Source organism: Pinus tabuliformis, chromosome 1_2 (genome assembly GCF_031772625.1).
Source record: "Pinus tabuliformis cultivar Carrire ecotype Pingquan chromosome 1_2, CPIR1, whole genome shotgun sequence".
Classification (NCBI taxonomy): Eukaryota; Viridiplantae; Streptophyta; class Pinopsida; order Pinales; family Pinaceae; genus Pinus; species Pinus tabuliformis.
In genome coordinates, this window is record NC_142298.1 from 1,284,612,609 (window position 1) to 1,284,684,697 (window position 72,089).

Below are 72,089 nucleotides of genomic sequence, written 5' to 3' on the forward strand. Positions count from 1 at the left end.
TTCCTTAGTAGCGAACTATCTAAATTGATCCAAGTATTCTTCAACCTCTTGCCTAACCTGATTCCTGCATTGGATTCAGTGAGTGAGCCAACTGATGGGATCTTGTGTGATTTCACCATGAAATCCATGTTGTTGTACAATCATGCATATGAGGCCTGAATATTGGCAATGAATGAGGCGAGTTGTTTGTTTCTCTAAATGATCATCTGCACTTGTGCTTTCTCCAACTCTGCATGTTGCCTTGTTTTCTTCGCCAACTTGGACAGTGCCCCTTTGTATTGCATTGACTGTTCATGTACGGAAGTGATCGTTGTATGGACATCCTTAGGAGATTTAGCATAATCCTTACATCTTTGTTGCATGTCGTGCAAGTGGACAACTGCTTTATGCACGATCACAAGTTCTTCATACAAGCTCCACATAGTTTCTCCCAATGTTGATACTTCACCAAGTATGGTTGCCTTAAGTTCTTCCAGATAAACTTGCGCGGGAGCTGCGTTCTGAACCTCTGCTCGGAGTTGTTCAACTTCTTGCCTTGTAGCCCGCAAGTTCTTTATCAATTGTTTATTTTCAGCCATCAAATACTCTGTGTTTGACTTTGTGGCTCTGGCGAAGGCCAAGTTAGTTGTGGCAATGGCACTTGGATTTCTTCTGGTGTCTGTCACAATCACCCTTTCTCTGATGAATGCAGGAGATGCGAGGTTATTTGGAAAATGTTTCTTCCTCTCTTGTACAATATTTTTCTGAAGCTCGTCATAAGTCAGATTGTACATGTCCATGACCGGACCATCATCAAGAGGAACAATTTCATCTTCCTCGCTTGGAGCTTGCTCCACTGTTGGAGGATGGGGAGACTTAATGATGACCTACTGTATACTTGGTGTCAGATCAACATCTTGGTTCTGCAGCTCTGGTTCCACCTCCATGTCTTGGATCTCAATCTCTTGAGTGAGCTCCTTGTCCTGCATTTGTTTTCTCTCCTCCTTTGGTTGTCGGTTATGCTCTTGTTCTTTGGGTTATCTTCATGCAACTTATTCTTCTTCTACTTCTTCTACTCTTCTTGCTTTTGCCTTTCTTCCTCCAATCTCTTTTGCTCTTGTTTTGTTTCCTACATCCTATATTTCCTCTTCTTCTCTGCTGCTATGGTCGATTTAAGTATGACTATATATGCTTTCATATTGTGGCTTCGCTCTCCTCCTGGGTTGTGTGCAACCTTTCTCTTACCCTTTTCGCGCACTGGCTTGTGCCTCTTTGTTGATATGGCCTTTAGAGTGGCTTATTTCTGCGGAGTAACCTACAATGTTCCACCAAAGTTGACTGGTTCATAGGACTTGGAGGCATTATAACAATTCTTCCATGCTTCCTCCTCAAGTCTGTGAAAGGTCCTACTTAGCCACTGAAAATGAATCCTTGCACAGTGGTATTTGAAAACATTCCTTGGATCGTATGGATTGAAGTCCAAACAACCGAATGTGGATTTCTCTATTGCCTTGCCTTCAATGTCTGCAAATTTCATATTCTTGATTTCATACAATCTTATCTGCATAGGAAGGGAAGGCTAAGGTGCTTTCTTCTTCCTATGCAAAGCTAATGACAACCATGTGGGGAGATGGTACACAACTTCTTGCATGACTAATTTTTCAGTTGCATACCTCGGCAGAAGATGCAAAGACTTCTGTCCACTAAACACTCTAAGGAAAGTGCCATCCGGTGAGGCAAACCAATCTGTGATCTCTAACACTGCTTCCATTGCCCCATGTGATATGCAAGGTGACTCTACCTCAAAGATAAACTTATACAACATACTGAGGAAGTGAACAGTCACCTTTTCCATTACTCCTCTATGGTTGCACTCCAAAAATAGCTTGAAATAAATGTGCACGACAATGTCTTGTTGTGTCCAAATCCAATTCATGCCAGAGAATGCATTGTGGGCACAAATTGCATCTAGTAGATAAGCAAACATATAAAATATAGATTGTTTTCCCTGGAGAGGATTTAGGACATTAGCTACATAGATCCTTAACTATTGAGGCAACAAGCCTGACCAGTTGAATGGTCTTTCTTTATTCACAACCTGGTTCAATAAAAATGCACACCCTTAAGGGAAGGTCTCAGTGCTCTTCTGAACTTTACCAATCGTTAAATATTCAAAATAATAATATAAAAAAGGGCTAATACGAGACGAGTGTTTTCCTTTACATTGCTTTCTAGTCACCATGTGTAATTAATCCATACATTATGCTGCCAATTCTAATATTTCGTACAATCACCACTGGTTTAAATCAGTGATTTGATTAACATTCATATGAATTTGACACTAAAATGTTGCAACTATAGTTGCACTTTATGAAATTATTTATTATGCGGTCGCTGTTTATATATGTCAATCTCTCCACCGCTCCAGCAGTAGCACTATCAGCCATAATAAGCGTAGGGAAATATTTGTGCCTAGGGCTATCACCATTTATTTTTTGTTTTTGAGCTGCAGAGTCAACCAAAAATTAGAAGGTATCTGAGTCATTGCTACTAAATTATGAATGTAACCGCCAGGTCTATAAGCAAAAGCCCATGTTGCCTATGGATCACTGGACATGTTGAGACTTTGTCTTCAGCATTCTAACTCTTCGAGAATATAAATTAATGTATCACCCGATTTAATCAAGATGTTGTTGCCAACATGAAACGCTAATACTCCAAAAAAAAAAAAAATATCAAATCGGGTTAATACATATTTAAAGACGAGTTTAAATAAAATTTAAAAGTTAGTGGAATCAACGCTATTTGTTAAAGTAACCTTAGGGTTATAAAAACACTATAAAACCGCGCGATAAAAAAAAAACATAAAAGTATAACTCAAAGGGTTAGGGCTATAAAGTTAAAAAGACTTTCATTTAAAAAAAAAAAAATTCTGGAAATATATTAATTCTAATTCTATAATGTTGAAAAAAAAAAATTTGAAGTCTGAAATTATTTAATTACCCATTATTCAAAACCAAAAATGTGTTATAATTTGAAAATAAGGAAGATTCTGCAATAAGATATTGCAATTGCAGATTATTTACATTAAAAAAGGTATCCACCGAAAATAAATTAAAATCATTGTTAGCACCAGCAATAAAGAAAATGATATCAATATTAAATTGGCAAATCAATTATTAATTCTAAAATCAAACATAATTGATGACAAAGATGTCTCTTATTTCGAAACATAATACAAAATCAAGAACTTGCAAGTAATAATTGACGATTATGAATATGTATTTCAATTATGTGTAGCAACTATGTTTCACGAAGATATTGACATAATTTTCGGTTACCTTGGGATAAAGAACTAGGTACATTCATATTAAATATGGAGAAAATTTTCTTGATGTTTCCCTATAAGAAGATAATGACATTCCAAAGTAAGAATCGATAAACCTTCATTAGAAAACTTTAAAGATATTTCAAAATTGATGCTTCAAGAGAATAAAAAAACAATATCAAAGATGAAGAAAGAACTTGAAGAAGTCATCTCCAATAAAAACAAAGAAATTTCTCATTTATAAGATCATAGCCAGAAATTACTTGCACAAGTCAAAAAGTGTTAAGCTACGAAGCACAAATTAGAACAAGAAAATGAAGCTCTCAAGAAGAAACTCAATGAAAGTTTATCGGAAACCGAAGAAAAAAAGCAAACACTGATCCAGATAGTATCACAGTTCAGAAAGATCTCAATCAAATTTAAGTGAACACATACTCAGATGTTATAGTTCAAACAATGAAAATTTCAAGAGAAGATCTAGCAATTGTGAAAGAAATCAGATACCTCAAGTAAATCAAGCAATAACTAAAACACCGTAAAGGGAAATCAAATCACAAGAATTCCTTATCAACACTCAAATCATAAAAACATACATCTCAACTAGTTTGCATATCCATATCATTCAAACTACGACAACTAACTTATGTTCCAAAGAATATCAATGTTAGCATAATCCAGTGTTATAATAACAATTCATCCTGAGTATTCAATAATCACAAGGTTTCACAGAAGATTGATTTGGGATGGTTAGATCATTGTACAATGCAAAAAATTTGTACCATACTCAGAAATTCATATCGTCTTGTATCATCGAGGATGATAGTTCCAATAATTCAACAAGACAAGAATCTTTTCATCAATAAGCTTTGAGGACAAAGCTCTTCTAAAGAGGAAGGCAATGTTATGAACATAATAATATATAAATAATGGCTAATAGGTGTAGTTAGTTATGAAAGGGCATGTTTTAAAAGGACGACCATTATTGAAAGACCCCTGTCTAGATATATAAACAAGCCTTGATTTATAACCAATAATATCACTTGTATATTCAATATTTATATATTAATATTTATCCTATTATGGATATTTCCATATTCCAAATAAATTCTGAATATTCATAAGTATATGAACCTGGTTCATTACAACCATCCGCACATTCAACTAAAAGGAAAGAGTGCAACACACCTGTGTAATACACTAACACCTTTGCACAACCAAACCCAATTACAAACTCAAGGTGAATCAAAGACTTTATTATTATACAACGAAATATATATCATAGAACAATTTTCACTCTCAAACTCAGAGATCCACTACACCCTCCCTTATCTCAACTCTAGCTCCTAATCCATGTACAGGTCAAAAGTACTTACCATTTGCTAAATTATGGTATGTTCTATGCTTAAGAGAAATTTACTTCAAATTTTCTTATTAGCCCAATATCAATTTCCAAAATTGCAATCACATCAACATGATAGTAGAATGTAGATAGAACATAAATGTAACTAGTAGAAGACAAGCCAAGACAAGAGACACAAGATGTGGCACCAGCGAGGGACAAACCCCAATGCGGGGAAACCCTTGATCAATTCTTCTTATATTCTTCAATAATTCAGCAGAGAGAGAGAGAGAGATAGTACAATTACACAAATTTGTGATTTTATGGCAGCATTAATAAAACCCTAATCAACAAGGTCAAAGTTGGTCAAACAGATAAGAAATGACCTCAAGTCAACCTTAGTCAACTCAGCCTCCAACAACAATGATAGGCAGCCCAAAATAGTCCAAGAATGATGGTCAAATAACAGTCAACGCATGAGCAGCGCTGCGGTCAACCCTCAACAGTCAACGATGGTCAAATGGATGGTCAAAATAGGTCAACGCTTGTTGTCCAGAACTGTGGCTTGCTTGGAAGAGACTCCCCACACTAATCCACAGTCAAAGGTACCTCCTCACTGGTCAACACAATCAAGGTACAACCCTGCTGCTCCACGGTCAACTCAAGTCAATGCTTCCCTAGATTAGACCTGCGTCCTTCCTTTTCCCCATGTGTGAGTGACCTGCTCCTCTTACGCATACCCAATCAGACTAGGAGAGAGAAGAATGAGATGATGAGATGATGGAAATAATGCCACAAGGTCTCCTCCTTTTATATGCCACGTTGAGGATAAACAGGGGATGTGAAACAATGTTTTGCTTGCTGGCTGACCTTGACAAATTGTCAAGAAATACAAATAAATTCATATCTCCATGAATACATGTCGGAATCGGATGATCGTTAGATCAATCCTACACCTCTCGATGAGAAGAATCCAATAAAAATATCAGTTGCCATAAATAAGGTGACCCACATGGAGTTTGGCCCTAGTTTCCAATTTTAACACTCCCTCTCAACTAGGGAGAACTCCATCTGCTAATCCATTTGTTTGTCGATACTATCTCTGCCATCAATGCACTGCTCTGCTCTGCTGAACTATGAAGAAGAAGAAGTGATCGAGAATGTATCATACCATCCTCTACTGACCTGAAGTCAGTCCCAAATAAAAGAGAGTGTTTAATAGCACTCTTACTGACCCGAAGTCAGTCCAAATGAAGAGAGTGTGTCATACCACTCTTACTGATCCGAAATCAGTTCCAAAAGAGAGTGAGTTATATCACTCTTACTGACCCGAATTTAGTTCCAAATAAAGAGAGTGTCTCATACCACTCTTACTGACCCGAAGTCAGTTCCAATTGATCCCAGATCAATGTCATCCTAGCATAGGGAGTACGGTAGATACATGATGCGTCCATCGATACTACTATGGTCCCTATCCTCATTTCCCTACTCATTGGCTAGATGAGAGGTACTTCCCATGAGTCCCAGATTGCATGGGTAGGATGTCTTAGCAGGAGAAGGACTGACCACTCATCCTGCCTACATGTCACCACGGGTATCATGGGGGAAGGCTGAACCACTCACCATGTACATAGAAAACCACTAGGGGAAGGCTGAAGCACTCACCCTATGGTTGCTCATCGCTCCAAGAAGTACCCCAAGCCCCCCGAAGCTCCCAGAGCTCAAATTATATATCATATAGGACCCTCATGAGAGGGTCTCTCTCGGAAAGTCAAGAATTTGACCTTTCCTAGGGGCTTCGTCAGAATGTCGACGACCTGCTCATCAGTCCCAATATGATGGAGCCTTATTTCTCCTCATTGTACCATATCCCAGATAAAGTGGTACCTGATATCGATGTGCTTGGAGCTATCATGGAATACGGGATTCTCTGATAAACGAATCCCACTCTGGTTGTCGCAAAGGATCACGGTAGTATCCAACATATGTCCAAACAACTCACTAAAGAGCTTCCGCAACCAGACATCTTCACAGGAGGCCATACTCGCAACAATGTATTTGGCCTCAACGATGCTCAAAGCCACTGACTTATGCTTCCTGCTCATCTAGGATATTGAAGCAGAACCCAAGGAGAAATAGCACCCAGAAGTTCTCTTTCGGTCCACCACATTGCCTGCCTAATCAGCATCGGAATAACCATGTAGCCTCACATCTCTGGCAGTGTATCTCAGTCCATGAGTGATTGTGCCACTAAGATATCTCAGAAGATTCTTGGCACCAATCCAATGTGAGCGATGAGGCTCAACCATATATTGGCTCAACGTGTTGACTGCAAAACATATATCCGGACGGGAGTTCACCAAGAACATCAATGCTCCTATGAGTTGATGATACTCAGAAGCATTTCCCAATACAAGTCCGGCAGCACTACCGCATAGCTTCCTGAAGTTAAGCTCCATTGGAGTAGTCACGGGTTTGCAGTGCACCATACCAAATCTCTCCAATATCTTCACCACGTATTTTCCTTGAGATAGGAAAATTTCTCCTGCCTTTTGCCAGACCTCCAGCCCTAGGAAATAGTGCATCAATCCTAGGTCCTTCATCTCAAATTCGGAAGCCAACTCCCTCTTACATTTGTGAATGAGAGGGTTTGCACCTGTCAGAAAGAGGTCGTCAACATACAACACCAGTATGAGAGGCTTATCATCTTCAACCTTAAAGTAAAAGTTCGTATCGACTTCACTTCTAGTGAATCCTAGCTTCATCAAATAGCTATCGATCCTCTCATACCAAGCTCGGGGTGCTTGCTTCAGCCCAATGTAGAGAGCTTTCTTCTACCTGCATACATGAGATTCCTGATTATGAATCTCAAGCCCCTCAGGTTGTTCCACATAGACTTCCTATTTAATCGAACTATGCAAGAACGCAGTCTTGACATCCATCTGATGTAGGTTCCATCCTTGTGAAGCAGCAAGGGCTATGATTGAGCGGATGGTGGTGTATTGGGCAACAGGTGGAAATATCTCATCACAATCCACACCTTCCTTTTGAGAGAAGCCTCGAGCAACAAAGCGAGGCTTGTACTTTTCAACACTCCCATCAGCGCCATGCTTGATTTTGTAAAGCCATTTCGAGGTGACAATTGTTTTGTCCTGGGGTCTGGGGACCACATCCCAGACATCATTCTTCATGATGGACTCGTATTCTTCATTCATAACATCCTTCCATACTTGATGCTTTATAGCTTCTTTGAACGATGTAGGCTCGTTTTGAATGATGGTGCTCATAATGGTCAAGTATCTCTTATACCTGGTCGCCTTCTTGCTTTCACGGAAAGTCCCTTTGGGGGCAATATGTCTTTCGACATCTTCAAGAGTCCCCCTAAGCCGGAGGGCTTGTTCCTTGAAGAGGAAGGCTCTTGCGGAGGGGGATCAATAGGATCCATAGGTTCTTCAACATCGGGCATCGTTTCATCTTCCTTCTCATCTGGCTTCCTGATGTCAACTTCTTTATCTTTCCTTAGAATAGGAAGATTATCAACCTTGCTAAGAGCCATATCTTCGTCAAAGGTGACATCATGACTTATCTCAACTTCCCTTTGACCAGCCACATAGATTTTATAGCCCTTAGAATTTTTGCTATAGCCCACAAAGATTCCCTTCTTTCCGGATGCACCCAATTTGCTTCTTTTCTCCTTCGACACATGAAAATATACGAGACTTCCAAAAATTCTAAAATGAGAGACATCATGTTTGTTACCAATGAACATTTCTTCGGGGGTCTTGGAATCCAATGCTTGATGAGGGCATCAGTTTTGAACATATACAACGGTATTCTTAGCTTCGACCCATAGAAACTTCGGAAGCCTTTGATCATGGAGCATGGCACAGACAGCTTCCATAATTGTACGATTATTCCTTTTAGCCACACCATTCTGCTCAGAAGTGTATGGTGTTGTGGTCTCCCTCTTAATGCCAGCTTCTTTGCAAAAGTCATGGAACTCATTGGATTCATACTTGGTCCCATTATCAGTCCTTAATATCTTGATTCTCTTCTCAGTTTGATTCTTGATCAAGGCTTTGAAGTGACAGAACCAGGTGAACACTTCATCCTTCCTTTTCAAGAAGTATATCCAAGTCTTGCGAGAATAATCATCTCTAAAAGTAAGATAATATAGATATCCTCCCAAAGAGTTTACCGACATCATACCAGATATGTCGGAGTGGACCAACTACAATATATCTGTAGTCTTTCTATTACTTGAGGGGAATGGTCCCCTTTTAAGCTTTCCTTCGACACATCTTGAACATACACCTTCATGCTCTACTTTGAACTCGGGCATCCCTGTCACCATCTGTCTCACATCGAGTAAAGCCATACAATGAAGGTGGGCAAACATCCGGTGCCATAGTTCAGACTTTAGAGATGTGTTGCAAGACATGACTCCCAACGGAATTCCTCCAACTTGATATAAAGAGTCAACTCGAAACCCAAGAGTTAAAGCACCTTTTGTTGGCTTATTGGGGCCTGACCCAGGTTCGGAGGTGATTTAGCCAAACAAATCCCAATACTACTGGCCCTTTCGGCAACAGTCCACGGAGCGCGGATTGAGGTCTCACCCGAAGTAGTATGGGAGGGTGCTAGAACCAGGTTTTCGCACCCTAGAGATGTCTGATGAGTTCAAGAGGTCCACGGTTTGACCCTGCGCGCACATTGCTATGCGCACTTTCCCGTACCTCGCAGCCTACGATGCTGCCTTCACGCAGCCCTACTCGGGGCCCGAACGTTGTTGTTACCCAAGTCCTTACTAGTAGTCCATTATTAGTTGATTAACTTAGCCTATTTGTATGCGTTAAGTTATAAAATAAATCATTCATATAGGTGCGCGTAGTAAATAAACAATGTATTTGCAATTTATAACAAGCATGCATTAACCCAAGAACAGATGTACAGAAATACGATAGAACTTCTCTTTATTATTTTCTTTTTCGGTTACAGACTCTACTCCGCCCTACGCACTTAGCTGCAGGGGTCTTCGTACTCAGCTGCGGACTACTAAGCCTCTGCGCACTCAGCTGCAGAGCCTTCTCCTACCCTACGACTCAAAGACACACTTAGTCACTTAGACTTTATTCTTCTCACTTCTTTGTTGCTTCGTTCTTTTTTACACTTAGAGCTTCGCTCTATTTATACAATCCCATGGTCCGCAAACCATGGGTAGGCCGCCCTTACATTACAAAACTAGGGCGGACAACCCTATGACTCTATCATACATTTCGCGCTCACAATTCGCGGAGTCTTTACAACAATGTTGGGTCAGAACTTGGGCTTTTAGCCCCAAAACATGCCTTGGGGGGATTCCATGCCCAACAGGCCCCCAACACAAACATCGTGACTCGCCCTCGAGTCACTCTGTCGGCGCGGAGTCCCTCCAACTGTTCTCGAACTGTGCTGAGGTCATCAGCGCACTGAGCTGCTGCTTGCTGAATCTACTGCATCCGTTGTTCCGAGACCTCTGATTTTGGGGTGCTTCTCTGCATTAATGTGTGCATCCCTTGTATATGCGCGAGCTTTCCTTCAATGTTTGCTGTGATAGTGAAGGCCTCATCGATCCATGGTTGGACGCGCGCTTTGAGAACTGCCTCCTTGTGGCGCGCTGCATCCACCTGTTCCTTCAGTGCCTTAGCTTGCTGCATCCTCGCAAGCCTCTGGGTGAGGACTACTGTTTGCGCAGTTCCTCGGACACTATCATATTGCTGCTGGAGTTCTCGCGCTTCTGTTTCTAAGTGTTGGATGTTGGGGTCCTCCTGCAGAGTCGTGAGAACCTCAAGTGCTTCCTCCAACATGTTGGTGCAGTCTCGTACTGCACCTCCAATTTCCTCCAATCCTGCTGTAATAGCACTAGCACGCTGCTCTCTGACTTCCGGGGGAGTGGATGGCTGCGCCTTTAACTGCAGCTCAGCGATCTGAAGATTCAGCTCCAGCTAAACCTTGGTCGTTTCTTCCCTGGCCTCGCGGACTCTTGTAGCTAACCTGTGGATCCGCACCTCTACTAGTAGGTTTGTTGGGATGGCCAGCTCCGGGACGCGTCGACAAGCGTCATCTACCACCTGCACCAACTGTTGATTTTGCGACACCAATTCATCACGCTGCAAGCTAAGTTGTTCCATGTTTATCTTTTGCTCGTTGAGGACTTGGATCACGCGGTTCTTCCTTGCGCATAGCTTTGCGGTTATCCCATCTTGTAGCAGATATAGTGTCTCGCGCAGAAGGGCAGCCAGATTAAGGCCAAGGCCTTTTATCATGCTCACCGAAAATTTATCGGCCTCATTCGCTACTACTAGGGCTCCTTTCGGCAACACTATTGTGTTTGCCATCCGTACGCACAGCATCTGTTCTGCTGCCGAGGATCCTGCTGCGAGGTGAGTTGAAAGGGTCCCCGCCTGAGGGGGGCGTACCTGTAACTCCTGCAACTGGGCCCTGAGGGCCCCCAACACAGTCTGGTGCTCCTGCATGAAATCTTGAAGGGCCTCGTTTGTGACATTGCGCACTGTTTCGCCGATGTCATGCAAATCACCCTCGATTAGGGTGATCGGGTCAATGGCCAATTTCGAGGCCTTGACCTTCTTCCTTGAACCTGCTCATTCTGTCATGTGTGGGTGCTTCAACTGTGTGGGTGCGGTCCCTAGGTCCGCGCTCCCTTCTACTATTTCTACTTCCTCTGCCTCCTGTCCCTACGAGGGCGTTGCTTAGCCCTTGTCCGCCTTCTCGGTTGCTTCCTCTGCCTCTTGTCCCTGCAAGGGCATTGCTTGTCCCTCGTCCGCCTTCTCAGTTGCTTCCTTTGCCTCCTGTGTTTTTGTTGCTTCTGCGGCCTTTTTCTGCTCGGCGGCTTTTTGTGCCGCTTCTCGTTCTTCAGCTGCTGTTGTTTCATTTCGTCTTTTCTCGGCCAACTGTGTGACGCGCAGCTTGGCATCGTCATTCTTCTTCTGCGCTGCCACCCTTTCGAGTTCTACAAGATCTGGGGCGCGCCATTCTGGGGGCCACGCCTCCAAGACAGTGAAAATGGCGTCGTTAGTGGCTACAAAAGGTAGCTTCATCCACTGCTTCGTCGGATCTTTGCACGCCCTGATAAAGATGTTGTGCATATTAGCCTTAAAGTCTGCAAAACTCTGCACACTGTTATACACCGTGGGTGACAAGCGCGGCTTCTGGTTGATCCACATCCGGATGTTCATCTCCATGAGCACCCAGAAGATCTTGTTGTCGCGTATACTTTTCGCGTCCTTTGTGGCCCAGAGTGAAGCGTACTTCGCAGCCTCTAGTAATTCTCTGTCAATGCTAGGGAATTCACTGTCCTCCGGTAGTTCCCCCGCTATGAGCACTATGGATATCAACAACCACGCACAGTGGAAGGTTTCACCCTGCTCTTGGGCTTTGCAGAGGAATTCGGACCAGTTAAACTGGACCCCCTCTGCGCACTGCTCGGCCAGTGCGATCACTGGTGCCGGTACCTCGTCGGCGCGGCACTTCCGCATAACTTTGCCTGCGAGGATCTGGGTGGCTACGCGGACTGCTTTGTCCTTGATGCTGGAGATGGCGTAGCCCCTCTTCTTCTTTTCCAGCTTATATTTTGTTTTCATGGCCTCTGCAAGGGCCAAATCACTACCCTTTCCTTTGGCTATGGTCGCGGGGTCCTTTCCTTTGTAGGGGAGCCGGGAAATGTGGTGAATTAGGTCTGCCGTGATGGGGATAGGCTCCTCCAGCCATAGATACCCATCATGCACCAGGCAGAGCAGCTGCCTGATGACGAAAATGGTGATTGGCGCGTGGTGGAAATGTGACACCCATAATAAGTTTAGCAGCCCAACCTTTTCCACACCGCGCAGCCACTTCCGCGGCTCTAATGTTGTCACCACCCCCGCAGTGTTCTGCTTCATGAGGTTCCCGGTCTCCAGGTGAGGGAACTTCTCGTGGTCAGCGAGGTCCCAATCTTCAAACTTCATGGTTGGCACGCGGCCCAGGTGCGTGCCTTCAAACACAATGCCGTCTGGGAGGAGCGGGGTTTGGAGTGAACTCTTGGTTTCGTCCAGGTCCTTTGGCACTTTGGTCTTCCCTTTTCGCGGAGGGACATATGCAGGCAACTTTGTCGCAGAGTGTGTAGGTTGAATATCCTCCTCCATGTCTTCGTCTTCTTCCTTTGTGATGATAAGGGCCTGCAAATCTTCTTCTTCCTCATCTGTTTCTATCGTGACAACTTTCCCCTTCTCTGCCATCGATAGTTTGCTACGCAGCGGGTTCCTCGGGGACATGCATATGAGGGACATTGCTTGTTTATCCTTCTTGGGCCTTGGCGTACGCGGTGATTTGGGGATTTCTGCCACAACCCCAACGCCTTCTGGAACGTCTTCCATAGTTAGGGCCTGCGCGGCTTCACCGGCGGTCGCCTCTTCTATTCCCAAACCATCCTTAGTAGCTGTCATTGTATCTGGGCTGTAATCTGGCACTCTTGAATTCAGGGGCTTAATCAATGCTTGGCTGACAATGCTCAGGGCTCTGCTCAATTGCTGAATTCTCAAATGACCAAGTGTTGTTTGTTGGCCCTTTGTGTTTTATAATGCCTTTTGAATTCAAATTCGACCGTTCCCCCCAATTCTGGTCCATTAACACTTTCTTGGCAACAGATATCCCAAATCTTGCCCATAAAAATCACGTCTTAAATGCCAGTCGCCCGCTTCATTTGGCCTCAAGTCACACATCCCATCTTGAACAATGACTTCAACGGTCACCTTTTGGCCAATTCGCGCAGTACCGCAGCCCTCCGTGCGCGGTTGCGGACCTTGTGACTCTCTACTTCTGCACACATCCCCAATATTGCGCAGCTCTCGGGGCAGGATAGTTTATAGTCCCGCGCCCTCTTCCAACTACCTGGAGTGCTAAGACTGTCTTCCCTGCGGCTATTCAGGTGGTCACACCACCCGTGTGGGGCTCCATCCTGTCCTCTACCACGTTTCGCAGGGAATCCCCACCTCCCATTGTTGTGTTCGGCATCACGCACTTCACCACGTGCAATGCGCTACCCTGGTTACGACGCTGGGCGATATGTGGTCCAAGCCAAGGCAGCAGACTAATCAATTCACGACGATAGTTCTCAAACTTGTCGGTAGAATCGTACGCACCTTGCCTGACCATCCTGGGTTTTTCGACAAGAAAAGCTTCCTTTATCTCGTCCTCCAGCTTCTTAACCTCCACATCAATCAAAGTGCTTTTCTTCCTTAATCATACCCTTTCTTTTTCAAGTTCACGGAGTCTAAAGTTTCCCCATAGAATTTCTTTCTCAAACCCAATGTGTTATGTTTCTTGCGGCTGTGTGATTCCTTCTTTCCGGGCTTCACGAACCGTCGTATCTACAGTGGTTGCTATGTGCGGACTAGGCTTTGCACGCTCCAAAGGGATTACAACCCTTGCTTCATGCTTCGGCTTCGGAAGTGCTCGCTCGGTCAGGGTTTTGCACATGGTCCTATAAGCCCATAGAACCGCTGGTATGCGTAGGTCCCAATTAGTGCGTCTCGCATGGTGGACCGTATTCAATACTTCGCACACTTTGTCAAAGGATTCTACGCGGATAATCTTTGGCGCGCTTGGTCTTATCATACTTCGTCGTTCGCACCCCTGTCTTGCTCACTCCTGCTTGTTGGTGTTGTTTCCTATCATGAGGACGGTGTGCGTTCGTGCAGGTTGCATACCATACGCCTGTACCCATCTGGAGAGGTGGGCACGCAGGCTGTTTTGTCCATCATATCCGGCTTTCATCCACATCTGAGGCTTTCCAAACCGTATGAGCATCATCCTTCTGCATTCCCGCCAGTCCTCAAAATTCTGCTGGTGCGTACCCCACTACCTTGCGGGTGTAGCGCCCAGTGCCCATTTCAAAGCGTCGAAACGCTGCTGTTCCAGTACTTCTCTTTCAAATTTGTTCAGGAAATCATCTACCGCGGTTAGTCTGTCATACATAGGCAGATCTCTTGCCTTTGTTGCTACACAGCGTAGTGACTTTATCATCATGTTGCAATTGAGTGTGGTTACCTCGTGTAACCGATTTTGCCATCGTTTTATTTCCTCGTCCGAATCTGATGTGCAGGAGCTTTCGCATTCCCACGAAATCCTGCCATCCACTATAGGATTCACCCAATCTTGGTCTTGAGCGGTTATCTTGTAGATACAGTGTAGATCGTCGTCGTTGTCACAATCGCGCACTGGCTCTATGTAGCGCGATCCTTTCGCAGGGTCTAAAGGTACTACTACGCGCAGTGACTTTTTCTCAAAAATCATTTTGCGCTTCTTCATATTTATTACTCCATTCATATCAATGGCCCAATCTATTCCTAGTAGCGTGGGATAGGGATTGTTGTCATCAACAATCTCTATCACTTCGAAATCTGCAAGCGCGCTCACACCTTCGATATCTCCGTTATTCCTTGCAATCTTCCCATCAGTAGGATCTTTTGTTGGTTCGCCATTCGCAATTGGATAGGAGACCATTGTAACGCGGGCCTGCCCATGTGCTCCCATGTCTGCTTTGGCAGAACGTTCGCATTCGATCCTAGATCCAAAATTACATGATCCATTTCATATTCCCCGATTTGCGCAGTCAATCTCATCTCCCTTCCTGTTTGCGTTGCGTGCTTGCCGAGCTTTCGAACTACGCGCGGTTCTCCGGGTCCCGTACATCTAGTGATGAGTTCTTGTAGCCCTTTCACTACTTTGCTGTCGCGCAGCAACTTCATGCATGTCTCCAAAAAGGTAGTGAGCATTGATGGGTCCATCTCTAGTGCTAGTTTGTCTTTACTACCTGAAGTGGAGGCATCCGTGAAGCTCTTCTTAGCTTCCATGAATGTCTCCTTCGCGCACTCCAAATCAAACTTTGGTTCCTTTGTTGGAGCCTTGCGAACCCAAGCACTCTCTTTGGGCTACTTGCCCTTGTCATCTCCTGTCGTGATACTGCTTCAGAGCATGATGTTTACATTCGGGTCCTCCTTGCGCGGCTCAGACCTCATCATTTGCAGGTTTTGAGTTGGGGGAGGCTGGAGTGTTCCTTTATCGCGCAACCTCGCTATCATTGTGGGGCAATCCTCCGTCTCATGATCAAACTGGGTACAATATAAACATGATGCTCTTGTCGGATTCATACAATCGTGGGCATAATGCCCTGGCCCTCCGCAATTGTAACAAATTAGTGGTTCGCGACCACTTCTTGGTCCCATTCCACTTCGACTTCATCCGAGCCCCTTAAACCCAGTGTGCGCCATCCCTGCATTTTGATTGAGGGCTTGCGTTTTGGTCTGAACTCTGTAGGTAGGAGTCTGATCCATCATTAGTCCATAACTTCTACAGGTACGCTCATCATGGCCTACTGACCTGCAGAAATTACAAAATAACTGCTAGGAACTCTGTGTATACTTCTATAATAGATGGCAGTTATCTGTAGCATGCTTTCCTCCTATTTGACAAATAGCGCACCATAATGCAGGTGCCACGCTCGGTCTTGCTTGTGCCTCTGGTCTCAATGGCATTAGCCCTCCTCTCGCCAGGTAGTTTGTGAAGATTGGACAATGGTCCTTGTCATGTCCTTGGTCTTTGCACTTTATGCACCATACCTCCTCGCGCGCTTCTGGGCGAGTTGTCCTATCTTGTTTCAAGCTCTTCATCTCAAGACACAAGTTTTTCAACTGCGCGTGGATCTGTTGGACTCCTAAATTAGGATCTTGTATCAGGGTCTCGTGCAGTCTCATTGCGATCTCCAAAGCCTCGGCCTGAGTTGACAGCTTCTGTTGTGACAGTGCGTTCCTTAGATGCGGTGTTAGCGACGCTACAAACCATGTGCAGTGTTGCCCATCCATCAAGGTCATGTTGGCTTCACGAATCATACACTTCAGTCTCTGATTCAGCTCCTAGGGGGTCTCACCTAAAAGCATCGCGATTTCCTTAAATCCGATAATCGACTGTGTCTCTGATTTTGACCTGCTAAATTCCCTATTTAGCGCAGCTTGGATATCTGCGATCCCTGCGTTTGGATTGTCATTGAATGCTTAATGTACCACGTCAGTGCGCGATCTTGCAAGGCATTAACTAGTGTCGTCTTCTTGATATTATCATCCGTGACTCCTTGCGCTTCCCATACAGCTTTTACTACGAACCAAAATTGGTCCGGGTCTTCGTTCCCTACTCCTTTGAATATCGGCAACTTTATTGCGCTCGCCATATTGAACTGTGGTGGTGGCGGAGGTGGTGTCGGCAAAGATGGGGGTGAAGATGATGAAATTGGTGGTGGTGTAGGTGGGGGTGGTATGCGCAGAATTCGTTGCATTATCAGACTGATTGCACTTCTCAGTGAAACTTTTGCGAGTTCTTCCTCGCTTTCTCGCGTAGGTGAAATCAAGGGACAAGTCTCTAATTCTTCACTACTTTCATTTCTATAGATCCTCGCACTTCTTGTAGCCCCAAACATCAATTTATTCGCATAACCCGCTTTTCACAAATTAGCATTTTAATCCAAGTGTTCAAAGATTTAATGTACTTACCTAGCGATCCTTTGAGGAAGCGTCGTTCTGCGTCACTGTAGCTCACTGACGTGTCTACCGCGAATTCGGTGATAAACCCTCCTATAATTTGATCAAGCCAATGGTCCACAACACGCGCAATCTTATCTCCTAATGCTTCTAGTCTGTGCACTAACTCTGGAGTCCACACAATAGGTTTATTGAGCCTACACCTTCCCTGACTGTCTGCTAGCTTCGCGATCCACTCGTACAACTCAGAGGGGAAGGATGCAAAGAAAATCTTGTGGATTTCCGTATATAAGTAGCGCTCGAACCATTGTTCCTTCAATACTCAGATTCCTATTTTCTTGTGTCGTGAACTCATGAATCTTTCTGTCCAACCACCCTTCAATTTCTTTCTTTGTCGGATTCCAGTGACATGACATCAGACATCTCTTATGCAGATCCCAGTCCTAGCGACGGAACCATTTGTTGGCTTATTGGGGCCTGGCCCAGGTTCGGAGGTGATTTAGCCAAACAAATCCCGGTACTACTGGCTCTTTCGACAACAGTCCGCAGAGCATGGACTGAGGTCTCACCCAAAGTAGTATGGGAGGGTGCTAGAACCAGGTTTTTGCACCCTAGAGATGTCTGATGAGTTCAAGAGGTCTGCGGTTCGACCCTGCGCGCACGTTGCTACGCACACTTTCCCGTACCTCGCAGCCTACAATGTTGCCTTTGCGCAACCCTACTCGGGGCCCGAACATTGTTATTACCCAAGTCCTTACTAGTATTCCACTGTTAGTTGATTAACTTAGCCTATTTGTATGTGTTAAGTTATAATATAAATCATTCATACAGGTGCGCGTAGTAAATAAACAATATATTTGCAATTTATAACAAGCATGCATTAACCCAAGAACAGATGTACAGGAATACGATAAAACTTTTCTTTATTATTTTCTTTTTTGGTTACAGAGTCGACTCCACCCTGCGCACTCAACTGTAGGGGTTCGCGCACTCAGCTACAGAGCCTTCTCCTACCCTACGACCCAAAGACACACTTAGTCACCCAAAGACACACTTAGTCACTTAGACTCTATTCTTCTCGCTTCCTTGCTGCTTCGTTCTCTTTTACACTTAGAGCCTCACTCTATTTATACAATCCCATGGTCTGTGGACCATGGGTAGGCCGACCTTACATTACAGAACTAGGGCGGACAACCCTATGACTCTATCATACATTTCGCGCCCGCAATTCATGGAGTCTTTACAACAATGTTGGGTCAAAACTTGGGCTTTGAGCCCCAAAACATGCCTTGGGGGGATTCCATGCCCAACATCTTTAAAATTCTTTTTCCAAACACGTACCTTGCCATCGATGAATGCCACCTTGTAGCCTTTGTCTTCCATTGCCGAAATGGACATCGGGTTCTTCATCAGATCAGGTACATATAAGACTTCTTGCAAATGAATTGTGTTACCCTGATTTAATTAAAGAGTAACATTCCCTACACCCTTTACGGGATAGGTGGAATTGTCTCCAAGAATAATCTCCAAGTTTGTCTCTTTCTCTATCAGATTAGAGAGAGCTTCCTTGAAACCAGTGAAGTGTCTTGAAGCACCACTATCAATAAGCCACTTGCCCAATGAGTCCAGAGGAGAGGTAGTGGAGAGGGTCGATATCAGATAATACTCATCTTTCTTATTATTAACAACATTTTATTCATACCTGGAGTTCCTTAATTTCTTGGAGGGTTGACCACTTCCTTGATTTCCCGCATTCCTCTTTCCTTTGCCATTGAACCTGCCATTCTTTGATTGCGGTTGGAGTTGCCCCTGGAGTGATTTTGATCATCATCATGTGATGTGTCCTTTCTATTTGGACACTCCCTCGCATAGTGGCCAAATTTATTGCAAATGAAGCATGTTCCCTTCCTTCCACCCTTTGATCCGGGCTTTCCTTTGAAATTACCTTTAGACCCAGAATTATTTCTCCTTTTGGCATGAGAGGAGAAAGTAATGGGGTTGTCTTTACTCGAAAGCATTTCTTGCTCCACCATCCTTGTTTCTTCTTGAACGCATCTCACATCAATTCTTCAAAACCCGGAATTCGATCATTGTTGAGAAGAGTGGTTCTAAATATGTACCATTCGGATGAGAGCCCTCCAAGGGTAGTGATAGTTAGTTCCCTATCAGGAATGACTTCTCCAATCGATAGAATATCATTCTTGTACTCAGTGATCCTTAAGAAGTAGGATTGAATATCCTCGTCCTTGCCCTTTTTAATATCCTTAAGTTTATTTTTGAGGAACAAAACTTGATTTGCATCACTAACTTTAAACAAGCTTACCAGTCAGTTGTAGATCTCCTTGGAGGTTCAGCTTGGAAATGTAGGCCACCAGATGTTTGTCAATTGAATCTCAAATAATCTTTTTCGCTTTGACTTCACCCTTAGTGTACTTGTTCTTTGTAGCAACCAGTGCATTTGATGGAGGCTCTGGAATTTCGCCCCTCACATAGTCCAACACTTCTTGCTCTTCCAATGTCAGATCAAGAGACATCTTCCATCCGTGATAGTTAGACTTCTCACGGAGCTTGTCTTTAGCCGGGAAGTGGGATGAGAAACCCATGAAGCCTTTTGACCTTTCTAATTGTCTTCGGTGATTTCTCTTTCACTCTTGCTTGGGCTTTGTCTTCACCTCAGCTCTGATACCATGTTAAATTATGGTATGTTCTATGCTTAAGAGCAATTTACTTCAAATTTTCTTATTAGCCCAATATCAATTTCTAGAATTGCAATCACATCAACATGATAGTAAAATGCAGATAGAAAATAAATGTAACCAGTGGAACACAAGCCAAGACAAGAGACACAAGATGTGGCACCAGCTAGGGACAAACTCCAATGCGAGGAAACCCTTGATCAATTCTTCTTATATTCTTCAATAATTCAGCAGATAGAGAGAGAGATAGTACAATTACAAAAATCTGTGGTTTTATGACAACAGTAATAAAACCCTAACCAGCCAGGTCAAAGCTGGTCAAACAGGTCAGAAATGACCTCAAGTCAACCTTAGTCAACTTGGCCTCCAACAGCAATGATAGGCAGCCCAAACAGTCCAAGAATGTTGGTAAAACAGCAGTCAATGCATGAGTGGCTCTGTGGTCAACCTTCAACAGTCAACACTGGTCAAATGGATGGTCAAAACAGGTCAACGCTTGCTGTCCAAAACTGCGGCTTGCTTGGAAGAGACTCCCCACACTAATCTGCAGTCAAAGATACCTCCTCGCTGGTCAACGCAGTCAAATTACAGCCCTGCTGCTCCATGGTCAACTCAAGTCAACGCTGCCCTAGATTAGACCTGCATCCTTCCTTCTTCCCACATGTGAGTGACCTGCTCCTCCTACGCATACCCAATCAGACTAGGAGAGAGATGATGAGATGATGGAAATAATGCCAAAAGTCTCCTCCTTTTATATGCGATGTTGAGGATAAACAGGGGGTGTGAAACAAAGTTTTGCTTGCTGGCCGACCTTGACAAATTGTCAAGAAATACAAATAAATTCATATTCCATGAATACATGTCAGAATCGGATGATTGTTAGATCAATCCTATACCTCTCAATGAGAAGAATCCAAGAAAAATATCTGCTGCCATAAATAAGGTGACCCACATGGAGTTTGGCCCTAGTTGCCAATTTTAAAACCATTGGACTAACATTCTCTTTTGATTCTGCTCATGCTAAACATAAAATCATAGTCTCTTCAGCTTCTAGAACTCCTGCAGTTCTTCATTCTAGAAACCATTCACTTTCCACTTTTGTATCACATTTCTTCTTTCCTCAAAACTGGGCAAACCTCTCTGACTTCCCCATGTTCAATTCAATCTATGCAAATGTTCTTGGATTTGTTTTGTGCACTTCCCTCTCTATGCACTTCCACATTGACTTGGCTCCATACTTTCTTCCTAACTTTTGTCTGTGATTTCATCACATTGTCTGGAACATTTTTCCATCCTTTCACTTAGATTTGGCTCTATCACTTGCTTCTGTGCACTTCTCACCAATGCTCCCACATCAGTGCTTAATACCAGAATAAGAGGCCAAAAGACAAGTAGGAAAGAGGAGGGGAAAGGAGAATTCAAGGATATCAAGAGAATCCTTGATAAGATGTTGCAGTTGCTCCGGTACCAGAATGCCATGGAGGCAATAATGGTGCACATGGTCCATGGAGAGACATGGGAAAGGAAGCTGACATGGCTTGTACAAGCCAGCATGTGGCTAGCACAGCATATAATTATCAAGCCTTTGACCCAACCTGACTGGACTAAGAGATCAGGTGTACTAGACTAGAGAGACATGTGCTCTCCCTAGCCAAGTTTGTCAACTTCCTAATCTCTATGCACTATGACAGCCCAAGGTTTCTCGGTAAGATGCCCAAGAATTTCCAAAATTGACTAATCAGCCCCTATTTTTTGGTTCTCTGCGTTTTAGCTCTTTGTAATTGTCTTTCTTAGCTGCAAAAGTCCATTAATCTCTTCAGGGATGCAGTACGTGTATTCTAATAATTTTCACCTTTGTAAACTGTGGCTTGCCTCCCCTCGTAATCGTGGTCTGCCTCCTTGCTTAATTATTCTCATTTTTAGAAGCCCTTTTGGTTTTCTGTAGGAGGTTGTTACCTTTTAGTTCTCTGTTTAGTTTGGACAACAACCGAAACTTCGAAGCTTTCGTCTCTTGCATTGATTTATTTGCTTTTGGTTAATCTTCTTTATAAATGTTGATTCTTTCTATATTACAATATAATATAATCCTTTTAACGATCAAAACACAGGCAACTAAGTATGATAAATATAATTGCAATATAAGGTTATATGATTTCAAGAAGATTTAGAAATAATTGTATAAATATGACCGCATATATGGTTTCAAGAAAGATGCAAATAATTATATAGAGATGCCATACTTATAATGCTGGACTTGAAGAAGACATTGTCCAGTCCATTCCATGCTAGCAGAAATAATCAGGAATGTCCAAGATCCTCACTTCCACGCATCCTCTGCAGTTTGCTCTTTGGTGAGCAAAACAAAAATAGAACGAAATCGTACTCAGCGCCTTGTTTATTTAACACATGAATTGGATAATATCCAACCTTAGCAAGGAGTTACAGAATGATGCTACGGTCCTCATTTATAATCTAATATATGTTCTAAACATTCATCTCACAAACGAATCTACACACATGTTGTCTTGAACGTTTGATGCTTACAGAATTCTCTGACCTTTCTGTTAAACTGTTTTGGTGGTAAGAAACAGTGTGTGGAGACACTTGGACAATCAGAGAGCATGGAAGGAAACTCTGGAAACCATCTAACGTAGAGGCCGCTCTTTCCTGCAGAGGAGGAGATGTGGGGTCTGTTACAGCAAAATCCTGCACTTCTCGAGGTAAGGTCCAAAGCTCAAGCGTGAGACCCACTGCACCTCAGCAGGGACTACTGTCACCTATCCAATCCTCTTATCACTTCTGGCCAGCTCTCCTCCAAGCTTTAAACAAATTAATTTCAAACAATGCCAACTGTAGATCAGCTCACCTGACCTATTTTAAGGTAGGCTCAATTACTCATTCCAGCACTCCAAAACACACACACACACATCTTCAAACCAATTCATACCACATTTATTATCCACACATTTTCAAACCAATTCATACCACATTTATTATCCACACATCTTCAAACCAATTCATACCACATTTATTATCCACACATCTTCAAACCGGAGCTCTCCTTAAGGTCTGAAATGCTACAGTTCGCTGTGTATTACTTCTGCCCACACTTCTATACCAGCGCTGATTCTCCTATCTTCTGCAGTTTGGCTCTGCACCAGTTCTGCGTCTACCCCAAAGAAAAATCCTGTCTTTACTACGGAGGCATGTAGGGCTGCAAGAGTCGAGTAGTCTTATAATGTGAGAAGCACTTTAACAGGTTCAAGGAAAACACCCTATACCCATCAATCTTGTCTAAAAAACTTTTCTGTCCACAGTTCTGGCTATGAACTTAAACGTTGCTTCAGGCTTCTGTCACTGAATGCACATGCTACAGCAAGCTGATCACTAACTCGAGGTACATCTCCTGGCAGATGTGTCGCAAATCCACCCTCCTTCACCATGATTTTAGTGCTCAAAATTTGATTTATGAGCAGCAGTGCCACAATTACATGTAACAGCCCTGGAATCCCCTATATTTACTACAAAGAGCTTTTTGAGTTATTTCTAAAATAGCAGTACTGCTGTGTAGACACCAGGTCCTAAGCCAGCTGCCTTTGCCAAAATATTATCAGCCCAGTTGTATGTATTCATGATGCCAGCTCCTGAGTCTGTCCAAAATTTAGGCGCATCTTTATTGTTTGGCAACGTACAGCATCCTTTTCCTGTATCAGATGGGATGAGGTGAAGCCTGCTGCCATCTTAATCCAACTGATGAATTTCATTTAGGCTTAGAGGAGGCCATAAACTCCCCAATGCTTGCACCTTTGTCATACTTCTAACAATTCTAGGAAAATAGCAAACCAGATGAAACTCCATGTTGATGAAATCAGTCAAGGAGCTGAATCTATTTTCTGGTACCATGCTGATGCAAACCAGGGGATGACATCTAACTCCTACTTGGGGACATATGCTCAGCTTGGGAGCATATGAGAACCTCAGAATATTGTCACGCAAGAAAGAAATGCCAAGTGAATTCGGTGATCCAATGTAACCACTTCTTCCACTCATCAGTACACTGTCCCTTTCCCCTGTCTCTAATCACCAATGACAATAAGGCAATGTCAAAGTTCAAATGCAAGTACGCTGAAGTTATCATAAATTCTGGGTCAACCCTTGCACCCTAATAATATTTGTCATCATAATGAACACTGCCAATCCATGAAGTGTTTAGCTTTTCACAGTGGAGTTGCCAAGGTGACCTGTCAAATGCCCTCACAATGGTGCTTGTCTCAAGCTCGCAGCTCACAAGCATCAAGTCTCCAAAATCTACAAGAACAAGGCCTTCGTTCTTACAATGGAGTTACCTGTGTTGATGTGAGTAATAGCATCAGAAGGTCTTCTACATAGGCTTTGTCTGTTAACATGTGGAAGACATTATTTGCCTCTTCTAGTGATTTATGTCTTCTTTTCTAAGTTTAACTTAGGAAAAGTACAATAATTAAAGTAAATTAATTATTGTGGATTATTGGGTTATTTACTAAGGATAAATAATTTAATTATTTAAAGTGACTTATAAATAATCTCAACCGTTGATCCCAAGATGTTTCATGTTTCTAGAAGGGAGATTCGGGTTAGGGATTTAGACTCAAGGAAGAATATAAAGGAAGCCTAGTGAGGAGCTGAAGATAAAATGAAGAGGACAAGTGTGTGAGCGAATCATTGTGAAGAGAGAGTGATTTTCTCCAAGTGCAAGTGGCTCAGTTGACCGGTGCACAGAGAAGGTGAAGTGTGAGTGGGTTTGTGCGAATCTAGGAGGGCTGAGTTGGAGGAGATTCCAGGGCCGAGGTGCCGGAGGGAGATCGAATTTATGGAGGAGGCCGAATTGCTGGAGGATTGACTTATCCCCAGTGCGCATTATTAGCAGGGTGCAGATCGAGTTGCTGGAGGCCGAGTTCTTCAGGCTGATTTCATCCAGAGGTCAATTTTCTTGAGGCTGATTTACTTGGGCCAAACTCATTCTGAGGGAGCTGAGTTACAGGTTCCAGATTTGTATTTTTCCTTGTATCTCTGTGGGTCAAAAAACCCAAATTTTCCAGATAATGAAATGGTGAAGAATTGTTGTTAGTGATTTACTTTTTGCAATGTGTGATTGACCTCTCTAGCTTTCCGTTGAATATATTAAGTTAAAAATACCAGTGATTTTAATTTTTTGGTGATCCAGTAATTAATTGGGTACATATTTAAATTGTTGAGGATAAATTAAAATTTAAATTGCCATGATAAAATAAATCTGGCTGGTATTAGAAACTTAACAACCTGGATGGAAAGATCTTCAAGATTGAACTTTATCCAATGCCATCTTCTAGGAAATGGACTTTCTCCCCAGCAATGGCTCCAAAAATGCTACAACAAAATCTCAGACTTCTCGAAATGGAGTCTAAAAGCTCAAGTGCAAGACCAACTTCATCTCAGAGGGGCCACTGTCACCTCTCCAACCCTCTTCTCACTTGTGGCCAGCTCTCCTCCAAGCATTAAACAAATAAAGCTCAAATAATGCCAACTGTAGGTCAGCTCTAAGTGTCATGTACACAACATGACCTATTTTAAGCTCAGCTCAATTATTCATTCCAGTGCTCCAACACACACACAGATACATATCTTCAAACCAAGTCATACGACATTTAGTATCAAGAATAGGAGCACTAATTAAGGTCTGAAATGCTACAGTTCACAGTGTTACCTCTGCCCAGGCTTCTATACCAGCACTGATTTTCCTATCTTCTGCAGTTTGGCTCACTGGCATTCTGCACCAGTTCTGCGCCCAACCCAAAAAATAAATATTTGCTGTTGAGGTATGTTGGGCTGCAAGTGTCACCGAGTAGTATTATGACGTGAGAGCATTCCTTTAACAGGTCAGAGGAAAACACACTACAACCATCAATCCTGTCTAAAAAGAAATTATGTCCACAGGTCTGGCTATGAACTTAAACGACGCTTCAGGTTCCTGTCACGGAATGCACATGCTACAGCAAGCTGATCACTGACTCTAGGTACACACCTCCTGGCAGAAGTGTCACAAATCTACCCTCCTTCCCCATGCTTTTAGTGCTCAATATTTGGCCTCTGAACAGCAGTGCCACATTTACATGTAACAGCCCTCGAATCCCCTATATTTGCTACAAACAGTTGAGTTTTTTTCTCTTTTTTTTAAAAACTAAAATAGCAATACTTCTGTGGAGACACCAAGCCCTAAACCAGAGGCCTTCACCAAAATATTGTCAGCCCAGTCGTATGTATTCTTGATGCCACCTCCTGAGTCTGTCCAAAATTTAGCCTCATCTTTATTGTTTAGTAACTTATATTGTCCTTTTTCCTGTATCAGAGGGGATAAGGTGAAGCCAGCTGCCATCTTAACCCTACTGATGAATTCTTTCTTTCATCTAGGCTTGGAGGAGGCCGTAAACTCCCCAATGCTTGCACCTTTGTCATACTTCTGATGATTCTAGGAAAATGACAAACCAAATCAAACTCCATGTTGATGAAATCAGTCAAGGAGGTGAATAAATTTTCTGGAACCATGCTGATGCAAACCAGCGGGTAACAGGGCCACTTCGCACAAATATTTGTATTTTTAGGTTTTGTGATTATTGCGATACAATCATGTTCTGGTTAAGATTTTGGAATTGTGTTACACTTGTAAAAGCGAAGAAACAAGGATGCCACTAAGTTGCATTTTGTAAGAGTTTCAGCCATTGATCCTCAGTTATCTACGCAGATCACAGCTAGGTTAGGTGTATTTAGGATAGACGTGTAGTCTATAGAAGTTGGGGTTAAGGCTAACCTTATGGCCAACTTTTTTTATATAGAAGGTGGTTACTTCATTAGCAGCTCTTCAGCTCTCTACTGGAACATTTGATGTAACTTTATTGAAAATTAAGCTATTATAAGATGCATTTTTTTCTAAAACTTAAAAAAGTTTCGTGTTTAGTTTGTCTCCATAAATACAATTCATTTTGGAAATAGCATGTCCTTCGGCATCCTACACTCTTGAGTATGAACATTGATGTGCGGATAATCATGAAGAATCATGATGAGTCATATAGGATATGCGATGACGGGTTCATCAGACTGAAAGTAACAGCCAGTTTTTAGTGTGATGGTCCAAACCCAAGCCATTTCTCCTAGATTTCCTCTCCCTTATCATGCAGCAGAAATTTTGAGTTAGACATATACCTTGCTCTATCGATCTGCTTAGTTTGAATGTATATTCTCCATTTGTGGGTAAGATTCATCTGCTATGATAAATGAATGCACTTTATTCCTAACCTCAATCCAGCTCTGTCCTGGCTCCTTTTTCACTCCCCTCTCTCTCATCATCCTTCTCACCTTAGCTACATCATCCCAACTACCAGCTGCAGCGTAAATATTTGATAGCAACACATATGCTGCATCATTTTGTGGCTCTAACTCAAGAAGACGTTCTGCGGCATGTTTTCCTAACTCTAAATTTCCATGGATTCTGCAAGCACTGAGTAGGGTCCTCCAAACCACAGGACGTGGTTCAAATGGCATGTTATTAATAAAGCTTTCTGCTTCAACAATGCAACCAGCACGCCCAAGCAGGTCAACTATGCAAGAATAATGCTCTGGTGTTGGCATGATGCCATAAACTTGATTCATAGAATCAAAATAGTACTTCCCTTCATTCACTAGGCCTGCATGGCGACATACTGACAGAACACCAACCAAGGTGACATCATTCGGCTTTGAGCCTGCCCTCTGCATTTGTTCGAAAAGTTGAAGAGCTTCCTCAGTATACCCATGCTGCACAAATCCTGTAATCATTGCGTTGCAAAGAACTACATCCCATGTCTGCATAATTTTGAATACTTTGCATGCATCCTCGATGATCCCACATTTTGCATACATGTCCACAAGGGCACTTCCCACAAAGACATCCATTTCAATTCCTCTTTTTATGACATGGGCGTGAACACATTTTCTTTGTTCCAAAGCAGCTAGGGTAGAGCATGCCTTCAGCAAACTGCCGAAGGTAAACTGATCAGGCTTTACTCCTGCTCGCTGCATTTGACAAAACACTGCTAAAGCTTCTTCACCATACCCATGCTGAGCATAAGCTGCGATCATCCCACTCCAGGAGATCACATCTCTTTCAAGCATGTCATCAAATAGTTTGTGTGCTTCCTTTATGCTCCCACACTTTCCATAAATGGCAATAAGAGCACTTCTAACATGGACGTCCGACTCATATGTGCACTTTATGATATGTGTATGGACTTGTTTGCCTAGTTCCAGAGCTGTTAGGCCGGCACATACCCTTAGAACACTAACAAAGGTAAACTGGTTTGGTTTCATACCTAAAACTTGCATCCGAAAGAATAGTTCCATGGTTTCCTCGCCATATCCACTTTGTGCATACCCTGCAATCAATTCATTCCATAAAATGATGTTTTCTTTAGTCATATTTTCGAAGACGCGGGATGCATCGTCCATGCTCCCACATTTAGCATACATATCAACAAGAGCACTATTGGCAGAAATATCCGACTGATAGTCAGACTTGATAACTAGAGCATGAATCTGGCGGCCTTCCCTCAGAGCTGTTTCACTGGAACATGCCCTGAGAATAACGGCAAAGGTCAGGTGGTTTGGCATAACATCTGACAATAGCATTTTGCAAAAGAGATTAATTGCCTCTTTACCCAGCTCATTTTGAGCACAGCCTGTAATCATTATGTTCCATGAGATCACATCCTGTCTTCGTATGTTTTCAAACACTTTACCTGCATCCGTTATGTTCCCACACTTTGAATACATGTCAGTAAGTGCATTGCCCACACTGACGTTCGGCTCTAACGCATATCGGAAAACATGGGCATGGATTTGCATGCCATGTTCCAGAGCTGCAAGGATAGAGCAGGCCTTAAGCACACTGGTAATGGTAACCTGGTCTGCCATTATAGCTCTGTGTTGCATTAGATAAAACAGTTCCAGAGCCTCCTGGCCATACCCATTTTGGGCATATCCGGCAATCATTACATTCCATGAAATGGCATCTCGTTCAGGCATTTGGTCAAACACCCGGCCAGCATATTCAAGGTTTTGGCATTTGGCATAAGTATCGACAAGAGCACTACCCACAATTACATCTAGTTCATATCCAGATTTAACAATATGGGCATGGACATGTTCAGCTTGTTGCAATGACTCTAGGCTAGCACACGCCCTTAGAACACTACCAAATGTAAACTCATTAGCACCCACACCAACCCGTTGCATTTCACAAAACAAACCAATGGCTTCATCCCCTCGCTCTTCTTGAGCATATCCTGCGATCATTGCAGTCCATGACACCAAATTTCGCTCCGGCATTTTGTCAAACACTTTGAGCGCAGACTCCAAACATTGGCATTTTGCATACATATTTATGAGATGATTTTGTACAAAAATGTTTACTTCAAAACCAAATTTGATTATGTGTGCATGAACCTGGACCCCCTCTTTGATGGCTTTCAATCTCACACAAGCCTGCAATAGACCAGAATATATAAATGAATCTAAACTGTCCAATCTATGCAAAATTTCGAGAGCTGCATCCAATCTCCTCTCCTTGCAGAGTGCCATAAAATTTTCACGAGTGCAACTATACGCATGGTGAATTCTGGATCCTCTGATTTGTATGGTTTCAAAAAAATTGGGCACGAAGGCAATACGAATCTGGTTAAGGTTATTTCTAACATAGAAACGTTTCTGATCGCATGGTTTTAAAGCTTTGAACGTATGGACGATGAAATGATGAAGTCTGGGCATACCTGGGCAGTATTGTCTTTGCCCATTCATGGCGGACTGCCATAAGGGGCTTTCATGCTTCTAGTTCAATGTAAGCTGATCAGAGAATCTTCGTGGTATCTCAGTTCTAATATTCGTGGTGAAGTGATGTTAATGTGGGGTATATGCAGTAACAGTTAAAATGGAATTTCTGGTTTGAGGTGGATATATTGTTTTGGGTTGGTATTTGTTTTAAGTAGGTACTTTAAAATTGGATAATAATAATATTTATGATGTATAGTTTAAATTTAAATTTTATAAAAAGATTTTTAATAAATAAAAAAGTTTCATATAATAATTTGGTGTTTGTTTTGGTTTTGATTTTAAAATTAGATAATAATAATATTTATGATGTATAGCTTAAATTTAAATTTTATGAAAAGATCAGGATTTGAGGGTTTTAGAACAATTGAAATGAGGATGGTAATAATGAAATGGTGATGCTTTTTGTTTAAATTTTATGAGAAGGGTGGAGGGTGAGAGTGAATTGTAGGTTGTTGCGGAGGGGTGGGTATTTCAAGAAGGTATTTAAATATAAATAGAATAAGGTATTGAAATTAGTTTTTAATTAAGTATAATGTAATTTAAAATAATAACAAGAGTAAGAGTAATATGTTGTTTAGTACTTGTATATTATGTAAAAAGTAATTGATAATAAAATAATTATTGTGAGAATAACTATAAGGTTGTTTTCAAACTTCAATTTTGGCATGTATAATTACTTATTCAAATATAGTTATGGGCATCTAAATTGTTTGTAAACTTGGGTAATGTTTATATTTATTTTTAAAATTTGGTTTGGTTTGGTTTGATTTAGTTTTATATCAATAAATTTCAATTTGTTTTTAAAGCTTTTCTATTTGTGAAATATTTTATCAATATTTACTTCTTTAGTTTGGTTTAGTTGTAATGATTTTATGTGATTAAATTAATAAGAAATCTATGATTGAGTTATATTATTCTATGTGGTTAAATTAATAAGAAAGTCATTCTTGGAAATAATTAAATTAATAAGAAAACCATAAATTGAAATGTAAAAAAATACATATTTAATTTAACAATGATGTCTCACTTTTCAATACTGAATATTCTATGGAAAACAAAAATTATACAAATGTGAAATAAAAAAACAACTTACTATTATTCTACTTTCATATAGATATATAGAATGCTTCACCATTTTATTTTATTGACGACATTAGCATAATTACATGAACAATTAATGGAATACTTCATGTTAACACCCAGGTTGTTCCCTATGACTCCCAAGGGAATACGGCCGGGGTAACCACTAACCAATCTTTGGATTACAGCTTCTAGCCAAACTGTAATCAGAGAGGGCTCTCTCTTTATAATTTGTCTCTGTTCTGATAGTATTTTAGGCTAGCTATGTTGTTCAAACTTTTGTTTTTTGTGTTTGGTTGGAGAATGTTTCAGTCAAGATATGTATGCTCTCACTAGAATGTTATATGTCATTGGGCAATGGAGTCAGTGGTCCTTTAGCTGTTTTGAGGTGCTGCGTGATGCTGTAGTGATGCTGCAGAGCAAGGTTAGTGTCTGAGGAACAAACGTTCATAAAGTGATTGGGTGGGTTGTATCCAGTTTATGCAAGGCAATCAAGAATCTTACAGTAAACTGCTAGAGAAAGACAGTGAGAATATTGACCTAGAAGCAATGAAGAATTTCTAGGTAACATTCATACATATAGAATTAACAGCTACATGAGCAATTAAGAATTCATGTCCATGGTTAATTCTGAAGACAAACATTTACAGCAGTAAAAATTGAGTACAAGGTGTAGTAAAACAAATCCTGCACTATTCTTTTTCTTTACTGCTAGTTTAGTGTAACATGAATATGATTTGATAAACATAAGAAAGACAAGAACAGAGATTGAGGAAAAACTTGTTATTTCATCAGACAGCACAGGAATTCTGCATCAACACATGAATCATCAGCAAGACACCATAGTTCCAGGAAATCACTGAGCTGATCTAGCTCTTTGTATTAAACAATTCTGAAAGTAAACAGTATACATGCCTCAGAGTGAAAATTACCAACCCCTTATGCGTTACTAAGGGGAGTATATATACAAAGTTTACATAAGAAAATATCTGAATGGAGAGTAAATGCTTCATTAATAGCATGCCAACCGCTGGAGTGTAGCAGCTGAGAAAGTTAATGCTGTAATAACTTTTGTTCCCTTAGCTGTCAAAAAATGGTCAGAGCCTGTTGACTTGGTGGCAGTTGGAGTCGGCTGAGGATACGCTGTCAAAATTTGTGCATTTCTTTATCTTTTGGGCTAGCCGTCGTTGTCTATGTGCTGAGTCACATTTCGGCTGCTTTTAATGCTGACTTTATCATGCTGTTTGTCTTGTAGTGACCTGGAGCTGGCAGTGACCGAACAGCTGAAGCTACCGTGGCAGAATTTGAAGCATTGCTTGCCACCAATCCTCTTTTGGCATTTGATGCCTCCTAATATTTATTAAGGTCTCATCGGCCTCTGTATATCTGTAGAAGTTAGGAGGAGTTTCAAACAGATGATTCACTTCATTCTCAATAAAGAACAAGCCTTCCAGTTTGTCATACAAGCTCTGTCCTGAGGGAGGCCCTGTTTGTTCAGATGTACTGCCAGATGCAGTAATCTGATTCTCAATGTATGTTGCCATTCTGTTGGCAAATTGATCCCGGGAGACTAGTTTTCCTGCACCAGTTAGGAGGCTGGGCAGGCCTTTCGCTTGCAGCACTGCCAACTTGACTTTAAATTCCTCCACATCTGCTGTGATCTCATAGCACTTCCTCTCCACAGTTTGTACATAGTTCCTGAGAGTTAGCACCTTCTTGGCAGTGAGGACAGCCTCTGTTCTGTTGGGAATGCCTATGGCTGCTAGTTCCTCTTTTTCCTGCCTGTTCAGGAAGTCTATCATTCTGTTGGCCTGCTCTGGTCTGTTTTGCAGCAGTGTTTTGGCCTTATTGATTTCTGTTTGTGCTTAGCCCAACAAGTCCATCTGTTCATGCATTGTTTTTATTGATCTCCATTGTTGAGTGATGGATTGGCCTATTTTGGCCCATAGAATCCTTTTGATGTCGGCCATGGCTGTTTCCAGATTCAGCTCTTTTTCTAAGGCCTTTATCTTGTCCTTGAGTGCCTTTATCTCTCTGCCCTGCTCTGCTACAGTTACCTTTGATTTGTCATATTTGGCATCCAGTTCTGCCAATTTTTCCTTGGCCTTCTTTATTTCATTGGCCTGTAGCTCCATTTCTTTGATGGCCTTGGTCAATTCCTCTACACTTTTGTTGGCTTCTCGTGCTGTTGTTGTTCTTGCTGCTTCTGCTGTGGGGGCCACTGCTGCCCCTGAAGTTGTTGCTGTTTTTGAAGTAGTTGGAGGAGCTTGGGAAGTGGATTCTCCCGGTTTATCTTGCAATGCTCCTTCCAGCTCTTTCTCCAAATCCCTGATCCTCTGGTCTTGCTGCATTAAGAGGTCTAATTGGTCATCAACCTGTTTTTGCTTTTGCAGCTCTGCGGTTTGAGGGTGCTCTATGGGCTGCAGCTTCAACCGTTTCTTTAATGCATTCAGGTCATCATCTTTCTTCTTCATAAGGGCCTTCACACCCTTTGGATCACTAGGATCATGTCCTAGATCAATGATGATTTCCTCAAGAGACTTTATTCTATTGTCTTTGGCCAGAGAGGACATTCTCTCAAAATCCAACTGAGTGTTGCTATTTTTGAGTGATTCATTCAGTTCATGTGCCATGGTGGCCTTCTCCACCAAGGTTGCATAGACCATCTCCCCAGTCAGTTTATGGAGTTCAATCTGGTCCATGGGATGTATATCTCTGGCTAGGACCTCCACCCTTGTCTTCACAAAATCTGCAGCTGACTTAGGCTGCGGCCCTTTGGGCTTAAAATGGCTGAGGAGCAATTTTTCCTCCTGAATGTCATACACCGACATTAGCCTTTCTTGCTAGGCTGGGGTTGCATCAAGAAAATGTTTATAAACCTCTACCCTCAGCAGGTCATTCTGAGCTTTTATTTGTTTGAAAGAAGCCTTAGTGCTCTTGGGCTTCTTGCTCTGCTGGGAAGAGGAGGACACCTCTAAGCCAAGTTGTAAACCTTGCTCCTAATGAAAGGAGCTTGTTCCTGTGTGCTGGCTGCCCTCCCTGTTTTTCCTTGAGCTGTCAAGGAATTCTTCAGTGATGTCTTCCACCTCTCGGGAGTCTAGCCTTTGCCTTTTGGCTTCTGGTTGCTGGGAGGATCCACTAAGAGGAGTGGACTCTTCTCTATCTCTTTTTGTACCCCTTTCCTCATGTGTTGGGGTCTGCAAAATTGGGGCAGTCAATGGCTCAGTTTGAGGTGGTGGTGTTTGCATTATTGGAGCTGCTGGCAGCTCAGTTTGTGGCAGGACAGTCTGCCCTTGTTGTTGTTCTGGCTGCTGCTCTGTTTGCTGCTCATTTACAGGGGCAGGCTTTTCTTTCACTGCTTCCTCCTCTGCACCCATTATCCCTTTGCCTTTGTCTGTAGCCGGTGCTGATGTGGAAGGTGCCTGTATGACTGGTGCAGTCCTTGTGGCCGAGGTCCCTTCTCCTGCTGAGTGAGGCCGTTTGAAGGGTACCTGCTGCACAGAGTCTAGGTCAATGGTCTTTTCAAGCTCCTTCATATTCTTTAGCATTATCTCTTCTTCAGTTAGCTTTTCAACTAGAGTACCCTGCTGCCATTCTTGCTGGTTGGCATATTTTTCAATGTGTGGGTATTGACAATGCCTATAACCTAGAAGCCTGTATTTGTTTCTTCTGGCAGTGATGAAGCCCTCAGGGTCATAAGGGACCCACCGAAAACTATATGATAGTTTATATTTGTCCTTGAGGATGAGGTCAGCATCTTCCCATCCTTCTTTTTTATTCATGATGAAGGGGCCCAACTGGTGTTTGAACTTGAGGTGGGCCTTCTTTCTGGAGCTGTGGAAATGGGTGAGGTCAGACTGAATCAACTGCCTATAATATTCCAAGGCAAAAATCCTCATGGGCACATACTTTGGGAGTCTGTAAGGACAGAGCTCACAGCCATAGACTCTGATGACTGTGTGATCCTCATATAGGTACCAATCACCTATTTTACACTTCTTGGAAAGCTGCAGAGCCTTCTGTATCTCAGTTGACATTCTGGGAGGAGGGGACCTCATTAATAGGCAAGAGACTGGATACACAAATTGGTCAACAAACTCACAATAGGAATAGGGTGAGTTTGTGACTTTGTGATAGACAGAGGTCCAGAAGATGACAGATCTCCTTTCCCCTCTATAATCCAGCTTTTTGATATAGCATGGAAAAACCTCAGACTGATAATACATAAAGAGGTGATAAATATAAGCCGAGTACCTGAAGACACCCTGCCTGTCCACTTTGCTCAACTGATCATGAATCTTGTTAGCAATGAATTTGGCAAAGTTGTATTTGCGGGCAGGGGGTTGGCCTGGGCTGTAAACAGCCAGCAATACTAGCATGGTTTGATCCACATGCTCACTGGTACTGTACCCTAGCACATAAGCAATCATGTCCAGGAGTAGTCTGCCTACTTCAGTGAAGTGGACATCTAAATAAGGAGGTGGCCCTGCAGGCTGGCACTCAGGTCTCATGAATGTCCTGGTGACCCTTTGAATCTCCTCACTGGTCATTTTGGCACCAGTGTCCAGCAGATAGTTCATAGAGAATGGGAACAACAGCTCTGTCTGATCAAAATGTAGCATTTTGTTGATGGTCTCAGGATTAATGTAGAAAAGGACCCTCCCAGATGGGGTGCTGATGGCTCTGTGCTGCACATCATAGTTTTCAGCACATAGGCGAATGATTTCAGGAAACACATTTATAGAGGGGAGACAATAGTATGGCAGGTTTGACTCCCAGATGCCATATGTATCATGACCAATCAGGTAGTCCTCTCTCAATTGTCTGAAGGTCTGCAGAAAGTCTCTGTTTCCCACATAGTCTTCAATAAGGTAGTCCTGGTCAGCAAGAGATAAAGACTGCAGGTCTTTATTGGGTGGATTTAATGGAGCAACACTGAGAGCTGTGGGTGCAAGGGCAGCCATTGTATGATTTGATTTTGAGTAAGATGAGTGAAATGGTTTGCAAACCTCTTAAGAGTTGAAATGATAAACCAACTGTAGACAATGTCTGAAATGTTTTTTTACAGTTTGAAAGGGCAAGCTTGTTTCTGCAGCCTTGGTAGGTTCACAGAGGTTGTGAATCGCTAGGGGAGAATTGCAGAGGGTAAGTGAGATTTACTTTGGTGAAAAAATGTTGTTGGTCTGCACCCGGCAAAAGGGAACAATGCCGGGCACCTCAAAGATAATTTCACAGTTTTGGCTCGCGAATTGACTGTTTCAATGCCGAATTTATGGTTCTGGGGGTAAGTAGGTTAGCTTGGCTCACCTTAGGTAGTAGGTGCAGAGTTTATATGGAACTCAACAGGTATTTTAATGGCAATTTACAGAGAAATGGTATGCATGGGCGAAAATGGGGAATTACGGTGAATACCTGGATAGAACGCTTAAACAGCCTGCGGGCCGAACTCTGAAGGTTGACTTGATGAATTGGAACGGTTGCAATTTGAATTTGGAGGCCTGAAGACGCTTTGGCAACTGCAACGGCTATCTCTTCCTTTACGCGAAAATGATATAAAAACTGCCCAAAACGTGACTTTAACGACAAAATTCGAAAAAATAGGTAATTGGCGCCTTTCCGCCGATGACGTCATGGCGGGCCCGGGTACGGAGGATGACGTGGCTGCTGAGGTGTAGGCCAGGGTGGCAGGACACGGTGGCGGGTGGATAAGGTGGCAGGGTTACGTGGAGGGCCACACGGCGCGGGGGCGGGGAAGGGCGCTACGTCATGCTGACGTATTGATGACGCAAGGGGGAGGCGGTAACGGGATGGTGGTAAGCGGGTTCCCCGCACCACCTTTAGGCAAAGGCGGTATCGGGGAGGGGGGCTCCGAACAACCCCACCGCCTGTGACGCGTCCCTTGTACGGGGCGGAAAACCACTTTCCCCGGACGCTAAAGGTCGGTAGGTCGGGGAGCGAAAATGACCGCCCACCGTTAGATCTGGGCGGCGGAGATCGGACGGCTGGCGGGTCCTCCGACGGATCGTGCAGGTTGGGGGGGTCCCGCTGGCCTATTAAAATATTCAATTAAATACTTTTAGGCGGAGAACCTTAGGGTTAAGGGTTTTTGTATGTATTTTCGGGATTTTTGGGTTTTTTAAGGGTTTTATAAGGAAAAGAGGTTAAGAGTGGGTTTAGCAGGGGGAAAGGGGTTTTCTATGGAATTTTTGAGCAGAGGGAAGGTGAGGGCTTAGGGGAAAGGTTCTTGCTCATAACGAGAGGTTAGAGCAACCCCAAGACAGGGTTGACCACAGCCCCTGGTGGGCCAAAGTCTCCCTAAACAACTTATTTAGCTATAGTGCTAAAAAGGGAAGATATTTATACAATGCTGGGGGATTTATACACCATAGTGTTATTATAGTAGGGAAAGGGGAACATAGGGGATTTAGATAGTAAAGTCAAGGGTTAATATGGATAAAAGAGGTGAATGAGGAGTGAAATCACTAAGTTTATTTGAAAACCACTTAGTCTTAGGGAGTAGATCAAAATGAAAAGAATTTTTACACAGGAAATGTGGCTTTTAAAAGAACAAAGACCACCATGAAACCACAAATTCTTCCATGAATCTCAACTGATGAGGGAATGTTAGTAATGAATGGGCAAGGGGAAAAAAGGGAAGTTAGACATGCTCCTTTGCTTTGCTGCAACCTGATGGAGAAGAGAAGCTTCTCAATCCATTGATCTTCCTTTGTGGACATTTCAGCACACATTTATTTGCAAGGAATGATATTTCTGCAACCTCAACTGCCTACCCATCTACTTGCCTAGCATTTTTTGTTTCTTCTTGGAGGGTGCACTTAGGCTTGCAGACCCTTATCTGCCTTTTCTTTTCTTTGGCTTTTTCCTTTTGATTCTCTATCTAATTCTACCCTTATTGCTTCCAAGGTCCCAGATTAAGCAGTTGGGAGCCTTACATTCTCTACCTAGGCTACTTGTCTGCCAAGTTTAAACAGTTTGGACAGACTTCTTTCTCTATTCTACAACTGAAAATTTAAAACATGGCATGATCCAGATTAGGCTGTTGGACCATCCATCAAAATTGAGTCCACATCAAGCTATATGCACAGATTGTTTTCTCTTGGAAATATGTGATCTTTGCATGATCAAAGCAGAGCATATTTGGAATTTTTAATTGCCAATCATGAAATATGAAACCTATTGGTATAGGTAGCTAACAGTGGCTCCACATGGGGATGGTTTTTCATTTGAAAGACCAAGAACAGCAGGTCAGAATGCCTTGTTCTTTGACTGCTTTTACCAAAACTTGAAGTATGCTGCTTTGAAATGCCAAAATTGTGCTCTTCCTTCTTGGTAGATCTCTGAACCTATTTACCTTTTGCTGATAGTTAAGAAGACTTGAGAAACTACATTTTTACATCTTAATAGAAAATGATATATACATTTGAATATGTACAAGGGAAACTCAGGCTGCACTTATGGGTAGTAGTCAAAATAGTGCTTCAGCATCCTGCCATTCACAGGACCTTCATCCAAGTTAGTTTCATTAAGACTTTTAAGGAAATAAGTGTTGTTTCCTTGCACTGTTTGGACCGCAAATGGTCCTCTCCACAGGGAATCAAATTTTCCATGTTTTCCCTTATCCTCTCTCCTTGAGTCCCATTTGAGGACTTTGTCTCCAACATTAAAGTCTTCTGCCTTCGTTCTTCTGTCAAACGCTTTCTTTAGCTTTTCTTGTAAAACTTGAACTCTGCTGAAAACTTGGTCTCTAGTTTGCTGCAAACATATTATTTGATTGATCCTTCTTTGCATATCATTTGGTTCAGCTCGGCTTTCTTGAAGAAGTTTCATAACAGGAACCCCTAGTGATGAAGGAAATTTGGCTTCTAATCCATAAACTAACTCATATGGGCTGGTCACAATTGATCTCTTGGTTGTTAGTCTATCTGCCCATAAGGCATTGACCAGCTTCTTATGCCAATTCTTCTTATTTTCTTCCAGCACCTTCTTTATGATGTTTACTAGGCTTTTATTTGATGATTCAGCCAGGCCATTTCCTTGGGGATAATATGCAGTAGAATGGCCCAAGGTAATATGAAATTTGTGGCAGAAATTCACCATTTTTTTAGATCTGAAAGCAGCAGCATTGTCTGTTATTATTTTGTCAGGGCAGCCAAATCTAGCCAATATGTTATTCTCCAAGAACTGAATGATTATTGAATCATTTGCTTGTCTGCATGGAGCAGCTTCAATCCACTTAGTGAAGTAGTCTGTAGCTGTTAGAATCCACCTGTGTTGTCCTGAGGATGAGGGATGAATTTCCCCAATGAAATCCAAGCCCCATTGTTGAAAAGGTCTCTCTGTTGCAATAGGCCTTAAGGGAAGTGGCAGCAACTTTCTCTTTCCCTCAAACACTTGGCATTTATGACATGATGTGGTAAATTTTTTGACATCAGAGAAAACAGTGGGCCAATAGTAACCAGCCCTCAGTATTTTGTCCACAGTGGACTTCCAATACAAGTGTCCACCACAGTCACCTGCATGAAATTCTTTTATGATATTGTTAGTTTCATTCTCAATTAAGCAGTTTAACAATATCCCTTCATGGTTTTTCCAAAGTAAATTTCCATCCATAACACAAAATTTAGAAGCTTTCATTTTTAGGAACCTACACTTAGTTCTGGACAATCCTGGGGGAGCACACAGGTTTTGTAACACATAACATATATCAGAATACCAGGGGGATTGTTCAAAGGCTATATTGATCTTTGGAGTCGCCAGCTCCGGTTCACTGTCCAGTTGGTTGATGTCTAAGGCTTGGAAGTTTGCTTCTGTCATTAATTTAGCCAAACCTTGCCCTTTTATCAGTTTTGTAGGTTTTATTTCAATATCAAATTCCAAGATGTTGGCAATCCATTTTCCTCTTCTGCCCTCTAGGTTTTCTTGAGTTAGTATATCTTTTACAATAGGGCTTGGCACATATGCTATAACATGGGAATAAAGGATGTAAATCCTAAAGTCTTTGATGGCTTTGACCAAAGCATAAGCTTGCTTTTCCATGATTTGATATTTTAGAGGTGCATCTCTAAGAGCTCTGCTAAAGAAAGCAATTGGCTTCTCATTTCCTTGGTCATCTTTCTGTAACAAAACAGCAGCAATAGTATGCTGGGAGGCAAAAGAGAAGATAATGAATTCTCTGTCAAATTGAGGATTGGTTAAGACAGGGGTTTGGGTAAGGGCCAATTTTATACCTTCAAAGGCTTGATTTGCTTCAACTGTCCACTTCACTTTTGAATCTTTCTTTAGCATGTTATTTAGTAATCTGATTAGTTCTGCTAAGTTTGGGATAAACCTTCTCAAAAAGTTGATCTTTCCCAAGAATGCCTGCAATTCTTTGATATTTCTTGGGTGGGGCATTTGCAAGATAGCTTGTATCCTATCAGGGTCAATTCTTATGCCATGTTTTGAAATGATATGTCCTAATAGCTTACCCTCTTCCAAACCAAATAGAGACTTCTTGGGATTCAAGGAAATTCCATATTTCCTACATGTTAAGAAAATCTGTCTTAAGTGTTTCAAATGTTCTTGGTCAGATTTTGAAAAAGGTGTGAGGTCATCTAAGTAAATGACTAAAAAGTCATGAATCTCCTTTGCAAAAGCAATATCCATTGCTCTTTGAAATGTTGCCCCTGCATTTTTCAATCCAAAAGGCATTTTTACATATTTGAAAGTTCCCCATGGGGTTGTAAATGCAGTTTTGTCTTGATCATCAGGGTGTACCAGGATTTGATTAAAGCCTGAGAATCCATCAAGTAATGAGATCCTTGAGGCCCCCACCACTCTTTGGAGAATGTGATCCATCTTGGGTAAGGGATAATTGTCTTTTAAGGAAACTTGATTCAAGTTCCTTAGGTCAACACATAGCCTTATTTCACCGGTTTTCTTTCTTGTAGGGACTAAGTTTGAAATCCACTCAGAGAATCTGATTGGTGCTATGATGCCTGCCTTGAACATTTTCTGTACCTCTTGTTCCATTGCTGGGAGAAGCATAGGATTGATTCTCCTCAATTTTTGTTTAAAGGGTTTTTGATCTGGCTTGAGAGGGATAGTGTGTTGAATTACAGAGGTGTCATAGGATTTTAAATCCTCATAACTCCATGCAAAGACATCCTGGAACTCTTTAAAGAGGTCAATGTATTTAGGCTTTTGGTCAGGAGGTAAGGAAGCAGACAATTTTATTATTTTGGGTTGTGCAGCAGTCCCAATGTTGCATTCTTCAATGGCAGAGTTAAGGGGCTGCATTTTTGGTTTTCTAGGGATGTCATTTGAGTCAAAGATATCCTCTAATGGAGTTAGGCCTGTTGGAAGAAAATTGTCCTTCAGCTCTATGATTTCAGCTTCAGCATTGGCCACTTCTTCACAACTGATTTGTTGAATTTGCTGAATGTTTTCCTTGTTGAAGATGGTTGGATGCAATATTTGTTTTGCTGTTCTAGGTGATATTGGGTGGTTAGTCTGTTCAAACTGTATTTGTGATTGACTTGCTCTGTCAAGTATTTGTGATTGACTTGCTCTGTCAGTGTCAATATTTAGTCCTGCAAATTCTTGTTGCGAGGTCAAGAAATTGTTTATTTGTGCATCATCTTCAAATACTTGCCAGTCTTTGACATTGTTTGGGACAGAAGGTTTGTGTTTTACCTCAGCTGTAAAGCAATGATGGGGCTCAAAAGGCAGCTTGCAGGTACTTGCAAATGTGGCCAAACTGTGAGCATGAAGATTATGGGTTCTGGGAATCTTGGTAATCTGAAATTCAGTGAAGGACTGTAGTAGTTCAGCAGCAGCAGATCTATAAGATCTCAGTCTTATGTCATTAGTAACGAAATTTCCCTTTACTTGTTGGATAATCAAGTCTGAGTCTCCCATAATGGAAATTTTTATGGCTTGCAAGGATTTTACTAGCTTGAGGCCTAGCAAGAGAGCTTCATATTCTGCCATGTTATTGGTACACTTGAAATTCAGTCTATAGGCTCGGCCTTCTGCATGACTGTCTTGTTTATTATGTATCCAAACTCCAGCTCCTGCCCCTAATTTGTTGACTGACCCATCAAATTCAAGGAACCATAAGATCTCTTGTCCTAAGGGGGATTTAATGACCTCTTTGTGAGCTGGTAATGCAAGTTGAAGTTCTGATTTTTCATTTAGTTTATCTTTTAAGACAGTTTTATCACTTGATTGAATCAATGTGACTTCTAGAGCAACAACTTGGCTTAATGATGGTTGGACCATTGTTTCTTGGGTAGCAGTTTGTTCATTAGTGTCTTCCTCTTGTATGAGTGTCTTGGTTTCAACATCATTATTTGAGAAAATTGTATTGTCATTGAAGAGAATATATGAGTCTATGTCTGAATGGACAGCATATATGGGAAAGTTTTGAGGCTTTTCTTCACTGCTGACCATGTATTTCATGAGTGTTTCTCTGTATAGTCTTTTTGGTTGCCCAAAAACAGAGATGGTGGCATATGACATGTCTAATTGCAGGGAACCTTGGAGTTTAGCCCCCCATGATCTTGATAACAGCATCCCATACTTGGGTGGGATGTCAGCAACTACAACATCCATTAGAATTGTTTTGTTTGGGTATTGAACCAGAGACACACATAAATCTTTTATGAGACCTAAACACTTGACTTGGCTGGAGTCAAAGGAAAACAGGTCCTTATATGGTCTTGTTATATCTAGATTCAATCTTTCCATGACTGCTTTTGGCATGAGGTTGTGAGAGGCACCTGAATCAAACATTGCATTATGTAATATCTTATCATGAATATGCAGGCTGACATAGAAAGGTAAAATGCCTGCAACTGCTGTTTTTCCATCAACTTCTGGACCGAACAGCAATTCTGGGGTATCATCCAGCACATTGACATCATCTTTGTTGCTAGTAAGTTGGAGAGATTTCCTGATTTTTTGTTTGTATATGCTGTGTTTGGCCAATTCCGAGAGAGGAATTGCTATCTTTAGTTTCCCAATTTCAGCCTCTAAGTCAAAAGGTTTTTCAGATTGAGTCTTTGTGTTGTGTATGACAGTCTTTTCCTTGTTCACTAGGTCTTCTTCTTGATTGGTCTCCTGATTTTGAGCTTGAGACCTGTCCTTGTTACTTATCTCTTGGGGAATAATACCAGGATTGGGCTGCAAGGTTGAAGTAGCCATGGGCTGCTGTTTTGAAGCAGCTGGTTCGGTGATTTCTTCAATGGTTACTTCTTTTGTCAGTGAATCTGTTGGGTCATTTGGCTCTGTAACTATGGCTCTTTTGGGGTGCGGACTATCTACTATCTTTTCAGGCTGTGTTACATTTACAGTTCTGCTCCTTAGTTTGTATTGCTTATGGACTTCATAAACAGCTGTGTCATAGCCTTGTTTGAAGTCAAATGACTCACCTGATTTGGTTGGGAACAGCTTGATTACATCATCCTCATGGTCTTCTTGTGTTAAAAAGACTTGACTTTCACCATCTAGACCCATTAAATTAATCTGAGAATCTTCATTGGGTTCACTTGATGTGGAAGTTTCTGCATAGTTTTCTTGGAAAGGGGGTCTTATGTCTTGGTCAGCACTGGCCTTGCCAACGTTTGGGTTTTGAGTTCTCCTAAAATTTGGATTCCTAGGAGGGTTGTTTTGTGGTGCCTCCCATGATGACTTTCTCTCCATAGATTCCACTCTGTCACCCAATCTCTTCATACCAGTGAGTATTGCATCCAATTTTTGATCAAAAGCTGAAGGTTCTTCTTTGAAGGTACTTCTCTTTTCCAATCTTGCCCTGTTTCTTTTGGCAATCAGGTTAGCCTCTACTGTGACAGCAACCTTTTGAGCCTCTTCAAGGGTTTCAGGGGCTCTTTCCTTCAATTGATATGCCATGTCAGGGTCAAAACCATCAGGGAATTTGTACAAGGCTAAATCAGGAGGGGGTCTTAAATTTTGTGGGATTGCGTTATATACATTGTTGAATCTAGCACAATACTCCAGAACGGTCTCTTGAGGGCCTCTTTTGATTGTATCATATTCACCAAGTATGTGCAAGGGATCTTTCTTCTTCTCCCATCTGTTAGTAAAGGCTTGATAGAGCTCATCAGGAGTTGTTATGGTATTTACAGTCAGGGATCTAAACCAAGTTCTTACATCCCCAGTCAAGCTTTGAACAAAGATTCTCATTCTCACACTGTCATCATCTATTTCATAGTTTTCAAAATGGTCCTGCATCCTCTTGGCATGCTGAATAGCTGTGAAAGGGCAAGTGGAGTCAAAATATGAGATCTTGGATTGATAGTCTTGTGGTAAAGCTGGAGCATTAGCAGGTAACTGCAAGGGTGCATACCTGTTGGCCATATTTGCAGGGTTTATGGGATTGATAGGGACAAATGGGATAACATGGACGATTGGTACAACAGGGGTAGTGGGAAAGGTGGACACTAGAGTGTTGGTCAAGGGAATATGTGCAGTGGATGAAGGTGTGAAAGGAGGGGTTTGAGATGTAGATGGTGAACTGGGGGAGACAGGGGTAGACCTAAATAGAACCTTGATTGGGGTTGGAACTGGTTTAGGGTGGGCTATCTCAGGAGTCAAATCAGTAGGATTTTGCTGCCTTTGCTGCTTCCTAATGACTTTAGGGATTATATTAGGATTTTCAAAAACAGCTGGTGGGTTTGGGTCAGGATTTGACCTAGTGTGTCTAGTTTCTCTTTTAGGAGCCAGCTTCTGAATTTGTTTTTGGTATTTTGTAGGATATTTTAGGATTGTTTAAGGGACTGTTTAAGCTTTTTAGAACCACTGTCTATGGACAGACAACAGTTTGAAAAATATGCTTTTCCCCAGTGGAGTCGCCAATTATGTTAACACCCAGGTTGTTCCCTATGACTCCCAAGGGAATACGGCCGGGGTAACCACTAACCAATCTTTGGATTACAACTTCTAGCCAAACTGTAATCAGAGAGGGCTCTCTCTTTATAATTTGTCTCTGTTCTGATAGTATTTTAGGCTAGCTATGTTGTTCAAACTTTTGTTTTTTGTGTTTGGTTGGAGAATGTTTCAGTCAAGATATGTATGCTCTCACTAGAATGTTATATGTCATTGGGCAATGGAGTCAGTGGTCCTTTAGCTGTTTTGAGGTGCTGCGTGACGCTGTAGTGATGCTGCAGAGCAAGGTTAGTGTCTGAGGAACAAACGTTCATAAAGTGATTGGGTGGGTTGTATCCAGTTTATGCAAGGCAATCAAGAATCTTACAGTAAACTGCTAGAGAAAGATAGTGAGAATATTGACCTAGAAGCAATGAAGAATTTCTAGGTAACATTCATACATATAGAATTAACAGCTACATGAGCAATTAAGAATTCATGTCCATGGTTAATTCTGAAGACAAACATTTACAGCAGTAAAAATTGAGTACAAGGTGTAGTAAAACAAATCCTGCACTATTCTTTTTCTTTACTGCTAGTTTAGTGTAACATGAATATGATTTGATAAACATAAGAAAGACAAGAACAGAGATTGAGGAAAAACTTGTTATTTCATCAGACAGCACAGGAATTCTGCATCAACACATGAATCATCAGCAAGACACCATAGTTCCAGGAAATCACTGAGCTGATCTAGTTCTTTGTATTAAACAATTATGAAAGTAAACAGTATACATGCCTCAGAGTGAAAATTACCAACCCCTTATGCGTTACTAAGGGGAGTATATATACAAAGTTTACATAAGAAAATATCTGAATGGAGAGTAAATGTTTCATTAATAGCATGCCAACCGCTGGAGTGTAGCAGCTGAGAAAGTTAATGCTGTAATAACTTTTGTTCCCTTAGCTGTCAAAAAATGGTCAGAGCCTGTTGACTTGGTGGCAGTTGGAGTCGGCTGAGGAGACGCTGTCAAAATTTGTGCATTTCTTTATCTTTTGGGCTAGCCGTCGTTGTCTATGTGCTGAGTCACATTTCGGCTGCTTTTAATGCTGACTTTATCATGCTGTTTGTCTTGTAGTGACCTGGAGCTGGCAGTGACCGAACAGCTGAAGCTACCGTGGCAGAATTTGAAGCATTGCTTGCCACCAATCCTCTTTTGGCATTTGATGCCTCCTAATCTTTATTAAGGTCTCATCGGCCTCTGTATATCTGTAGAAGTTAGGAGGAGTTTCAAACAGATGATTCACTTCATTCTCAATAAAGAACAGGCCTTCCAGTTTGTCATACAAGCTCTGTCCTGAGGGAGGCCCTGTTTGTTCAGATGTACTGCCAGATGCAGTAATCTGATTCTCAATGTATGTTGCCATTCTGTTGGCAAATTGATCCCGGGAGACTAGTTTTCCTGCACCAGTTAGGAGGCTGGGCAGGCCTTTCGCTTGCAGCACTGCCAACTTGACTTTAAATTCCTCCACATCTGTTGTGATCTCATAGCACTTCCTCTCCACAGTTTGTACATAGTTCCTGAGAGTTAGCACCTTCTTGGCAGTGAGGACAGCCTCTGTTCTGTTGGGAATGCCTATGGTTGCTAGTTCCTCTTTTTCCTGCCTGTTCAGGAAGTCTATCATTCTGTTGGCCTGCTCTGGTCTGTTTTGCAGCAGTGTTTTGGCCTTATTGATTTCTGTTTGTGCTTGGCCCAACAAGTCCATCTGTTCATGCATTGTTTTTATTGATCTCCATTGTTGAGTGATGGATTGGCCTATTTTGGCCCATAGAATCCTTTTGATGTCGGCCATGGCTGTTTCCAGATTCAGCTCTTTTTCTAAGGCCTTTATCTTGTCCTTGAGTGCCTTTATCTCTCTGCCCTGCTCTGCTACAGTTACCTTTGATTTGTCATATTTGGCATCCAGTTCTGCCAATTTTTCCTTGGCCTTCTTTATTTCATTGGCCTGTAGCTCCATTTCTTTGATGGCCTTGGTCAATTCCTCTACACTTTTGCTGGCTTCTGGTGCCGTTGTTGTTCCTGCTGCTTCTGCTGTGGGGGCCACTGCTGCCCCTGAAGTTGTTGCTGTTGTTGAAGTAGTTGGAGGAGCTTGGGAAGTGGATTCTCCCGGTTTATCTTGCAATGCTCCTTCCAGCTCTTTCTCCAAATCCCTGATCCTCTGGTCTTGCTGCATTAAGAGGTCTAATTGGTCATCAACCTATTTTTGCTTTTGCAGCTCTGCGGTTTGAGGGTGCTCTGTGGGCTGCAGCTTCAACCGTTTCTTTAATGCATTCAGGTCATCATCTTTCTTCTTCATAAGGGCCTTCACACCCTTTGGATCACTAGGATCATGTCCTAGATCAATGATGATTTCCTCAAGAGACTTTATTCTATTGTCTTTGGCCAGAGAGGACATTCTCTCAAAATCCAACTGAGTGTTGGTATTTTTGAGTGATTCATTCAGTTCATGTGCCATGGTGGCCTTCTCCACCAAGGTTGCATAGACCATCTCCCCAGTCTGTTTATGGAGTTCAATCTGGTCCATGGGATGTATATCTCTGGCTAGGACCTCCACCCTTGTCTTCACAAAATCTGCAGCTGACTTAGGCTGCGGCCCTTTGGGCTTAAAATGGCTGAGGAGCAATTTTTCCTCCTGAATGTCATATACCGACATTAGCCTTTCTTGTTGGGCTGGGGTTGCATCAAGAAAATGTTTATAAACCTCTACCCTCAGCAGATCATTCTGAGCTTTTATTTGTTTGAAAGAAGCCTTAGTGCTCTTGGGCTTCTTGCTCTACTGGGAAGAGGAGGACACCTCTGAGCCAAGTTGTAAACCTTGCTCCTGCTGAAAGGAGCTTGTTCCTGTGTGCTAGCTGCCCTCCCTGTTTTTCCTTGAGCTGTCAAGGAATTCTTCAGTGATGTCTTCCACCTCTGGGGAGTCTAGCCTTTGCCTTTTGGCTTCTGGTTGCTGGGAGGATCCACTAAGAGGAGTGGACTCTTCTCTATCTCTTTTTGTACCCCTTTCCTCATGTGCTGGGGTCTGCAAAATTGGGGCAGTCAATGGCTCAGTTTGAGGTGGTGGTGTTTGCATTATTGGAGCTGCTGGCAGCTCAGTTTGTGGCAGGACAGTCTGCCCTTGTTGCTGTTCTGGCTGCTGCTCTGTTTGCTGCTCATTTACAGGGGCAGGCTTTTCTTTCACTGCTTCCTCCTCTTCACCCATTATCCCTTTGCCTTTGTCTGTAGCCGGTGCTGATGTGGAAGGTGCTTGTATGACTGGTGCAGTCCTTGTGGCCGAGGTCCCTTCTCCTACTGAGTGAGGCTGTTTGAAGGGTACCTGCTGCACAGAGTCTAGGTCAATGGTCTTTTCAAGCTCCTTCATATTCTTTAGCATTATCTCTTCTTCAGTTAGCTTTTCAACTAGAGTACCCTGCTGCCATTCTTGCTGGTTGGCATATTTTTCAATGTGTGGGTATTGACAATGCCTATAACCTAGAAGCCTGTATTTGTTTCTTCTGGCAGTGATGAAGCCCTCAGGGTCATAAGGGACCCACCGAAAACTATATGATAGTTTATATTTGTCCTTGAGGATGAGGTCAGCATCTTCCCATCCTTCTTTTTTATTCATGATGAAGGGGCCCAACTGGTGTTTGAACTTGAGGTGGGCCTTCTTTCTGGAGCTGTGGAAATGGGTGAGGTCAGACTGAATCAACTGCCTATAATATTCCAAGGCAAAAATCCTCATGGGCACATACTTTGGGAGTCTGTAAGGACAGAGCTCACAGCCATAGACTCTGATGACTGTGTGATCCTCATATAGGTACCAATCACCTATTTTACACTTCTTGGAAAGCTGCAGAGCCTTCTGTATCTCAGTTGACATTCTGGGAGGAGGGGACCTCATTAATAGGCAAGAGACTGGATACACAAATTGGTCAACAAACTCACAATAGGAATAGGGTGAGTTTGTGACTTTGTGATAGACAGAGGTCCAGAAGATGATAGATCTCCTTTCCCCTCTATAATCCAGCTTTTTGATATAGCATGGAAAAACCTCAAACTAATAATACATAAAGAGGTGATAAATATAAGCCGAGTACCTGAAGACACCCTGCCTGTCCACTTTGCTCAACTGATCATGAATCTTGTTAGCAATGAATTTGGCAAAGTTGTATTTGCGGGCAGGGGGTTGGCCTGGGCTGTAAACAGCCAGCAATACTAGCATGGTTTGATCCACATGCTCACTGGTGCTGTACCCTAGCACATAAGCAATCATGTCCAGGAGTAGTCTGCCTACTTCAGTGAAGTGGACATCTAAATAAGGAGGTGGCCCTGCAGGCTGGCACTCAAGTCTCATGAATGTCCTGGTGACCCTTTGAATCTCCTCACTGGTCATTTTGGCACCAGTGTCCAGCAGATAGTTCATAGAGAATGGGAACAACAGCTCTGTCTGATCAAAATGTAGCATTTTGTTGATGGTCTCAGGATTAATGTAGAAAAGGACCCTCCCAGATGGGGTGCTGATGGCTCTGTGCTGCACATCATAGTTTTCAGCACATAGGCGAATGATTTCAGGAAACACATTTACAGAGGGGAGACAATAGTATGGCAGGTTTGACTCCCAGATGCCATATGTATCATGACCAATCAGGTAGTCCTCTCTCAACTGTCTGAAGGTCTGCAGAAAGTCTCTGTTTCCCACATAGTCTTCAATAAGGTAGTCCTGGTCAGCAAGAGATAAAGACTGCAGGTCTTTATTGGGTGGATTTAATGGAGCAACACTGAGAGCTGTGGGTGCAGGGGCAGCCATTGTATGATTTGATTTTGAGTAAGATGAGTGAAATGGTTTGTAAACCTCTTAAGAGTTGAAATGATAAGCCAACTGTAGACAATGTCTGAAATGTTTTTTTACAGTTTGAAAGGGCAGGCTTGTTTCTGCAGCCTTGGTAGGTTCACAGAGGTTGTGAATCGCTAGGGGTGAATTGCAGAGGGTAAGTGAGATTTACTTTGGTGAAAAAATGTTGTTGGTCTGCACCCGGCAAAAGGGAAGAATGCCGGGCACCTCAAAGATAATTTCACAGTTTTGGCTCGCGAATTGACTGTTTCAATGCCGAATTTATGGTTCTAGGGGTAAGTAGGTTAGCTTGGCTCACCTTAGGTAGTAGGTGCAGAGTTTATATGGAACTCAACAGGTATTTTAATGGCAATTTACAGAGAAATGGTATGCATGGGCGAAAATGGGGAATTACGGTGAATACCTGGATAGAACGCTTAAACAGCCTGCGGGCCGAACTCTGAAGGTTGACTTGATGAATTGGAACGGTTGCAATTTGAACTTGGAGGCCTGAAGACGCTTTGGCAGCTGCAACGGCTATCTCTTCCTTTACGCGAAAATGATATAAAAACTGCCCAAAACGTGACTTTAACGACAAAATTCGAAAAAATAGGTAATTGGCGCCTTTCCGCCGATGACGTCATGGCGGGCCCGGGTACGGAGGATGACGTGGCTGCTGAGGTGTAGGCCAGGGTGGCAGGACATGGTGGCGGGTGGATAAGGTGGCAGGGTTATGTGGAGGGCCACACGGCGCGGGGGCGGGGAAGGGCGCAACGTCATGCTGACGTATTGATGACGCAAGGGGGAGGCGGTAATGGGATGGTGGTAAGCGGGTTCCCCGCACCACCTTTAGGCAAAGGCGGTATCGGGGAGGGGGGCTCCGAACAACCCCACCGCCTGCGACGCGTCCCTTGTACGGGGCGGAAAACCACTTTCCCCGGACGCTAAAGGTCGGTAGGTCGGGGAGCGAAAATGACCGCCCACCGTTAGATCTGGGCGGCGGAGATCGGACGGTTGGCGGGTCCTCCGACGGATCGTGCAGGTTGGGGGGGTCCCGCTGGCCTATTAAAATATTCAATTAAATACTTTTAGGCGGAGAACCTTAGGGTTAAGGGTTTTTGTATGTATTTTCGGGATTTTTGGGTTTTTTAAGGGTTTTATAAGGGAAAGAGGTTAAGAGTGGGTTTAGCAGGGGGAAAGGGGTTTTCTATGGCATTTTTGAGCAGAGGGAAGGTGAGGGCTTAGGGGAAAGGTTCTTGCTCATAACGAGAGGTTAGAGCAACCCCAAGACAGGGTTGACCACAGCCCCTGGTGGGCCAAAGTCTCCCTAAACAACTTATTTAGCTATAGTGCTAAAAAGGGAAGATATTTATACAATGCTGGGGGATTTATACACCATAGTGTTATTATAGTAGGGAAAGGGGAACATAGGGGATTTAGATAGTAAAGTCAAGGGTTAATATGGATAAAAGAGGTGAATGAGGAGTGAAATCACTAAGTTTATTTGAAAACCACTTAGTCTTAGGGAGTAGATCAAAATGAAAAGAATTTTTACACAGGAAATGTGGCTTTTAAAAGAACAAGGACCACCATGAAACCACAAATTCTTCCATGAATCTCAACTGATGAGGGAATGTTAGTAATGAATGGGCAAGGGGAAAAAAGGGAAGTTAGACATGCTCCTTTGCTCTGCTGCAACCTGATGGAGAAGAGAAGCTTCTCAATCCATTGATCTTCCTTTGTGGACATTTCAGCACACATTTATTTGCAAGGAATGATATTTCTGCAACCTCAACTGCCTACCCATCTACTTGCCTAGCATTTTTTGTTTCTTCTTGGAGGGTGCACTTAGGCTTGCAGACCCTTATTTGCCTTTTCTTTTCTTTGGCTTTTTCCTTTTGATTCTCTATCTAATTCTACCCTTATTGCTTCCAAGGTCCCAGATTAAGCAGTTGGGAGCCTTACTTTCTCTACCTAGGCTACTTGTCTGCCAAGTTTAAACAGTTTGGACAGACTTCTTTCTCTATTCTACAACTGAAAATTTAAAACATGGCATGATCCAGATTAGGCTGTTGGACCATCCATCAAAATTGAGTCCACATCAAGCTATATGCACAGATTGTTTTCTCTTGGAAATATGTGATCTTTGCATGATCAAAGCAGAGCATATTTGGAATTTTTAATTGCCAATCATGAAATATGAAACCTATTGGTATAGGTAGCTAACACTTCAAATCGTGTGGTTGTGGAGATTATTTAATGATTAAAATTATAAAGTTGTGAAATGAATTTAAAAACAAATTTCAATTTAATTAGTGAGCCAAAGGCAGTAATGTATTGTTTTACCAATTCAAGAAATAACAGATAAAATAATAATAATATAATAATAAAACGGAGAAAACTCTAGCTTAAATGCTCTGGGTCACAACACTTACTTATACTCGGATTAGTTATGCAACATCATGCGAAGAGTAGACGAAACAATGTTTCATTAAGCACCAACCACTTAATCCTTCTGCAACAATACAACAAAAAAAATGAGAGAGATATTGCTAGAGATTTCGCAATAAATGGCTCGATCGGGTGAAAAAGATTTTTCGGCAGCAAAAAATTAAAACTGCAAACGTCCACCCACAACCCGTTGAACCGTGCCCAGAGTATTTCGTGATTTATGGTCGTGTATTGAATTAGTGTGGGTGGGGAGTGGTTGACTGTCACGATTTATGCACAACAGCTCCCAAGGGGCCGAGAACTTTGTTAGAATACCAGACCTTGGCCTTTCACGGGAAGCAGCATTAAACAGACGTACCCTGATGTATTATTAAATAAATCAAAGAATCTAATCCTTCAAGATTGGCATGTACAGTGATAATTAATTGTTATGACACTTGTGGTTAGGAGATTTTTTAGTTTTATTTTTGATAATTATATTGCAAATTCCATAAAATTAGTTATTTCATATACCATTTAAAAATAGAAATTTAAATTTTAAAATTAATTTTTAATTTACAAAAAAATTAATTTAATATCTAATGTTTTTAGAACTTTAATAAATTTTATAGATTCATTGAAATTTTTGAGAAGTCAAAGTTTTTTTATCATAAACTAATTACAATATGTCATGCTTTTAGATAGGTATAATAATATATATAATTGAAAATGATGGAAAGTTTATTTACATATATATGGCTAGAACAAAAACAATTAGATAAATATTGTTAGTATTGTAATTGTTTTACAATATTTCAAAATTTGTAAATATTCAATTGTAAAAATAAATAAATAAACAGTGTGATTAAATTTTATTATATCTTTTAATAAAGTTTAATTTTCTTTGTAATAAAGTTGTAACCACCCCCTTCCACATTTATCCAATTTCGTCCCCTTGCTAAAGTAGACATGAGACGAAGAGTTACTATGACATGGCCCAACCTCCAAGCTTAAGGAAGTAGGGCCTACAAACTGACCACAAATTGACAATTCACAATATCCCTCGGGGCTACAGGACACTCAGGCGCCAAAGGACCACCCCAAGTGACCAAACCCTGAGCTGGGGCTCTTTTTCACTGACCTAAACCCCCAACCACATGCATGACAAGACATGGGTGCGGTTATAGGCCTCCAACCACATGCACAAAACTGCCTCCATGTGGTTGTGACCCAACTTGCCCAATTTAGAGGGTGCAGTCTTGAGTTTTTAGCCACAATTCCAGGCCAACCTCCAGCCCATTGCCCAGAACACCCCGGGACTTTCCAAAATTGTTATTGACATGAGGACAAAGCTAAACATTCAAACTTGAATCAAGAACTTGAACTAGATTGCCTAGAACACACTAGACATTTCATCAAACACATGGAAAACATGTAAGCTACAGGTCATGAATGCATATCTTATCATAATAGTCTGATATTCATATGTGAATCACCAAGAAGGCCCTATGCCCTCTCCACATAGTTGCAAAACACTTATTATTCCATACATTCAACAACCAATAGATAACTAAACAATTCAAGACAAGAGCCATAGATAATACACATCATATAACCAACATAGAAACCATGGCAACTTAGCCATAATATCACCAACATAATCGCTACAAATACTCATAGATCACAATAAGAAAATGTCTCATATTAACATATGAAAATACTAACCAAGTCAGGGACTTCCATGTACCACCTGACCATAGATTGGGTTGAACCAAAATTATTTTTCAGCCAATCACCCCCGTGCCATATCCCAAGCATGAACATGGGATCTCATGGATTAAATCAAAACAAAACCAAACCAGGGCTTCTAGAGGCCAACTACCTCAACCCTCAACCAATGATTCCATCTCTACGGTCGAACATAACTAACACCAACCAGATCTGTCTCTACCTAAGTTGTCCAGGGCTCCAAGAACTAGTAATTCAACCCACAACCTTCTAGGGCTCCAGAGCATTTGTCCAACCCAGCTCCAAGGACTAATAACTCAACCCACAACCTTCCAGAGCTCTAGAGCATTTTTCCAACGCAGGTCCAGGGACTAATAGCTCAACCCACTAAGGGCTCTAGAGAGTTTGTCCCAAACTAGGCTCCAAGACTAGTAACTCAACCCAAATTGTTCCAGGGCTTCTAGAGCATTTGTTCCAACCCAAAACCATAAGGAACATGAGAGAACCAATAAGAAAAACAATAGCGGAAAATTCCACAACGACATGACTATCTAGGAAATGAAAAGGCAAGGCTAAAACCACTGTCGATCTAGGCAAATATCCATGCAAATAACAACACATAACCAGAAAATCACATGCATATACCATTCATCCAGAAATCGGCAAGGAAATCACACATGCAACCTGTTACCTGCCAAGCAATCCAGTTGTAGCCGGTAATCCAATTGTTCCCTCGTGCTTCCCTGCTTTCCTTTTCCTTCTTTCTCCAAATGAAATGTATGCCAAAGTTCTCCAAGAATACTCTAAGTGTGTAAGAGTATGAGAGAATGAAATAATATAAGAGAGCTCCAAAGCTAAACTAAGAAAAGGTTGTGAACTGGTCTTCAGAAGCCTTTTTATTATTGAGACATCTATTTTCTTCATTTTCCTTCATTTTCCCTTCAATTTCCCTCTCATGCAAATCTGTGTCTCTTCACCTTCCTTTTATCCTATTTTCCTTTATTTCATAAATAAAATACCAACTATTGTCATTTTTCTTTTGCCAATTTCCATAGCCATAAATCAATCACAAGTGATACCACATCACTATGTTTTGCCCAACATTCAGCTTGGAATAGTGTCCCATGACCTTGGTCTTATTTTATTTACATGGAAAAATCAACGAGGGACTATTACAAAAGCATTGGTGTTGTTGTAAAAAATTCACATCTTTTGAAGGGCATTGAACCATTTGATGGAAATCAACAGTGGAGGAGGCATCTTGGGCCCTCTCGAGCTTTAACAAGGGGTTGGTATGTGATCTAGCCAGATCAGAATTCATGATGCAGTAATTAAAAAGTAGTCAACCAATAAAATTGTGACATGTGTCTTCAAACGGTTCGAGGGCAACAAAAAGGGGGAAAGCGACTTGTTTTTCATTTTCACGCAATGTTAAATTTCAAAGGAAGTTTACAGAAGGCTTGTTGTGCACAACATTCTTGAATTTCTTTCTCCAAACAGTCTAGTTAACTTTGTTCCTAATTCCACTAAATTTGTACTCTATTGATTTTAAAAATGAAAGCCAAAGTAGTGAAACCCTATGCGAAAACCTCGATGAATTTTGATGAATTACTATTAATCGACAAAGAGGCAAATTCTCATGAAACTTAATGTGAGTTTGACTTATTTGAACTCATAAATTGGGCATACCAATGCTTCAAGGGCCTCCAAGATGTATCGTTGGTATGGGAGTCTTACTTGGCCTAGTTTATTAATCCCACAACCACCCATACTAGGAATTTATCTCATGGTATTCTGAACAGTTTCTCCTGAGTAAAAAAACACGTGTGTCAACAAATATAATTGTGTTGTTTTATTTCAATTCAGAGTCATTTCTATAGATGCTCAATATTGTAATGCCAAACTAGGTCCAAATATTTAATGAAGAAGTGTTGAGTTAATTGTACCATGACCTAACCTCTGAAGAAAAATCCATTGTCCTTGAATACTTTTTTGCCCATTAACTCGCAAATACCTGAAAATAACCCTCCTTATTCTTCTAGTATTTTTCCAGAAATGTCTAGACAGATTATCTCTATGGTTTTCTATTTTTTAGGGTATGACAATGACCAGACAATAGATGAGACCATCTTAGGGTTTCTAACCTCTTTATCGCTAGTTAAAAAATCCTTTTGTCAAGTTTCACTTCAATCGATACCTAGTTGGTGCTATTAATAACCAGTTGGCCAACTTTAGTCTCACCAATTCATTTAGGTATTAATATGTCTTGGTCTATTTGTTTCTTTACTTTCAAGTGGAATTTTTTTCTAATATACAACTACAAAAGCAAGATTTAAGTGGGAATGTGCTCTCCATAATTCATTGAACTTCAATGGTGAGAAAACATTCACAAGATTTTTCCTTTTCATATTTTGTTAATCAATTTCTATCAATGTCTTTCAAAATTTTGTATGATATCACCCCAAGGATATTCGCATAAATCAAAAGAATTTTATAGTTCAGTGAGGGAATAAAGGTGGGAGACTAGTATCTATATAAATACTTCACTAAAATAAAAGTGTATGTGTGTGAATTACCTCCTTATAGACTTCCAATTTTCTTGCCTGTGAGGATTTTTGCATTGGATTTGATCAGACAAAAACCTTAGTGTCTATTAGACTCATTTTGTGTCTAAAAAAGCACCCTTCTCTCTTCAAATTAAAGGCAGAAGTCGAATTGTTTTTGGTCAATACGAGAGTAGCAACTCAAGAGATTGAAGTGATGTTGCAGGATATGAAATTTTCATAGGGAGAAGTTTGGCAATATGATCCTCGTGGCATTATATCCAACAGAAGAGTTGAACAAGGTTCAACTCCCTACAGACATGTTTCAAGGCCTGAGGCGGAGCAATTTTCCAATAAGGAAATTTGGGAGCAGGATTCTATGATAGTTGAACAGGTGCATAGCAGAGGGGGTCAACCTTCAAGGTTGATTATTATAGAAACTCCATAGTAGAGGGAAAATGAACTACAAAGGGTATTTTTAGAGACACAATAATCAACCCCAGGATAAAAAAAAATATATAGAATACAAGGTACAAAAGAGGTAAAGATTAGATGAGCTAGATGTTTCAATCACAAAAGCCACATCTAGAGAGCCTGCTATATCAAGCACATTTGTATTTAATGTATATATTTTACCATCAACTGCTTTTGAATTAGAAACATCATCTTATGGTGTGTCACTTGCTACATTTGCTAAGTAGAACAACATATTTTCACATTTTATGGAGATAAAGAACATAAATATGAAATTATGGAAGGAGGCCTGCAATGAACTTTGGAAGTAGGCCACAACATCACATACAAGATTACTTACATCCCTAGATTATGGAAAAGGGCAGGTTCAAATAGCAGTTGTGGAACCTAAGTCTCAGGTTATTAAAAATGTAAAGGATTATACAGCAACTAAGTTCACCATTGATTTAAAGTAGATCCATGTGGTTGATCAAAAAGATCTCCACAAACAGATACGGGAGATGTTGTGCAAAAGCTTATCAAACTTAGGTGCTAATGTTACTAATTAGAGAATACATTAAGTAAAGTGACTAATTAGCTGAAGCAGGAAAAGATTTCTAACAGGACAAAGAAAATGAAAATTGACAATCTAGAGAACATTATAATAAAGATGGGTGCATATCCAAATGATTCTTCCTCCATACAAGCTTTAATAAAATCATGAGACACAAACATCCAAGTGCTCAAAAGAAAACTCAAGATGCCAACTTTGGATCATGTGCAAACTCTAGAGTTAGGAACAATGTAGAAGGAGAAAGAACAATTGCTTTCATTGATCATAGAACATAATAAACAAATTGAAAAACTAGAACTACAGATGGAAATATTATTGAAAGAAAAAGATGAGCACACATGTGTAGCAACCATATCTGGGTCAGTAGTGATAGAAGTAGATCCTTCAGAAAAGTTGGCTAAGGCAATGTCAACACTTAGTTGAAAGGATCAGGAGATTGAAAACCTTAAAATATATTGTAGTTAAAAAGTAATGCATTAAGTGAAGCAGAGGAGGAATTAGCAAAGAAAGATACCACTCTTAGCACTAAACAAAAGAAAAAGGCTAATCTACCAAGCCAAATGGAATGGTACAAAAAATAGTTGATTGAGACTCAACCATTGATTGAAAAAAGAAGATTTTTATGGAATGAAATAATTTCTTGTATTTCATACTTATGGGAATCTATTGTAGTAATTCGAGAAGAAGCAGAATTGTTGATGACTGCTAAAGAAACTGTAGATCAAATTGAACATGGATTAGGAAACAAACCATCAGTTGCAACCAAAGTAATTAAGTTTCTTAATTCCATAGGCAAAGAACAACTCAAAACATTGGGGGTTAAATGATAGGACCATTTTGATAATGGAGACTAATAGAGTTATTTCTAAGAGGATTTGTATGCAACAGGTATAAGATAAATGCAGATTGGTCCAAAAGGAGGTGGATTCATTTAATGCAAAGTTTAATGTTTTAAAGGGTATGGGAATACCTTCCTATTGGGATGTGAATGGAAGATTGTTACCTCTTAATGTGTGTAAAGAGATATTATCAAAGTTCAGGTCAAATGATAACAAATTTTTTGATATGAATGGAGCATTAAAAGGAGAAAAAAATATTGATAAACTAATGGATGATTTCTCTATTCACTGTGTGTCAGATTGCTCTTTACTGTCAAACCAACATATCATAAATTTACTAATTTGGATGCAAATTATAGAAAAATGATAACATACAATTATCCAATCAGATTTGAATGGGAGCAGTTGGATAAATTACTTCTATAAATCTCTCAACTGCTACAATAGAATATAAAAAAGAAGCACAAGTGGAAATTCAGGGTTGGATCGAGAAGAAATTGTCCATTTTTGTCTGTAGATCCTATATATATTTTTTTCACAACAATAAGTTGTTTTTATAATTTTTGTATAAAAACTTAAAAGCAACTTGGATGAAGGGTTGGATTTTGGAGAAAAAACTTGTAATTTGTATTTGAAGACTTTGCTTTTAGAGGATTTAATCAAAAGATTATTAGTTCAACATATGGCAGTTTGTTTCTTGTGTGAGTGTTATTTCATGTAGTTTTCACAATCTAATTCATCTAACCTTATTTAAGTCATATGGAAAACCAAAGAGGTTAAGTTGAGGATCAACTTCCCTTAATTCTCTTGTCAAAATTATATTTAATACTGAGAATTATAATATGAATAGAATGTTTGTATTCTACCCCTACAACTATTGATTATTGCCCTAATTTCATGTGAATACGATATGTTCTTTTGTTGAGCTATTAGAATGTTATTCTATATACTTTATTACTATACTAGATAGTTGATATATGCAGGAAAGTGTAAATGTTATATGTTATATTTGTATAATCTTCTTGCAACACCTTCAACTTATTTATATTTTTCATGGTTGAAAGTTATCCTTTTGGTTAAACTTTTAAAGGGATTGATTGTTCTTTACATTTGAAGCAGTGAATTTAACCCATAGCAACCTTTTTTCAAAAATTCACACATCTTAATGCATTGATACTATTTCCTAGCCAGAAACTGTCTACGAGGGACAATAGTTGGATTAGAAGAGATGCTTTTTAGAGGAGTTGTCCATGTTATATAATTGTTTCATAGTTGTGCTATGTGTCGAAGAGATGTTATTTCATGGGTGTGTTATGTGTAAATTTGATGTGACTTTGTTTTATGATCAAATTTACATGATTAATTTGAATAGTATATATCTTAATATATAGAGTATTAAATTCTTTGTTGTCGGATTCATCTTGATAACCATCTTTATTATTGTCAAATATGTTACTTGTAAGAATTGAACTTACGCAGGAATGATCAAGACCATTCCTCCTAAACACCTAAGCTAAACCGAATTGACATACCATTAAAATCATTGCACCAAGAGTAACAAGGTGTTTTAAAGTTTGATATGGAGAAGAAGTTGTCATGTGGTGTTAGATAATGTTATATTAAAAATAATAATAATATTTGCATTAAAAAAAAAGGATATAAGTTGACTTTAAAATAAATTTAGATTTGTGTTTTTGTGTTAGAACTAGAAATATAAAAGATTGTTAATTTTATTACATAAAGATAATAATTACACCAAGAGTAACTAGGAGCTCTACATCTCCACATAGGGGAAAATTTTCCATGAATGAAAAAATAAATGAACATAAATTTATATATATATATATATATATATATATGGATTGTATCTTTTTTTTTTCTTGCTTAAGCAAGTATGGATCCTTCTATATCATTGTGTAGAAAAATATATATATATATATATATATATATATATATATATATATATATATATATATATATATATATATATATATATATATACACACACACACACACACATATATATATATATATATATACACACACACACACACACACACACACACACACACACACATATATATATATATATATATATATATATCTATATATATATATATATATATATATATATATATATATGGATTGTATCTTTTTTTTTTCTTGCTTAAGCAAGTATGGATCCTTCTATATCATTGTGTAGAAAAATATTGTACAGTATTTACCATCCACTCGATGTCGAAGCGATAGAAAGGAAAGAAAAGTAAAAGCCTCCAAGGGCTACCCTATACAACAAAACATAAAAAAATAAAGTAAGCCTAAGACCTTACTGACAAGACCCTAGACCAACCAATGGAAATCCTGTGTGCTATCATGCGGCCTCCCTCCGGAAAACCTCTACTCAACAAACCGACCCAACAAAACAAGAAAAATCGTTGGCCGAGAAAATAACACATCTCAAAAGAGTCCGAAATATACCAACCCGGCCCCACTAAGTTGCACTTTGTCGGACCACCGTTGATTCGCAGCCCCCAAATCCAACGGTTGAGAAGGATATCGCGACGGATAAGAAGGAGGAAAGTTAGTCCACGATGGAGGGCGGTTTTTCCGCCCCCACCCCCTGTCACGTGTGGCAGTATGAATGGGATCGCTGCGAAAACGCGCAAACCATTCCCACTCTGAGGGTGGTGCGATCAGTCCGAAACCATCAGGAAGGTGGTTTTGCAAGCTAGACCCCAAAGACTGAAACCCCCGGTTGCCGAAAGACCCAGTTCCTCTAGCAAATGCAGAACAACCTCGCCATGGATTGGGAAAAAGCCAAGGTGAAAGTGTTCCATCGAGCCGAGACTTAAGAGAAACATCTGAGATCTGCACCACCCTTACACCTTGAGTCTGGTCTACCAGACAGGGTTCTATTTCTTCTGCTAACATTACCCAAAAAGAAGGTTCAACCACGGGAAAATCAAATCGAGCTATTCCCCATGGTATTGAGTCTAAACACCTCCCTGTCATCTTCTGCCTGTTCGCAGCATAGATCTCTCAGTTTACTAGGCCTCAACTCCTGCCACTTCGTCAACCCATATATGGATTGTATCTTAGATAACACAACTAAGTTAAATAAAAAATAAATAAATGCATACCATACATATGCATGTAAAAATATTTAGAAAAATTACCCATGCGGTATAGACCAATTGATTTATGTGGGGTTTAGTCCTCACGATGTCACATGTTCAAACTTCATAGGGAGGGGTTGAGAATGGAAGCCACTTTGGGGGAATTAAACTATCTTAATGGCAATCTACATTGCAGATTTATTCCTACATAAGTGCTAGGAAAACATAAATAATGGTGGGAAGTAACTTCTAATAAGTATATTTAATTACATCTTATTCCTATCCATTTTTTATGGAAAGACTTGGTTAAATATGTTATTTACCCGAGTATGAGTTATTTTTAAGGATTTTATTTTTGGATAGTTTTCCTACAGAGATTGATAACATAAAGTCACTATACAAATATCTAACAATCATGCATGATCATGCATGAATATTGCAACCACATCTATAAATCATGGCATAAAATATGTGAGGCATTTATCCACATGGTTGCAAATAAACCTCCAATACAATAAAGGAAGTTATCCATCCTTCTTCTGCACGAGTACCAGGGAAAATTTTAAGAACCACCCTAAATTTATATGTATAATAAATGGGCGAATCCCCATGATACATAGGAAAAATGGGAGGCAATTTTATCAATAATATAATATGTATATATAATTTTTTTGGCGAATCTCTCACCAAATTATATTATCTTGTAAAGTCATGGCAAATCTTTCACTGAATTATAAAATCTTGTAAGATCTTGGCAAATCTTTCACTGAATAATAAAACATTGTGAAGTATTGGCGAATGTTTTGTTAAAGTATGAAACCATATATGATAATAGGAAAACATATTCATTAAACTGTAATATACTAACATACATGTTTGGAAAAAAGAAACATAATTTTCTCTTCCTAAAAGCAATGTTGCAAGTTTTAGTGGTCGTGTTTGTCAAGGTTCTTACTGTACACTCTTTCATATCCTTCTATTAGTTTTGATAATATTCCACAACAAAGTTCTTGTAGGTGTTGATCTTGACCACTAGTTCTGTCAAGGTATGAGAGGTTAATATTTTCTCTACTACTTTTTTCGAGCTACCACTTTTGTCAAGCTATCAAATTTCTTTCTTATTCCATAGACTCCAACTGTGAGATAAAAAAAGACACATCAAGTTTGTTTACCCCAACATGCCAACAAGTAGCAAGCCCCAACTATATAATATAATAAAGTAGTAGGTATCCCAAAGGCCTGAAGGGGATCTAATGGAAAGAAGTGACCGTTGTCAGAAGCCTTCCAATCAATATATAAATATATAAATGTAGATTTATTATTATTTTAATTGGAAATCTTCAATTAAATAATAAAATTTAATTACGTCTCTCCCAATCTAAATTTCTTATTAGCATAATTCACTACCTTCATACGTCTTGCATTTTTGGTGCACAATCTTTGCCTTTTAGGACAATATGGTGCAATGACCCAACCCCTACAGATCATTACGACAAACTAAGAATAACAGAGAAGATGAAAGATCATTACGACAAACTAAGAATAATAGAGAAGATGAAAGGTTGTACAAACCAGCATATTTTTCAAACAACTAATCCAACATTAGTACCTTAAATTTTTCATGAAGATATCATATTGAGAACATTTGAAAAATGGTGGGAAATTTGGGCAGCGACTATCTCTCTTCTGCAAGGGTGATGCGAAAAGAGTGATAAGATTTCACTGTTTTGAATTTTTTTTTTTGTTAAATCGGAAAAACCAATATTAATGGAGATATTGGTATTTTTTACTAAATTTTGTGAAGTGACTAAATGTAGCTTTAACCATTCACCTTAAGATGTTTTTTACAGTATAATTTTCTAAGTCTATTTAATATTTTCATTATCATAAAAACCAACCTATATCCATCTACCACTCTTAGAGGGATGGAATCTATTTATCCCTCTTAGCACTTGGTAGACCCGGAATTAAGATGGATCTAAGCTAATAGAATTTCCCCTTTAAATAGTCTATGCTCACATGAATACCATGGGTCAATACCATGGGTTATCATAAACCTGGAGCTTAAAAACTACTATTAATAATTTATAAAAATTAATAATTGATTTTTATTTTATTTTTTTTATTTTAACCAAGTTAAAATGTTTAAGTGACATTAAATTACAAGATCCATTTTTACTCTTGATCTACCAAGCCCCGAGAGGGATCAAATATTTTTTCACTCTATGCTAGTTTGCATATCACGATATTTGATCCCTCTCGGCGCTTAGTAGATCCAGAGTAAAGATGGATCTATGTTGGTTTAATCCCCCCTTTAAATAGGCTACATTCCATGTGAATACCATGGGTCAATACCATGTGCCATCTTTATTTTTATTAATACTAATATTAGGGTTAATAATGTTTTTTTGCATGGTATTAATAATAATTTGGCCCATGGTATTTGGCCCATAGTATTTGGCCCATAGGCTTCACCTAAATATAACACATTTTTTTAGTGTTCGTAAATATAAGGTGACTTATGGAGTAAATATAAAAAAATGTTTTATTTATTTACCATACCTCTTGTTTATTTATATTTTTATTAATTTACCATACCTCTTTTATAAATATGGTATTTGGCCCATAGGATTCACTTAAATAAAACCTCTTTTTTGAGCCTTCTTAAATAGAAAGAGGGTTATGGACTAAATATAAAAAGAGGTTTTATTTATTTACCATACCTCTAGTTTATTTATATTTTTATTTATTTAGCATACCTTTGGAGTAAGTATAAAAAGAGGTTTTATTTATTTACCATACCTCCACTTTATTTATATTTTTATTTATTGGGACCGAATACAACCTCCAAACCACCTCCCAAATGAAAATGGGTGATTGCAAACGAATTTAACATTGCAAAGCAGAAAATTGGGCGATTGTAATCGGGTCAAATGAGTCTTTTCATAGTTTATCCGCCCCTTTTTTTTGGGCTAAATTGAAAAAAATAATTATTTTTTAAATAAACATTGGGCTAAATATATGAAATGAGTGTTTTATAAAAATGTCGCCCCTATAAAATGAAAAACCCCTTAAATTTCACCCTTGGGCTAAAATTCGCCCCTAAAATTTACCATGACGAGTACAATTAGGCTCCCATGGGGTGAGGAACTTGGACAGATGTGCCCTTTTTGTAGCAACTTCTGGATTTGCCACTTGATTTCCTTGTTTTCTAGAAGAGAGCAACGATAGATTGGCCGAGTGGGTATAGGTGCATCGAGGGTCAAATCGATTGAATGTTTGACCTAACAGTGCAAATGTACCCCTGTGGCTAAGGAGAAGATGTCTCTGTACTCTTCCATGACCTTATCCACTTGCCTTTGCCATGCCTAAGAGCCCTGTGTGGAGGCCATGGATGTGGCCATGATCTTTATTGATTTTTGTGGTAGCTACAGTTGGTATTCAAACTAAAAGAATGAAATATTATTTTTAATTCATTTAGGCTCCAAACAGTCAGGTCAACCCCACTAGTTGAATTGGTTTGAACTTTGGTCAAAACCCACCTACTTTTACCACTATAAATACACCACTCGACTTCCTTCCTTGACACCAATTCGGATCACACAACAAATAACTAATATTTTGTTCAAACATGCGAAGGAGAGAGAGAAGAAGTTTGAGGTTTGGCTAAGCTTAAGGATTTGTTTGACCAATTTTGACCAAGCTCTTTTCTGGTATGTTTGACGTAGCTTTGACTGGATTGTTTGACCAAAATTTTGGGCATTTGACCAAGCTTCTTTTTGGATAGAGCTGACCGAAATTCTGGCAGTTGATCAAATATGTTATGGGCATAGTTGACCATAAATCAAGAAATGACCATAGTTGATCGAGTACTATTAGACCGCAGTTTAGGCAGAGTTGACCAATATTTCTTGGTAGTAGTTTGAATGATATTCTGGGAAGTTGTACCATGCTTGATCTTGTTAGTTTATGTGGTCAAGTTGACCAAGTTTTACTGGAAAAATAAGATTGTATCTTTGTTAAATTGAACAATAATTTCTCCTAGAAAAGATTGTTGGGTTTTCTCCAAAGGTTGGGTTTCCTAACTGAAAATTTTATGGTGTCTTGTATTATACTATTCTACTACGATCAATTGTTTCTATTGCTTTTACAATTGAATTTTATGAAGTGTAATTTCTTAATGATAATATAAATGTGCAAAAATATCATTAGAAGTAATTATCAGTGGTAGAAAATTGTGCTTGTTTACGTAGCACTAGAAAATCAAAATGGTATTAGAGCTTTGGTGAAGGAAAGGGCATTGAGATCACTCTTGAAGACACCTACTTCTGCAATATATCTGTAACCATGTCTTTGAATAGATGGTTCCCTATATTAAGGCATAAAATAAGCTGGAGGTGCTACAAATTTTAGGGTTTGGAAGATAAGAATTGATCTCATTATTGAAGAGAATGATGTTATCGAATATGTGAAAGGAAAGGTTGTTAGACCTAAGTATGATGAGGGAAAGGCCAAGCACAAGAAGACTGAAATCACATCTAAGGGGATCCTTGTTGAATCCATCAAAGACCATTTGATTCCATATGTTTTAGGGTTGCAAACTTCAAAGCAGATGTATGATTCCCTAGTGGGATTGTATGAAATCAACAACATTGGTCAAAAGATGACTTTGAGGAATCAACTTCGTGATATGAAAATGCTTAAATAAGATACAATGGCTTCCTACTTTATGCTGATAACTCAATTAAGATATCATCTCAAAACTATTGGAGAAAATATTGACAAATAAGATCTTATGACTGTCTCTTAATGGGTTTCCCGATGTTGAATTTTATAGCTATGCTCAGTCTTCCTAATTAATATTTTATCCCTTGATATATATGTAATAACAAATATAAGAAATGTTCTTCATGTCAGTTTCAATCAAAAGGGATAATTTGAATTTTTGGCTCCAAATAAGGTTAAATCGACCCTCCTAGAAGTCAAGTCATCCCCAAGCAGATAAACACCCATTCAACTAGCCATAATCATTACATATATTCCATTTGACTTCCTCCTCTTGGGAAATTTAGATCACATAAGATAAAATGCATGTTCTGGGAATCCAAATGAAGGAGAAGAAGACAATAAGGATGAAGAAGGACAAAGATATATCAAGCATTCTCTCTCTCGTGTTTGACCTTGCACATGTGAATTTTTACAGTTTTCTGGGTAGAAGGTCTGAGCTTTGCTGGGTAGTAGGTCCGAACTCTTCTGGGCAGTGGGTCCAAGTTTTTGGGTGAGAAAATAGGGCCAAATTCTAGCCTAGGCAGATCAAACAAGGCCAAATTTGATGGACAACATCGTGACTTGACAAAAAGGCATCTTGACTAATTTGACTAGAATTGTATTACTAGTTCGTTTGACTTTATTCTTGAATAGAAGAATTATATGTATCTCTATTGAAATGAATAATTTCTCTAAGAAAAAGGTTGTTGGTTTTTTCCCCCATGTGGGTTTTCCTAGGGTAAATTTTTGTATCTCTTGTTTGGATGTCTCTTTATGATCCCACTAGCATTTTGTTTCTACTATTGAAATCTTTTGTGTAATTACTTAATGATGAATGAAAAATGGAAAAGATTAAAATCATTAGAAGTAATTATAAGTTTATAATACCTAGGAAAAATCAACATGGTATCGGAGCAAGGGTATGAGAGTAGCCTTGAAGAAATTAAGGAGTATATAATATTTGTCTCTTTGTTTCTGCCCTAAAAGGCTGGAAAAACCTACCTCTATGATCAAATCTGAGATCACAAGTCTAATTTTTCTTGAAAAGCCGAAGCTTGTGACAAGGGATTGAATTGCCTTAGTATTACCTCAAGTAGTCAGACCACAGAGGGTCGAAAGGCCTCATTCCGAGTCACAGGAGATCAAAAAGGAGCTTCAACCAGTGAAAATCTGAAAGGCCTTAGGGGTGAACACAGAGGTCAAGAAGCCTCAAAAGATGGCCTAAAAAGGGATCTAAAATATTCAAGATTTAAAGAAACTAAGAAGTAGCTTCATGATACTAAGGAAAATTGAGTGTTTAGTTGACCACATATTTTGGTCTATTCAGAGGTTATGCTAGGTCAGAGTATTAATGTTATTGGCTATCCTTCATTGCTTATCAAAGTGGTTATATCTTTTTAAATATCCGGGAGGAGGTCATAGTCAATTGATGATACATTCTGTAGAAACTTCTACAAATATTCCACCTATAAATCCACAGAAATCTAACAATAAATTGGAAGTCAATAAACCAAAGGTAGAAGTCCAGTCGCATTAACCTTCTTCTAGTTGTCTCATGAAATATGTCAAGTTTTCCAAGTAGCTTTGAAACTAAGTTTATAAACCTATATCAAGGGGACAAAAATGAGAACTCTCATACAATGCTAATCACAAATAATTAGCATAGGCTAGAATATGTATATTCTAATTGTGAGGAGCATAAAAATAGATATGGTTTCTCTATATGACATATGAAAGGGAAAAAGAGAATTCTCTTTCATTCTAAGAAGATATTGACACAAGGATCTAACCAGAAAAGAGACCATTAAATGATAAATGAGTTCATCTCCCGAGATGTAGAATTCCTCCAGGACTAGTCCTGTAGAAATTATGTAAAATTAGCATCCAATACTGAGGAATGCCCAGACTATTGAAAGATCTCAAGGCACATTTTGTGTTGAAAGGGAAGATTGGAATTTGTTGCATAAGTTCCATTCATTAGAAAGTTTTCTAGCATTTCTATGAGTTAATTGTTCCCTTGAGGTCAAGGTTTTTGGGCCATATAAGATGCATCCTTACTTGAACATTATTGTAGGGATTAGTATGATTACATATCAACCATCGCCTCATCTTCCTAGAGGGTTGATCTTTTGATTGAGGGTTTGGATCACATATTTAAAGTTTTTTTAGTATAGTGGTTATTTCGTGATTCGTTTAGAGATCATGCTATTAGGATTGCTGAGGAGGAAATCTAGCTTTGGGGACCAATCATTGTGTTGTAGTGGCTATAACCACCCTCCAAAATATTGCCTTAGCCTGTTTTGGAGCCTCCCTAACAACCTTCACAGCAGCTTGCCTTGCTTCGTTAAGTCCTCAAGATTCAGTGTCTTTCTTGCTCAAAGGCATCCTGTCGATCACAGTTTGATATTTTCCCTTCACAGGCTGCTCATCCGGACTTGGTCCAGTTATAGGCTCAATAGATTCCCATTGAAATTTGAGCATTTCTGGAGGGAAACCAACCTTCCCTCCAGGATTTTTCAATTCCCTCTGATAGCCTACTGGGCTCCAGGATTGCGCAATCCTGCCACCCAACCCTCCCAGCAGGATTTGTGCAATTTTTTCCATCAATAGGCTGTTCAGCCCAGGATTTGCACAAATCTGGGTAGCAGTCAACTGCTCTACCCAGAAATTGTGCAATCCCCTTGGGCAGTTAGCCCAGCTTACAGTCAGAAATGCACATTTTTCTCCAGCAGTCGAGTAGTCACTTGCATGTGCAGCTGAGTTGACCGGTTCCCTCCGGGACCGAGCAAAATAGACTTGCATGCATAGGCTGCTTCTCCCAAGGCAGCATGCAAAGGCATCCCTTGTTTCAGGGATCTATGTTTAGCAGTTGGAGGTTACATGCAAGGAGTAATTCTGAAACCTCCCACCAAGTGTCGCTTCCCCTAGATTTGTGGCATGCGCGTCACAACCTCGATGTTATCAAAACTCATCAACTAGACGCTACAGAGCTCATTCCTCACATCAACCTTGTAGCTCTGACATCCCACATCACATCTAGGAGCAGTCGACACATTCATCTCAGTTGTTTTGGGGTAAGCTCGCTTCCCATGCCTTGTGCTACATTTTTGTTGTTTTTTGGGTTTTCACTTGTATGAGTACTGTTTGCATGATTTCTTTGAGCTCTTGCTGTCATTTACATATATTCTAGCTTGTCTTAGCTCTGTTTCAATTTTTTTTGCTATCTCATTGTTGTCGCATGCATGAAACTGTTTTGTACGGATGTTCGCCCAACCGACGAACGACCTCACCCACATGCATGTTGATCTCTTTGCTCAATCTGCCATTCATGTTTTGCATGCATTGTTTATCACCTCTGCTATCACTTAGTGTTGCCATGCATTTCATCGAATTAATTGCTTTCAATTTCTCGTTGGCGAGTCGGGCCAACCTTGGCATGGTCTCTGCCTTCACCAAGGCTGCATTGCGCAATGTGGAGAAGGAAGGCTCACCTTCCTCTCCAGATTTGCGCATTCTGGCCCAGCATTGGTGTCCTAGACTAAATTGCGCATTTCTAGAGGTTAGTGGCTGCTTGGCCCAAAAATTTGCGCAAATATGTCCCTGGGTCAGCAGTCTTTCCTAGATGGAATCACACATTGCGCAATCCCAACAGCCAACTACTAGATTGGATTGTGCATTGCGCAGTTCCAGTAGTCAGTCAGTCAGTCAGCAGCCCAGACTGTGCCTTGTGCAGTCTTGGAAGTTGATCTCCCAACCTCCCGACCGAAATTGCGTAACCTTCATGATCATTCATCCAGGTATGTTGCAAGTCAGTTCTCATGTCATTTTGGTTTTCAACTGACAAATTGCTTGCTATGAGTGTTTCCATGTCTTAAGGTATCACAGGCGTTCATCTGCCTCTCAACAGTATAGGTACAATGGTTTCCAAGAGAGCAGAGACAAAGACACCGTTCAGAGCATGCTTGGGGATGCAATCGATCAATTTTCCATGGGCTTACCTTCTTACGAAGACATCAAGTTCTTCATGGACAAGAACATCAAGAAGCATCGTCACAACGAGAAGCATCATGAACAACAACTGAAGATAGCATATCAAATTCAGCGAATGCAGAGAACGAAACAAGTGCAACAAATGCAAGAGGAAGGTTGTTGACAACATAGAGGAGGAGCAAAGTTGCAAGATCAAGCAGATCCACCAATAATGAAAGCAACTTTGGAGACTTAGGCTATGAAGTAACGGCGCGACATGAAGATCGCGCGAAGGCAGCAGATGGAACAAAGAAGGAGTTGCATGTGTTGAAGCAGCAACTCAGGAAGAACATGAAGCTCCACAAACAGTCCAATGAGTTACAGAAAGAACAAGAACAATAGTGGGTGCAACATGCACTCACGGATGAAAATGCACCAGTATGAGTTAATGATCCATCTTAGTAGCTGACATAGAGAAAACATGGTGAGCAATGTTGTTGATCGCACGTAAGGGATCCAACATCATGCATGTCGTTGGGTGCACGCATGCAATCCAACCCATTCAACGCACTCATCAAGGCAAAGACAAGAAGCAAGTCCAACTGGGGCTGAACATGTACTTCGACAAGTTGATGCGCATGACCACCAACACACACTTGAAGATCAGCACAGACACTATGCATCAATGTGTTTCCGGTTCAACCATACCCAAGAAGACCATGCGCATGTTAGCAGACGAGTTGGATGAAGGGGTCGAACCAATGCATCAGTTGCAATGGAGGAAATAGTTCACTTCAGCAACATGTCACCATGAGTTGCATGCACATCATCATGGACGACCAAGCTTGGCATCATCTCACCACCTTCACCATCACAAGCATGTCAAAGATTTGGTCTCATCACAGCGGACCAAGTGTCAGTGATGTCTTGCAAGGCTTGCTCAAGCCATGTTGTCTCACATGAGTACACATGCATTGTAATGTTGAGTCATGTCAAGTGTAAGTCAAGTGTCAACAGTTGGATGTAACAAACATAGAGTAGGTAAAGAGTCATGAGGGTAGTTGAACTGTCACAAAGGGGAATGTCAAGGGTCACCCCACCCTTTTCTATAAATAGTCCCTCATAACTCATTGTAGATGCTTTTGGTCATCCAAGCTTCTACTAAGACTATCTTGAAGAAGGCTTGGACAATATTGCAACGCACCTTGGCTTCTCCACTGCATGGAGCTAGTACATCTCTTTGGAGGAGCAGGCGGATGTGGCTATAACGTTCCATTGTTGGGGCTAGCAGGTTTACATGGTGTATTGTATGATTGTGACTTACACTTCTTTATAATAAGAGCCAGCACATTTCCATGCATATGTTGTTATTGTAGTTGGACTATTTCAGTTGCCTTAATGATATATGTTGTTTGAATTACGTACTTGTATATGAACTTATTTGTATGCATTTATATGAATCTTGTTGTTAATGTGTTGCATATGTTGTTAATGTTGTCATTGTCTGTGTCGACTCCTCTGCCGGACATCAGGAAGACCTTTCTCTGAACCTTGTTATATCAACGGCACACTCATCTCGAACTGATCCGTGAGTGTTGTTCGTGTTATCTTACCTTGTATGTTGTGACTGCCACATCCGTGTCGATTGCTCTGCCGGAAGCTGTGCATGTCCTTTGTGTTGTGTGTTCCTAGCTGAGTTGGGACTGATCCCTTTCAACCTGGAACTCACCTTCACCTTCCTCTCCCTTTGAAGTGTTGGAACTTCTCATACTCATTCCTTGAATCTCTACATCAGTCACGCCCTTGCTACTGACAGAGTTATCTTACTTGCCTCTGTGCGACATCGCGGTCAAAGCATTACCTTACAACCCATTGCTGGGGCTCCTACACCAAACGGTCTGAGGTCTAATCGAGACTTCTTACCGGGGATATCCCCTTGACATGTTGGCGGGTCTAGCACCGTCAACATTTCTGGCGCTAAAAGGAGGTCTTGATGACAAGCAATGTCCTCTCATCCAGTTTTGAACCTTTGCATATCTTTCATGGA

General features: G+C 40.6%; 1 protein-coding gene across 1 annotated transcript; it reads right to left on the reverse strand.

Moving 5' to 3' along the window:
- Positions 1-22,698: 22,698 nt before the first annotated feature.
- Positions 22,699-29,870, reverse strand: LOC149210925 (pentatricopeptide repeat-containing protein At4g13650-like). Its single transcript, XM_089396827.1, has 2 exons — positions 29,724-29,870; positions 22,699-29,439 (listed from the first exon to the last, which is right to left on the reverse strand). Exons 1-2 carry the CDS (start codon positions 29,745-29,747, stop codon positions 27,142-27,144), a joined length of 2,322 nt encoding a protein of 773 aa, XP_089252953.1. The 5' UTR covers positions 29,748-29,870; the 3' UTR covers positions 22,699-27,141.
- Between the last annotated feature and the right edge of the window lie 42,219 nt (positions 29,871-72,089).

What these genes read in the sequence shown, in the direction of transcription:
- LOC149210925 (XM_089396827.1), bottom strand. Translation starts at nt 29,747, where the DNA reads ATGGGCAAAGACAATACTGCCCAG. An exon ending in GCAAAGACAATACTGCCCAG is followed by an intron (nt 29,440 to 29,723) that starts GTATGCCCAGAC and finishes GGTCTATTGCAG; the next exon opens with GCTTGTGTGAGATTGAAAGC.